The 60948-nt window shown below is 52.2% G+C and overlaps 1 protein-coding gene across 2 annotated transcripts; it reads right to left on the bottom strand.

The window, feature by feature from the left end:
* Window positions 1–27472: 27472 nt before the first annotated feature.
* Window positions 27473–53985, bottom strand: LOC119957207 (regulator of G-protein signaling 5-like). Of its 2 annotated transcripts, XM_038785024.1 has the most exons (6): window positions 53818–53985; window positions 48768–48878; window positions 47741–47802; window positions 42077–42243; window positions 34757–34878; window positions 27473–27642 (listed from the first exon to the last, which is right to left on the bottom strand). In XM_038785024.1, the coding sequence occupies exons 1-6, from the start codon at window positions 53859–53861 to the stop codon at window positions 27573–27575; spliced, it is 576 nt and encodes a 191-aa protein (XP_038640952.1). In that variant the 5' UTR covers window positions 53862–53985; the 3' UTR covers window positions 27473–27572. The 2 variants fall into 2 exon arrangements, with proteins under 2 accessions (XP_038640952.1, XP_038640953.1); XM_038785025.1 differs by lacking the exon at window positions 27473–27642 and having other exon boundaries at window positions 34375–34878.
* Window positions 53986–60948: the final 6963 nt, after the last annotated feature.

Consider the following 60948-nt stretch of genomic DNA (forward strand, 5'->3'; position numbering starts at 1 on the left):
ACAGCATGGGGTTAGATACAGAGTAAAGCTCCCTCTACATTGTCCCCATCAAACACTCCCAGGACAGGTACAGCACATGGTTAGATACAGAGTAAAGCTCCCTCTACATTGTCCCTGTCAAATACTCCCAGGACAGGCACAACACATGGTTAGATACAGAGTAAAGCTCCCTCTACAAAGTCTCTATCAAACACTCCCAGGACAGGTACAGCACGAGGATAGATACAGAGTAATGCTCCCTCTACACAGTCTCCATCAAACACTCCCAGGACAGGTACAGCACGGGGTTAGATACAGAGTAAAGCTCCCTCTACACTGTCCCCATCAAACACTCCCAGGCAGGTACAGCATGGGGTTAGATACAGAGTAAAGCTCCCACTACACTGTTCCCATCAAACACTCCCAGGACAGGTGCAGCACAGGGTTAGATACAGAGTAAAGCTCCCTCTACACTGCCCTCATCAAACACTCGCAGGACAGGTACAGCCTGGGGTTAGATACAGAGTAAAGCTCCCTTTACACTGTCCCCATCTAACACTCCCAGGACAGGTACAGCACAGGGTTAGATACAGAGTAAAGCTCCCTCTACACTGTCCCCATCAAAAACACCCAGGACAGGTACAGCACGGGGTTAGATACAGAGTAAAGCTCCCTCTACATTGTCCCCATCAAACACTCCCAGGACAGGTACAGCACATGGTTAGATACAGAGTAGAGCTCCCTCTACATTGTCCCTGTCAAATACTCCCAGGACAGGCACAACACATGGTTAGATACAGAGTAAAGCTCCCTCTACAAAGTCTCTATCAAACACTCCCAAGACAGGTACAGCACGAGGATAGATACAGAGTAATGCTCCCTCTACACAGTCTCCATAAAACACTCCCAGGACAGGTACCGCACGGGTTTAGATACAGAGTAAAGCTCCCTCTACACTGTCCCCATCAAACACTCCCAGGGCAGGTACAGCACGGGGTTAGATACAGAGTAAAGCTCCCTCTACACTGTCCCCATCAAACACTCCCAGGACAGGTACAGCACGGGGTTAGACACAGAGTAAAGCTCCCTCTACACTGCCCCCATCAAACACTCCCAGGACAGGTACAGCACGGTGTTAGATACAGAGTAAAGCTCCCTCTATACTGTCCCCATCAAACACTCCCAGGGCAGGTACAGCACGGGGTTAGATGCAGAGTAAAGCTCCCTCTACACTGTCCCCATCAAACACTCCCAGGACAGGTACAGCACGGGGTTAGATACAGAGTAAAGCTCCTTCTACACTGTCCCCATCAAACACTCCCAGGACAGGTACAGCACGGGGTTAGACACAGAGTAAAGCTCCCTCTACACAGCCTCCATCAAACACTCCCAAGGACAGGTACAGCACATGGTTAGATATAGAGTAAAGCTCCCTCTACACTGTCCCCATCAAACACTCCCAGGACAGGTACAGCACGGGGTTAGATGCAGAGTAAAGCTCCCTCTACACTGTCCCCATCAAACACTCCCAGGACAGGTACAGCACGGGGTTAGATACAGAATAAAGCTCCCTCTACACTGTCCCCATCAAACACTCCCAGGACAGATACAGCACGGGGTTAGATACAGAGTAAAGCTCCCTCTGCACTGTCCCTATCAAACACTCCCAGGACAGGTACAGCACGGGGTTAGATACAGAGTAAAGCTCCCTCTACACTGTCCCCATCAAAAACACCCAGGACAGGTGCAGCACGAGGTTAGATACAGAGTAAAGCTCCCTCTATACTGTCTCCATCAAATAATCCCAGGACAGGTACACACATGGTTAGATACAGAGTATCTACACTGTCCCTGTCAAATACTCCCAGGACAGGTACAACAAATGGTTAGATACAGAGTAAAGCTCCCTCTACACTGTCCCCATCAAACACTCCCAGGACAGGTACAGCATGGGGTTAGATACAGAGTAAAGCTCCCTCTACACAGTCTCCATCAAACACTCCCAAGGACAGGTACAGCACATGCTTAGATACAGAGTAAAGCTCCCTCTACACTGTCCCCATCAAACACTCCCAGGACCGGTACAGCACAGGGTTAGATACAGAGTAAAGCTCCCTCTACACTGCCCTCATCAAACACTCGCAGGACAGGTACAGCCTGGGGTTAGATACAGAGTAAAGCTCCCTTTACACTCTCCCCATCTAACACTCCCAGGACAGGTACAGCACAGGGTTAGATACAGAGTAAAGCTCCCTCTACAGTGTCCCTATCAAATACTCCCAGGACAGGCACAACACATGCTTAGATACAGAGTAAATCTCCCTCTACAAAGTCTCTATCAAACACTCCCAGGACAGGTACCGCACGAGGATAGATACAGAGTAATGCTCCCTCTACACAGTCTCCATCAAACACTCCCAGGACAGGTACAGCACGGGGTTAGATACAGAGTAAAGCTCCCTCTACACTGTCCCCATCAAACACTCCCAGGGCAGGTACAGCACGGGGTTAGATATAGAGTAAAGCTCCCTCTACAAAGTCTCCATCAAACACTCCCAGGACAGGTACAGCATGGGGTTAGATACAGAGTAAAGCTCCCTCTACACAGTCTCCATCAAACACTCCCAAGGACAGGTACAGCACATGGTTAGATACAGAGTAAAGCTCCCTCTACACTGCCCCCATCAAACACTTGCAGGACAGGTACAGCATGGGGTTAGATACAGAGTAAAGCTCCCTCTACACTGCCCTCATCAAACACTCCCAGGACAAGTACAGCATGGGGTTAGATACAGAGTAAAGCTCCCCCTACACTGTTCCCATCAAACACTCCCAGGATAGGTGCAGCACAGGGTTAGATACAGAATAAAGCTCCCTCTACACTGCCCTCATCAAACACTCGCAGGACAGGTACAGCCTGGGGTTAGATACAGAGTAAAGCTCCCTTTACACTGTCCCCATCTAACACTCCCAGGACAGGTACAGCACGGGGTTAGATACAGAGTAAAGCTCCCTCTACACTGTCCCCATCAAAAACACCCAGGACAGGTACAGCATGGGGTTAGATACAGAGTAAAGCTCCCTCTACATTGTCCCCATCAAACACTCCCAGGACAGGTACAGCACATGGTTAGATACAGAGTAAAGCTCCCTCTACATTGTCCCTGTCAAATACTCCCAGGACAGGCACAACACATGGTTAGATACAGAGTAAAGCTCCCTCTACAAAGTCTCTATCAAACACTCCCAGGACAGGTACAGCACGAGGATAGATACAGAGTAATGCTCCCTCTACACAGTCTCCATCAAACACTCCCAGGACAGGTACAGCACGGGGTTAGATACAGAGTAAAGCTCCCTCTACACTGTCCCCATCAAACACTCCCAGGCAGGTACAGCATGGGGTTAGATACAGAGTAAAGCTCCCACTACACTGTTCCCATCAAACACTCCCAGGACAGGTGCAGCACAGGGTTAGATACAGAGTAAAGCTCCCTCTACACTGCCCTCATCAAACACTCGCAGGACAGGTACAGCCTGGGGTTAGATACAGAGTAAAGCTCCCTTTACACTGTCCCCATCTAACACTCCCAGGACAGGTACAGCACAGGGTTAGATACAGAGTAAAGCTCCCTCTACACTGTCCCCATCAAAAACACCCAGGACAGGTACAGCACGGGGTTAGATACAGAGTAAAGCTCCCTCTACATTGTCCCCATCAAACACTCCCAGGACAGGTACAGCACATGGTTAGATACAGAGTAAAGCTCCCTCTACATTGTCCCTGTCAAATACTCCCAGGACAGGCACAACACATGGTTAGATACAGAGTAAAGCTCCCTCTACAAAGTCTCTATCAAACACTCCCAAGACAGGTACAGCACGAGGATAGATACAGAGTAATGCTCCCTCTACACAGTCTCCATAAAACACTCCCAGGACAGGTACCGCACGGGTTTAGATACAGAGTAAAGCTCCCTCTACACTGTCCCCATCAAACACTCCCAGGGCAGGTACAGCACGGGGTTAGATACAGAGTAAAGCTCCCTCTACACTGTCCCCATCAAACACTCCCAGGACAGGTACAGCACGGGGTTAGACACAGAGTAAAGCTCCCTCTACACTGCCCCCATCAAACACTCCCAGGACAGGTACAGCACGGTGTTAGATACAGAGTAAAGCTCCCTCTATACTGTCCCCATCAAACACTCCCAGGGCAGGTACAGCACGGGGTTAGATACAGAGTAAAGCTTTGGATGAGGTTCAGAACTGTCCCTGCAGATTGGAGGGTAGCTCACGTCACTCTGGTATTCAAAAAGGGGGGGTAGAGTGAAAGCAGGGAATTATAGACTGTTATGAGCCAGGATTTAGAGAACCCCAAAGTGTATCGTGGAGTTCACATGACCCACAACTTTTAATAGATTGTGGTATGGGGAGCACACAGCCCACTCTACAGGTGTGGTACAGCAGAATTGGAAAAGTATTTTTGAAAAGCAAAACAATGTTTATTCTATGAACTCAAGTTAACCTTTGTAAAACAGTGAACATCTTAGAAACCATTAATTCAAATACAACCCCCAAAGAATCCAACGCTAAGTAATCCTTTAAGCTTTCCTTTTAACATCCACAAGACTTAAAACACCTTTTAACAGAAGCACATTAGGTCTACATTCACGACTGAAAACATTTATAATTCTGAATTCACCAAATGATCAAGAGATAGTCTTTTGATGGCAGAGAGAACAGCAGTACACCTACTCTGTCTGGCTTCAGCTCCAACACTGAAAACAAAACTAAAACACACCCTGCAGCCATCAGCCTAAAACGAAAGTAAAAAGCTGACAGACAGCCCAGCTCCACCCACTGACTGACATCACTGCAGTTCGTAAACATCTATTTCTGAAAGGTACTCTTGCATGACACTTGTATAAAAAAAACACTATTCGCGAATAACACTTGGGAACGTGTAAAACGAAATAAAACTCCTTCACCTTAGGCCTCCCAAAGCGTCACGGATCTATGCCCTCCATGAGCTGCATGAATTCTCACAGCTCCCCAGCCATCGGCAACGTCCTCCCAGACCTAGGGCTTGCGTGGTCTAACTCCGGGTCCAGGACAGTATTGAAGTCCCCCCTTGGGGGAGAATCTAGGTCTGGCATCTAGGACAGAACCCAGCTCATAAAGTCCACATTGTCCCAATTTGGGGCCTATATATTGCACAGTTCCATTGGGGAGCCCTCCAACCGCCTGCTTACCAACACATATCTACCACTCGGATCCGCAATGAACATTTTCATCGGGAAAGATACCCTTCTACTTATCATTACGGTCACCCCTCTCGTCTTCATATCCAGTCCTGAGCGGTACACCTGGCCAACCCACCCCCTTCTCAGTCTTACCTGGTTTGCCACCTTCTCCTGGGGAAACATCAAGTCAGCCCCCCTGTCTGAGCAGATATGCGCGACCTTTTCACAGGGTCATTCAGTCCCCGAACATTCCAAGTTGCCAATCGAGTGAGGGGACACCTCCCCCCTCCCCCCCCCCCCGGCAATCAGCCATGTTTTTGCTGAGCCAAACCCCCCCCTCCCATCCTCCCCATCCCCCGCCCCCCCAGCTCACGAGCCCCACTCGCCTCATTCGAACAAAGATGTAAACCGGAAGGAGAGTGATGGATAGAGGAACATCGTGCGAGTGTTAGAATACACAGCAATCAAACTAATAACACAATCCCCAGCGACTCAGAACGACAACGTTTTAACAAATTAACGTATGTACAAATTCCCAATCCCCTGGTCTCGAAGTAATTTATCCGCCTCCTCCGGGCTGTCCCAGAGTTATTCCTGTTTACGGAAGGTGATACAGCATTCCAAATCTCACACCTTACATAAAACCAAAAGACCATAAGACATAGGAGCAGAATTAGGCCACTCGGCCCATCGAGTCTGCTCCGCCATTCAATCATGGCTGATATTTTCTCATCCCCATTCTCCTGCCTTCTCCCCATAACCCCTGATCCCCTTATTAATCAAGAACCTATCTATCTCTGTCTTAAAGACACTCAGCGATTTGGCCTCCACAGCCTTCTGCGGCAAAGAGTTCCACAGATTCACCAGCCTCTGGCTGAAGATATTCCTCCTCATCTGTTTTAAAGGATCGTCCCTTTAGTCTCAGATGGTGACCTCTGCTTCTAGCTTTTCCAACAAGTGGAAACATCCTCTCCACGCCCACTCTATCCAGGCCTCGCAGTATCCTGTAAGTTTCAATAAGATTCCCCCCCTCATCCTTCTAAACTCCAACGAGTACAGACCCGAAGTCCTCAACCGTTCTTCACACAACAAGCTCCTCCCTGTGTAGAACTGCTTTGACTTTATAAAAAACCGGCATGGCGTTTAGCCAGTTCCGTAACTCAATCGGGGTATATCCTGATTACGCTCCCCTCCCGTGTGCTCTTCGCCTGCCTGGGCCACCTCAGGATTTTTTCCTTGTCCAGGAATCGATGCAGACGCACCACAATCGCCCTTGGTTGCTCAGCAGCCGTCCGTTTCCATCTCAGCGCCCTGCATGCGCGGTCAACCCCTGGGCGTGATTCAAAACCTCCTCACCTACCAGCTTCCCGAGCATCTGTGCCACACACTGCGATGGCTGTGAACCTTCCAGCCCCTCCGGGAGACCCATTATCCAGACGTTCCGCCGCCGCTCTCGGTTCTCCAGCCCGTCCACTCTATCCCGTACCTTTTTGAAGCTGCCGGCAATCTGGGAAAGCTCTGCTTCCATCACGGCCAATAGGTCCTCGTGATCGTGACCATTTTTTGGAGTGAAGAGTCCTGGGACTCCAACCGCTGCTCAACCCTCTCCACTGCCGCTTTTATTGGGTCAATTGCCCTGGCCAGGCCTTCGGAGGTTTCCATCCTCTGCTTCTGAGATTGAGTGGTTAAGAGGTCCACTAATTGCGCCGTAGGCCATTGAGCCGGGAGCAACAGGCGCCGGGCCTGCCACCATTGCACCTCCGACCGTGCTCTCCAGAGCCTCGTGGTCTGTGCTGTCGCTTTACTTCCTCCTGATATTCGTCAGTCGATGATTACCGGACAGCTCACACTGTTTGCCGATTGCAGTCCAGACTTCGGGATTGCGTTCGAAAGCCCGATCAGGACTTTTGGGTAAAATAAAATTCCTCACGCGGGAGCCGGCAAGTCCACGGCCACCTACCGCATGGCCACCACCGGACATCCATCCCTATGATAACAATAGCACAAAGGCCAATGGCCTAGTATGGGGGGAAAGCCATGATCGGAGCAGGCTTGATGGGCTGAATGGCAGGCTCTGTTCTTATGTTATAAATAATTTATTGGTGGGCGATTTATTACAATTGAGCAGGAAACTATTGAGGTTAAAATAGCAAAGCCAAACCAATACCAATGCGAATAACACCAAACCACATTCATTTGGCATTTTGTGAAATGTAGGAGAGGATAATGACGCTTCATAGGGAGTCGGATCAGGTGAGTAACCTGGTTAAGGAACCAGTCAGTGGAACCAGTCAGTGGACTATCTGGTTGGCTGAAAGCACCACAGGTGTGTTAACGGTCAACTAACTTGACCAAACAGTTTTAAAAATTCATGTACAGGACGTGGGCGTCGCTGGCTTGACCAGCATTTGTTACCCATCCCTAATTGCCCTTCAGAAGGTGGCGGCGAGCTGCCTTCTTCAACCGCTGCAGTCCGTGAGGTGTAGGTACACCCACTGTGCTGTTAGGGAGGGACTTTGACCCAGCGACAGTGAAGGAACGGCCGATATATTTCCAAGTCAGGGTGGTGAGTGACTTGGAGGGGAAACTCCCGGTGGTGGTGTCCCCCATGTGTCCACCATGAGCGGTTGTGAGCAGTTTTGGGCCCCGTATCTAAGGAAGGATGTGCTGGGCCTTGGAAAGGTCCAGAGGAGGCTCGCAAGAATGATCCCTGGAATGAAGAGCCTTTCGTATGACGAGCGGTTGAGCACTCTGGGTCTGTACTCGGAGTTTAGAAGGATGAGGAGGGACATTATTGAAACTTGCTGAATACTCAGAGGCCTGGATAGAGTGGATGTGGAGATGATGTTTCCACTAGTAGGAAAAACTGGAACCTGAGGGCACATCCTTAGACTAAAGGGACAATCTTTTAAAACAGAGATGAGAAGGAATTTCTTCAGCCAGAATCTGTGGAACTCTTTGCCGCAGAAGGCTGTGGAGGTCAAATCGCTGAGTGTCTTTAAGACAGAGATAGATAGGTTTTTGATCAATAAGGGGATCAGGGGTTATGGGGAGACAGCAGGAGAATGGGGATGAGAAAATATCAGCCATGATTGAATGGCGGAGCAGACACGATGGGCCGAATAGCCTAATTCTGCTCCTATGTCTTATGGCTTTAAGGCCACCCTTGTCTTTCTATGCGGTAGAGACCATGCGTTTGGAAGGTGCTGCCTAATGAGCCTTGTTGAGTTCTTGCATCTTGTAGATGGTACACACGGCTGCTACTGTGGTGGAGGTAGTGAATGTTGAAGGCAGTGAATGGGGTACCAATCAAGTGGGGCAGCTTTGTCCTGGGTGGTACTGAGCTTCTGGAGGGTTGTGGAGCTGCACCCATCCAGGCAAGTGGGGAGGATTCCATCATACTCTTGATATGTGCCTTGTAGATTCTGGATAGGCTTTGGTGGTGGTGGGGGGGGGGGGGGGGGGGGGGGGGGGAGGGGGGGGAGGGGGGGGGGGTGGTGGTGAGGGAGGGGGAGTCAAGAGGTGAATTATTCGCCACAGAAGTTGATACGGGAAGGTGATCGACGTAATGCATGCGGATTTCCAAAAGACATCTGATGAAGTGCCACATGACAGGCTATTTACACGCTCCAGGCCCCTCATGATTTTGAACACTTCCATCGGAACACCCCTCACTTTATCAGCAAAGTTAAAACCTGTGGAATAAAAGGGAGAGGTCACAGTTCATCCTCTGATGTTAGTTTCTCTGCTGTTTGGCCTTTCACACCTTTTGTTCTCTCTGGGGACTGCCATTAGCATTCTTTCCCCTGGGTTTCTGTGGCTAAGACTCGCCTTTCATTCTCTCGTCCCACAGTATAAATATGTCCCACTTTCTCTGTCTGTTAGCTTTGACAAAGGGTCATCTGGACTCGAAACGTTAGCTCTGTTCTCGCCCTACAGATGCTGCCAGACCTGCTGAGATTTTCCACCATTTTCTCTGTGGAATAAAATGGTAGCCCGGAAAGGAGGTTGGCTGGGTGACGGGAAACTCTGGCAGCGAATGGATGTTTTTTTGGAATTGGAGGGGAGTATACAGCGGGGGTCACGAAGGATTGAAACCTGGGCCCCCCCGCTTTCCCAGAGGTAGGCGTGCACAGGTTGTTGAGGGCGCAGTTTGAGAATGGGATCCTAGGCTTTATGGGTAGAGGCCATGGGCTGGATTTTCTGCCCACCTCCCCCCCCGCCTCCCCCGCGCCTCCGCACGACATGGTCAGCGGCGCATTTTCCTGGTCTCCCGGTTTCCGATGCCGATGCCGTTTCGTGTGATTCGCCCGTCCCGCCGCCGGGGACTCCACCACGAGGGAGTTGGGAGGGTAAGCCTCGACGGGGCCGGAAAATCCCGCCGGCGAGAAGAGGCGGGGAAGTCCTACCCCACGGAGTAACCCGAGGAGGCTATGATGGACGTCCACAAAACCGTGGGTCAGGCTCAACTGGGGGATTGAAACCAACCCAGGGCACCTCATTTAGGAGGCCTCAGATAGGACGCTGAAAGGATCCACCAGGATGATCCCAAGAACGAGGGGCTTCAATCACGTGGATGGGTTGGGGGGGGGGACCCGGGAGGGTTCTCCTGAGAGCAGGGTGAGGGGTGTTTCGATGGAAGTGTTCAAAATCATGAGGGGCCTGGAGTGAGTCAATAGAAAGAACTCGCGCCGAGGGAACACCGAGGTGATCTTGGAGGAATTATTCATGCTTCTGTGAAACCTTTCATCTCCCTGCGTGTGAGGCCCTTGTCGCCTGGGCTAAGCTGGTGCTTCAGGCTATCAACACATGTTTACACAGGCTCCTGAGGTAAGGCTATATCGAGAATACTGTGCGTGTGCGATTTGCCATTCAAATTTTCAACTGGATATTTACATATGGCAAAGATTGAAAGAGTAACTTGACTGATTAAAGTCGAAATAATTAACACTTTGGGCATCAAAGAGGGCTGCCCTCACCCCGCCCCAAGATCATGAATGTAGAAGCATGGCCTTTAAGTACAAGAATGACTAGAATGGGATCTTCCTTGCCTTTTTTGGCCTCTTGAATTCAGGGGTACTGTGCCAAATCTCCGGCAGCTGCCACTCCCCGGTTCTCTAGTTACCGTCCAGTTTGCCCGATTTGCGACTCTGGCTCCTCAATCCTGCAACCCTGCAGCCTTGGACCTCTGTCCCAGCTCCTTGCCCTTGCCTCCTCTCCCTCTCTCCCTCCTCTCCTTTTTCTGCTCCGCACTCTGGGCTCAATCTGATGGCACTTTGCCTCATGTCCGCCCCCCACGCGCCCCCCCCCCCCCCCCCCCCCCCCAACCCGGCTCCGAAGGAGGACCCGTGGAGTCGACCCATTCCCCAGGCCTGGCGCCCTCCCAGGCCGCCGACCTCTGACCTGGGGCAGCACGGTAGCACCGCGGTTAGCACTGTTGCTTCACAACTCCAGGGTCCCAGGTTCGATTCCCGGCTGGGTCACTGTCTGTGCGGGGTCTGCACGTTCTCCCTGTGGGTGCGTGGGTTTCCTCCGGGTGCTCCGGTCTCCTCCCACAGTCCAAAGACGTGCAGGTTAGGTGGATTGGCCGTGATAAATTGCCCTTAGTGTCCAAAAAGGTTAAGTGGGGTTACTTGGTTACGGGGACAGGGTGGAGGTGTGGAGCTGTGGTAGGGTGCTCTTTCCAAGGGCCGGTGCAGACCCGATGGGCCGAATGGCCTCCTTCTGCACTGTAAATTCTATGATTCTATGAAATTCTTTTTTTTTAAATATAATTTTTATTGGAATTTTTTACAGAAAATATAAAACATAACGACAAACAATGAAATGCAACAAAATAACCCATAATAACTGTAACACCCCCAGACCGTATGTATCACATCCCCCCACCCCCCCAACCCCAATGAACAACAAAAGAACTTAAAAATAAATTAAAATTAAATAAACAAACATAGTCATTGTCCGCCCCCCCCCCCTTTTCCCTCCCCCTTCCCCCCCTCCCCCCGGGTTGCTGCTGCTACTGTCTCTGTACCCTATCGTTGAGCCAGAAAGTCGAGGAAAGGTTGCCACCGCCTAAAGAACCCTTGTACCGACCCTCTCAGGGCGAATTTGACCTTCTCTAGCTTAATGAAACCCGCCATGTCATTGATCCAGGTCTCCACGCTTGGGGGCCTCGCAGCCTTCCATTGTAGCAAGATCCTTCGCCGGGCTACTAGGGACGCAAAGGCCAACACACCGGCCTCTTTCGCCTCCTGCACTCTCGGCTCCACCCCAACCCCAAAAATCGCGAGTCCCCATCCTGGCTTGACCCTGGATCCCACCACCCTCGACATCGTCCTCGCCACCCCCTTCCAGAACTCCTCCAGTGCCGGGCATGCCCAGAACATATGGGCATGGTTCACTGGACTCCCCGAGCACCTGACACACCTGTCTTCACCCCCAAAGAACCTACTCAGCCTCGTCCCAGTCATGTGGGCCCGGTGCAGCACCTTGAATTGGATGAGGCTAAGCCGCGCACACGAGGAGGAAGAGTTAACCCTCTCCAGGGCATCAGCCCATGTCCCGTCTTCGATCTGTTCCCCCAGTTCCCCCTCCCACTTAGCTTTCAGCTCCTCTACTGACGCCTCCTCCGCCTCCTGCATTACCTTGTAGATATCAGATATCTTCCCCTCTCCGACCCAGACCCCCGAAAGCACCCTGTCGCACACCCCCCCTCGCGGGAAGCGAAGGGAATCCCTCCACCTGCCGCCTAGCAAAAGCCTTTACCTGCAGATACCTGAACATGTTCCCCGGGGGGAGCCCAAATTTCTCCTCCAACTGATTCTATGAAATTCTATGACCTCTGGCGGGGACCTCTGGCGGGGACCTCTCACCTCCCCCCCCCCCCCCCCCCCCCAATGGGGTATGCCCCACAGTGGGCGGGGCCTAGTTTCTGTCTCCGCTCCAAAGCCAGGATGCTGAAGTCTCCCGCTCGCCTCCGCATTCGCTCCTGAAACTCTCCCCACCACCAGTCCCCCCCCCCCCCCCCCCGAAGCCCCCTCTCATCCCTCCAAATCCAATCAGCAATCAGTCAGCTGACGGTGGAAACGCCCCCTGTGCCGGCGGCTAAACCTAAGGCCTGCCCGGGTAATGAAACCATGCGGCCTCCGCCGACCCCATTTCCCACCCTGCTCAGAGCTTCTTTCCCCCCCCCCCGCCGATAGTTTCTGGGCTGGGGACCCTGAAGAAGGGGGAGAAACCGAGCTCAAAAATGGACCCCCCCCCCCTCCCCTCCGCCACACCCTCCCCAAATCCAGCAGCTGCAGCCATTTTGTCAACACAGCAGCAAGGCATCTCCTCACATCCCTCCGTGCCGCAATTAGGGCGAAGACACAGAGCGTAAAGATGATGTGGTGGGTCGTGAAGGGCGGGGGGGGGGGGGGGGGGGGGTAGGCGAGCATTTCTAATGCCAGCAGTAACTGTGAGAAAACAAGGCGAGCTAATTGGCGGTGGATGACAGGCACATTGTGGTTCTCTGGCGGGGGGGGGGGGGGGGGGGGGGGGCGGTGGAGGAGGAGGTGAGATCACTCCTGCCTTCGGGGCAGGGAGGAGATGTGAAGCCAGTTTTGTTCGTTGGCCCGTTGGTGGAACGTGGCCCAGAGTCAGAGTCAGGAACCGGTTCCCCTTCTTCCGGACCTTTCCTTGCTATGGCAACTGTTGCCAGGGCAGAGGTAACACAGAAGTGCGGATTTGTTTAAAAAAAGACACCTAAATTGCGACGGGGAAGCCGGCAGAATCCGTCCCTCCCAGACCAGAGCTGCTGAGAACGCGCGGGGGCAGAGAGAGAGAAACGGGATCGAGCAGACTGGCGAGGGAGTGTCGAAGGCCGTCTCGTAACCCTTCACCCTCGCTTTGCCTGTGAACGGGCGTCTATCATGGCCGAACAATTGTAACTGGCTCTTGAGGCTGTGTGTGTGTGTGTGTGTGTGTGTGTGGGGGGGGGGGGGGGGGGGGGGGGGGGGGGGGGGGGGGGGGGGGGGCTCATGTCACATGACCCCCACCTCTCAATATATCTTTCTCAGAGGGTGAATATTCCTTTGGCCGGGTTCCTGAGATAGTTCATATTCCGATCACTGAGGGTTTGAAAGGAGGTGGAGGTCTGGGAGAGCCCAAGAGCTAGGCCTCTGATGCACCATCGATTGCACGCGAGGCGAGTGATTTACCAATGTCAGGCTTTAATTAACTAGAACACAGCCTGGCGATCGTCTACAGTGGAAAGGAACGATCGTCAGGCTTCTGAGCATTTATACCTCGTTGGTAGAGGCGTGGTTAACTCAGCCTCTCGGCCAATCGGTCGAGAGACACATGACCGACCAGGGCCAATGGTAAGCCGACGTTCTGGCCCAATGGCAGACGAGTATGCAGATCATATCATCACAGCCTCATTTACCAAACATAGATGGCCTTTGGATCATTCCCATTGAAGGCTGCTTCCACTGTGTTTCCCAACCCTCTCCTACAATTGAATTCCGTTTGTGGTCGGATATCTCTCCGCCCCCCCCCCCCCCCCACCCCGCGCCCACACTCCCCAAATGCCCACACTTCCCCCGAACACACTCCCCCCTTGCACCCACACTCCCCCGTGTCCATACTCCCCCCTCACCCACACCCCCCCCCCCAGCCTCCACACCTCCGCGCCGTGTCCACACGCCCCCGGAACCCACACTCCCCCCAGGTCACACTCCCCTGAACACACTCCCCCCTTGCACCCACACTCCCCCGTGTCCATACTCCCCCCTCACCCACACCCCCCCAGCCTCCACACCTCCGCGCCGTGTCCACACTCCCCCCAGGCCACACTCCCCCCAGGCCACACTCCCCCTGCCCGCACACTCCCCCCAGGCCACACTCCCCCCTGTCCATACTCCCCCCTCACCCACACCCCCCCAGCCTCCACACCTCCGCGCCGTGTCCACACTCCCCCCAGGCCACACTCCCCCCAGGCCACACTCCCCCTGCCCGCACACTCCCCCCAGGCCACACTCCCCCCTGTCCACACTCCCCCCAGGCCACACTCCCCCCTGTCCATACTCCCCCCTGTCCACACTCCCCCCTGTCCACACCCCCCTGTCCACACTCCCCCTTGTCCATACTCCCCCCTGTCCACACTCCCCCCTGTCCACACTCCCCCTGGCCACACTCCCCCTGGCCACACTCCCCCCTGTCCACGCTCCCCCCTGGCCACACTCCCCCCTGGCCACACTCCCCCTCCTCCACCCACACTACCCCCTGTCCACACTCCCCCTGTCCACACTCCCCCTCCTCCACCCACACTCCCCCCAGGCCACACTCCCCCCTGTCCACACTCCCCCTGGGCCACACTCCCCCTGTCCACGCTCCCCCCTGGCCACACTCCCCCCTGTCCACACTCCCCCCTGCACCCACACTCCCCCCTGGGCCACACTCCCCCCTGGGCCACACTCCCCCCTGGGCCACACTCCCCCTGTCCACACTCCCCCTGGCCACACTCCCCCCTGGCCACACTCCCCCCTGGGCCACACTCCCCCTCCTCCACCCACTCTCCCCCCTGTCCACGCTCCCCCCTGGCCACACTCCCCCTCCTCCACCCACACTCCCCCCAGGTCACACACCCCCCTGTCCACACTCCCCCTGTCCACACTCCCCCCTGGGCCACACGCCCCTGTCCACACTCCCCCCTGTCCACACTCCCCCCAGGCCACACTCCCCCTCCTCCACCCACACTCCCCCCAGGCCACACTCCCCCCTGTCCACACTCCCCCTGGGCCACACTCCCCCTGTCCACGCTCCCCCCTGGCCACACTCCCCCCTGTCCACACTCCCCCCTGCACCCACACTCCCCCCTGGGCCACACTCCCCCTGGCCACACTCCCCCCTGGGCCACACTCCCCCCTGGGCCACACTCCCCCCTGTCCACACTCCCCCCCAGGCCACACTCCCCCCTGGTCACACTCCCCCCTGTCCACACTCCCCCCTGTCCACACTCCCCCCTGGCCACACTCCCCCCTGTCCACACTCCCCCCTGCACCCACACTCCCCCCTGGCCACACTCCCCCTGCACCCACACTCCCCCCTGGCCACACTCCCCCTGCACCCACACTCCCCCCTGGCCACACTCCCCCTCCTCCACCCACACTCCCCCATGCACACAACCCCCCCTCATGTCCACACTGCCCCCTGTCCACACTCCCCCCAGGCCACGCTCCCCCTGTCCACGCTCCCCCCTGGGCCATACTCCCCCCCAGGCCACACTCCCCCCGGGCCATACTCCCCCCCAGGCCACACTCCCCCCGGCTACACTCCCCCTCCTCCACCCACACTCCCCCTGGGCCACACTCCCCCAGGCCACACTCCCCCCAGGCCACACTCCCCACAGGCCACACTCCCCCTCCTCCACCCACACTCCCCCATGCACACAATCCCCCTCCTCCACCCACACTACCCCCTGGCCACACTCCCCCTCCTCCACCCACACTCCCCCCTGGCCACACTCCCCCCAGGCCACACTCCCCCCAGGCCACACTCCCCCCAGGCCACACTCCCCGCAGGCCACACTCCCCGCAGGCCACACTCCCCCAGGCCACACTCTCCCCAGGCCACACTCCCCACAGGCCACACTCCCCCTCCTCCACCCACACTCCCCCCTGGCCACACTCCCCCCCCCCTCATGTCCACACTGCCCTGTGTCCACATTTCCCCCTGCGCCCCATACTCCCCCCGTGGCCACATTCCCCCCTCATGCCTCTCTCATACCCACACCCCCTTCACATGTCCACACTCCCCCCATGTCCACACTCCCCCCCCCCCCCCGCGCCCACACTTTCCCACCCCCCCCGTGCCCACACTCCCCTCTCATGCCCACACTCCCACAACACTCCCTATTCTTTCCCGCCATCGCAAACGGCCTTGACATCAGCTACAAGGTGGCGTCCCTCTGGTGGTTGCAGCTTGCCAGCACCATGTTAATGCCCGTGCCCAGATATCCCGGCCTGGAGGAGTTGGAACACCCATTGTGCCCATGCCGGTGGGAGGGGTCCCATTCCATCAGAATCAATCTTACAGCGGGGTCACAAAAACGACATAAAAAAACAAGAGGGTTATCGAGGCCTAGTTCAGTGAGGGACCTGTCCTCCCACTACCCCTCTCTGGGACTTTGCCCGTAAAAGGCTACAGGGTAAAATAACTATTATTTGACTAACTCAGGTGATGTCTCAAATGAATATACGGGGCATGATTTTCGCACCGCATTATACCCGGCGCTGATCACGTTGCACCAAAGGAATTGTGGGAGAAGCCAAAATCTAGATTGGCGGCGGGAGAGAGCCAATTTTCACTTCAGTAGGCCCGTTCCCAATGGCGAGATCCCACTCTCGCCCAGAAATGGCGGGAAGCTCGTTAAACCTAATTTGCATTCACTTCACTCTCATTAACGAGATTGAGTTAAAATGCCTTCCGGGATTAACCCGGTTCCCCGGCGGGAAGTCACGCGTTTAGTACTCCTTCGCGCAGTGGCTGCCGAGGGGACTCTAAGGAGGCGAGAAACCGTTTCTATTCACCAGCAGACAGCTCAAGGGCACCGGCGCTTCTGCCCCAGTGTTCTGTGGGGAGGGGACCCTCAGGGGTTGTTCAGTTGTGGGGGTGGGGGTGGGGGGGGCAGGTTGGAAGTCACCCCTGAGCCAGGGGGGGGGTGACCCAGCGACAGTGAAGGAACGGCCGATATATTTCCAAGTCAGGATGGTGAGTGACTTGGAGGGGAACCTCCAGGTGGTGGGGTTCCCAGGTATCTGCTGCTTTTGTCCTCCTAGATGGTAGGGGGCGTGAGTTTGGGAGGCGCTGCCAAAGGAGCCTTGGTGAGTTCCTGCAGTGCATCTTGTAGATGGTACACACGGCTGCCACTGTGTGAGGGAGCGAATGCTTGTGGATGGGGTGACAATCAATGGGGTTGCTTTGTCCTGGGTGGAGTCGAGCTCCTTAAATGTTGTTTGAGCTGCACTTATCCAGGCTAGTATTATATCACATCCTGCCTCGGGCTTTGTATATCTCCCCTTTGAAATGTAACAGCTGAAAAAACAAGTTGCTCTCTATCTCTTCTTGTAATTACTCTACTTATGTACTTACAAACCTGGCCAGAGCTTCATTACAAATACATGCTTTTAACACCTTCAGTCCTTTCATCTCTCAGTTCTCCCAGACAGGCTGTCTCTGCTAACATTTTCTCAGTTAATGACATCATTTATTTTTCGTGGGCAGTCCCTCAGGGTCGAGGATGACTTGCTTCCACCCCCGGGGGAGGTGGGTTCTGCGGAGGCGGAATGGTCCGATCCCGCATCCACTGACTCTGCCACAGGTTTGGCAGGTGGTGCTCGATGAGGTGGGTGGGTGGGACGCTCCGGAATCTACGCCCTCCTTCCGCTGTTTACGTTTGGTCCCCGCTTGCTCCACCCTCCGCTACTCGAGGTGATTGGCACCTTCTGAGGCAGGTGATTGCCACGTGTCGGAGAGGGTGTCACATTTATCTAGGAAGGCTTTCAGAGTGTCCTTGTAGCGTTTCCCCCACCCGCCTGGCAGTCGCGTGCCATTGCGGAGCTCGGAGTAGAGCACTTGTTCTGAGAATCTTGTGTCGGGCACACGGGCAATGTGGCCTGCCCATCGTAGCTGGTCGAGCGTGGGCAGTGCCTCGGTACTGGGGATATTGGCCGGGGGATATTGGGCTGGGAAAGTGGCGCCTGAAACGGAGAATACGCGGGTGTTTTACGACGCCAAGATCGGCGGCGAACCCTCACCGATTCCGGGGCGGGTGAGGGGCGAGCAGCGGCGCCAGATGAAACTCCCGGCTCCTGTGCCAAAAAGGGCCGGAGAATGGCCGGATTCGTGGCCGCACATGCGCGGACCCGGCCCTCCATCCGCAACCCCACAGACCATCCCCTGGCCAACCTCCACCAGTCCCCCCAGCCCTCGTAGAACCCCCCCCCCAATGGCCAACGGCACTGATCCCAGCCGAGTGTGGCAGCGATGGACGCAGTCCGTAACCGTTCAGACCGTACGTCAACCGCGTGGTCGGGAACTGGGCCTATTGGGGGTGCAACACCGCGCGGGCGCCGTCCGATGACGTGCGGCGCACAACGCAATTACACCATTCTGTGGGGGCGGGGCATGGCTGACCGGCCCCGATTTGGGCATCGGAATGGATTCTCCCCCTGATCGGCGATTATGATGCCAACGTCGGGCAAACGGAGAATCCTGCCCAACGTCGCCCCTCCGCCCGCCTGCCCACATGGAGACTATAATGGCGTGGGCAAGGGATGAGTGGCGGAGATTGGCTCAATAACAAGCTCAATGGACCCGTAATCATTTAGAATGGGTGGGGCCGGCTACTAATCTTGGCCAGCCGCCCCTCCCCCACACCGTGTTTCGGGGGGTAGGTTCGAGAGTGAGTGGGGTGCGGGTGGGCTGGGGACTCGCTCTATCCCTGCGCCCTTTCCAAGAACCTGAGCAGCTGGAGCAGGGGGAAATGCAACCCGAGGGTGAGATTTGAAGCCAGAACCTGATGAGGCAGCTGGAAGTGAACAACATTGGCTTTTTCGAGTTGCACAGAAGGGAATTTGAACACTGACTTCCCGATGATGTATTTTATATTTGAACTCTTGCAATCGAATCGCAGACGCCCCCCCCCCCCCCCCCGCCGACCCCCCCACCCCACCCTGCCCCACCTTCCCGGTGACGTCTCATGAATTGCAAATCCAGAGATGCAAATTTCCGCATCGGAAAGGTGATCTTTCCAGAGCTTTCCAAGGCAGATGTTTCTGTGAGCGATCTGGCTCCTTCGTGTTGTTACACGTAGAGTAAAACAGAATCACCAGAGGTGACACGTGTCCTCCAACCAAATGCGTTGGAAATAGTTCTGCTGCCGAACGCCACGGGGGCCTTAGCTGCGCTTGCCTTAGCGATTCTGGCTTTTGGCGGATTGCTCAGTACCTCACAGGATTCGCATTCCATCCGGGGTCTCTGATCCAGATTAGCATCGCTGGGATTGGGAATCTCTACAATTGAACGGAAAGCCAGTGATTGGGGATGAGATAATGAGAAGAAATCCCGCCCCCCCCCCCCCCCCCCCCCCTTCGCCAGCCCAACGGGTGCCAGGTGTGGAAAGTGGCTTGGCAGTGATGCCACTACAGTTGAATATCTTGCGAGCCGTTATGGTTGTGCACGAATAATCGGCACTTGGGCACTGCGCCCGAGGGGAAGTGGACCCACGGAATCTTGACCTGCTGCACGGTGGCACGGCGGTTAGCACTGCTGCCTCACAGCGCCAGGGCCCCGGGTTCGATTCCAGCCTCGGGTGACTGTGTGGAGTTTACACATTCTCCCCGTGTCTGCATGAGTATCCTCTGGGAACATCCCACACTGTTTCAAAGTTCACCATTTCCCTGACACACCGTTACCATTTGAACGTCTGCAATAAAAGTCCGCCCCATACCTGGCCTTATAATTACAGGTTGATAGCCATTTTATTACATACATTCCTCTTCTAGGAATGCAATTCACACAGACTGGTTATTTGCTAAGTGCTGGCTTACATGGGTGAATTGATCTTCGCTATTTTTCCCACTGCTGTAACCCTTGTGTTCCCGCAGTGATCAAGCTAGCAATTCCAATTGCGGCCAATTTAACGTCAACCCCTCATGACCTATGCGCTCCCTGTATTCAGGATGTGCAGCCAGAGATTGGTTACATTTTTTACCTGGCTTTCAAAACTAAACTCTGCTTGAAAATAGGACCACACCCTTTTTTTTTGTTGGACAATTGTTTATCTCCCAGGCAGCTTGGTCACATGATCATTGACTGGGAGCATGTCGCCTCTTGGAAGAAATCATCTTAAAGAGAAGCCTTAATGTAGACCTGGGGATTTCATTTTCCACAGAATAACAGTTAGTTCATTATATAATAATAATAATCTTTTATTGTCACAAGTATAAAGTTTCTGTGAAAAACCCCTAGTCGCCACACCTGCCCGGGTAACAGGAATTGAACCTGCCTTGTTCTGCATTACAAACCAGCTGTCTATCACACTGAGCTAAACCAGCCCATGGTCAAAACACTTCATTAGTTTGAACAACTCTCTTAAATCACGCCTTAATCTTGTCTGTTCTGAGGAGAACGATGCCAGATCCTCCAAACTGTTCACACATATGAAGACCCTCGTCCTTTTGTACCATCCTGCTGAATCTCCTCTTTTCTGAAAGTGTGGGATCCAGGGTTCCACATCGCACTTCGGCCAAGGCCTAAGCAGCGGGTCATAAAGGTTTAGCATAGCTTCCTTGCTTTTGTATTCAATGGCTGGGTTTAAAAAGCCGAGCCGCCTCCAGCAACAGCAAACCGGGAAATCCCGCCATTGGACATGTGCGCCACTAGGTGGCTCCGTTCCTGCCCATTTCCCCTCAATCCCCCTCCAGCAAAGAATCTCTTGACGCCTGGGTGTTACATTGCATCATCCTGTCCATTTTACCTGTACGTACCCCCACTGTTTGCCGCGTGTCCACGTTTCGAGGCCCCCAGCATCACGTGGTAATTTGTGCAGCCCCAGTCTGGACCATTACTATATATTAATAAAAGTCGTGGTCCTCAGCTCCCTGGGGGAATGTGTGTGTGTGTGTGTGGTGGTGGTGTGGGGGTGAGGGGTGGGGGGGTGTGGTGAATGTAATATATGAATGTATATATACTAATTAACACTGTTATTGTCAGCGCGGTAGCGCCATCCTACCACTAGGGGGAGTAGCGCTGGGAGAACTTAGGAACTTGTACTGGGCTCCACCCTTGGTTTCACCCATGACTCCTCCCCCTAGTGCAGCTGTATAAGTATCCGTGTCCAGAGTCAGCCTGGGTCACTACGAGTTCATCGACAGGTAACAGGCTGGCTCTGAAGTAAGTCGATTAAAGCCTAGATTCACATCGGAAACACGTGTCTGGTGAATTGATGATTCCATCAGGGGGCCACTGTATACCTCCAGTGTGAAAAACGGCCATTACCCAGAATCCCCCGCGTTCTGTCTCTTAGCCAATTTTGAATCCCTCTTTAATCCGATGGGCCTCAATCCTATCAGCTTGGCCCTTTCTCAAAACAAAATCCCAGCTGCGCAGCAAGTATGTGGCCGTGCGATTAATTAAATTTCTTGGCAGGATCCACCAGGCTCTGGGCAGACCGCCTCCACGTCGAGCACATGTTATGTTCCACTTTGCGGGAGTTAATTAGTCCACTTCCTGCAGTCCATAGTACAGTTAAGCAGAGTTGCTTCAGTGTTCCTAATTATTTAGTAAAATAATTGCTGTTTTATAAAAACTGGCCTCGACCTCTTCCTGAGTGGATTGTCGGGCACTCCCCTCGCTCTCCGATCTTTCGGTGGCGGCCATTTTGACCCCCTCGCCCCTCCCCCACCCGCCTGCCGCTTCCCATTTCAACCTGAGGCCTCTCATCAGTCCGAAGCTCCTCCTGTGCTTCCGCGGGACGCGGGGTGTGGCGGGCAATGCTCGGGCATCCCAAATGGGCCTCGGGAAGGTGGCGATGGGCCGCCCACTTGACCGGTGCTTGCCCACGTGATCTGCAGTGCTCACCGAATCCTCTTGACGCAAGCGCGTGGCTTTCCAGAAAGGGAGTCGGGAGATGGTGCTGTGGATCTGGAGTTGCAAGTAGGCCAGGCTGGGTAAGGATGGCAGATTTCCTTCCATGCAGGACGTCAATGACGGGTTTGTACGGCTGTCTGGTAGTTGTGCGATTGAGAATGTCTTCCCCCAAATGTACCCGTTGAACTTAAAATTCCCCAGCTGCTTTTCGAATTGATGCCTCTGGATTAATAGCCCAGTAGCAATCCCACTATAACTGAGGAGAAGCAAAGTCTATCTAAGTACCAATTGAGTAAAGGAAAAAAGATCGAGGGCGAGGGTAAATGATATCCGCGAGCGTGGGTTCGCTGCCGGCGAAGCGGAGGATCCCGCGGATGATGAGGATCCTGCCGACGGAGAATCCCGCGGATGATGAGGATCCTGCCGACGGAGAATCCCGCGGATGATGAGGATCCTGCCGACGGAGAATCCCGCGGATGATGAGGATCCTGCCGACGGAGAATCCCGCGGATGATGAGGATCCTGCCGACGGAGAATCCCGCGGATGATGCGCGGCGGGTGTGACGTGGCTTCGGAGGGAGAGCAGGAGATCTTGCGCCAATGGTTCCCAGAGGTCTCCACCACTGGAAGTCTTCCTGACTTCGAGCAGAATTTTGTTGAGACGTTGGGGGGGGGGGGGGGGGGGGGGTGTGTGTGTGCGGAGGGCCTCACCTTCAGCCGGAGAACCAGCGAGAAACCTGCGCTGCCTCCTTTCGGGAAGAGCCGCCAAATCAGGCAGTGGGGAGGCCCCCTGTCGCTCTTGCCAGGGATCAAGACCCAGGGGAACCCCCCCCCCCCCCCCTCCACCCTTCCCACACCGGAGATGATAGGCTCGCTGCGAGGTAGGCCCACCTGCCACATGGTCAATCCCAGCAGCGGTCGGATGAGGCTCTTAAGTGGTCATTAATCGGCCACTCAATAGTCTCGACCATTGGTGGGCAGGAAGATCCAATCGCTTTTCTGCCCACAACCTAATTCTGGCTGAGGCGGGAGGAGACGGGGTAACCACTATCCCCTCTGACAGATACCCTTCCAAGCTCACCACCAGGCAGAGATTCCTCCCCCTTCACTGCTCGTACTGTTCTGGACTCATTGACAGAAATTATTTTAGTCAACAGCTGCAGTCCCGTTGATACGTCTGACTGCCGGGATACTGGGATTTTACAGCCCCGCCCTCCCCCAATAGGGTCTTCCGCTCCCGCCGAAGGTGAATGATCTTCTAGCACTCTGTGGGGAAAGGACATACCCCAACCATTCCTCCCTGTGTTTTCCCTCCACACGGATAAATACCTCAATCGCATTTAGCCACCCTTTTCCCCCCACATCCCTTTATCCCATTTTCCTTCAGCTGGAACTCGCACTTTTGGGTCGCATGTTCATGGGATCAATCCCCCACTCCAGGAACAAAACCCAAACCAACGCTCCCGCTGCAGTACTGAGGGAGTGCTGCACAGCACGGACCTGTTGAGGGCACTTCCCGGCACAATTCCCGCGATGTTTCCCGTGCTCCCCGCCTAGTCCAGTTGGCTTGATCATTTTAATCTCATTAGTGAGAATGTCGGGGCTTCCCAGTATTCTCCCGCCTTCCCAGGTGCGAATCGGTATTGGATTTAAAAGCGGGGACCGGGTGGCATTGACTCCAAAGGGGAGCAAGGAGTACCCCATCCCACTTACTTCCAGGGACCACATATGCACAGCAGCCGCTGGCTAGATGCCATTGGTGGGGGGAGGAGGGGGGGGGGGGGGGGGGGGGTGTCCTTCAAGGGAGCTGGGGGTTTGAAGGCTCGGATTTGTCTAGAGGAAGCCAGGTCGGGGGGGGGGGGGGTCCTCCCCCGGGATGGGGGTCCTCCCCCGGGATGGGGGTCGCGTTGAGTCTGTGAAGCCTTGAAGCCAGCTTTCTTTCATGGTGAACACCCCATAACAGGGCAAAGCCCAGCAGCAGCCTCCCTGTCCTCTCCATTCTGCACCTCGTTTCTTGGAGAAGCATTTCACTCCCCTTGAAGTTTCGATGGGCTCTGTGGTTTCAAAGCTGCAGTATGCCTGCTTTTATCCCTTTGCACTTGGTTGTTTACACTGAATTTCACACCCCATTGACTTTTACAAGCCTCTTGATTGACAGCTGAAGGCTATCTCAAAAGAGGGTTGGGCTTTATTTGTTTCAAAAACACTTGACAGTCCATTAACTCTGAAGTGCTTCCTCTTTTGAGCAGGTGCCCTGTCTGACTGCAATCTTTCTACAATGAGTTAGTTTTCTTTTTTTTTTAAATTCAGGGTGCCCAATTTATTTTTTCCAATTAAGGGGCAATTTAGCGTGGCCAATCCACCTACCCTGCACATCTCTGGGTTGTGGGGGGCGAAACCCACGCAGACACGGGGAGAATGTGCAAACTCCACACGGACAGTGACCCAGAGCCGGGATCGAACCTGGGACCTCGGCGCCGTGAGGCAGCAGGGCTAACCCACTGCGCCACCGTGCTGCCCATGAGTTAGTTTTCTACTATGAAGTGCTTCCTAGGAAGAGCAGGTGATCTGTCTGCGAGCAATCATTTCAGTCTGGATCTTTTTTAACCTCTGACTCCTGAACAGCATCCTGCACTGGAGGAGCTTTTGCCCTGTAGAAGCAGCTGGCTGGCACCACTCAGACATTAAAGCGCAAGAGTTCATTATTGAGGAGCTTCTCTCAGCCGCTGTTAAATTCGCTGGATAGAAGTGATGACCACACTGCGGGGGGGTGGGGCACCCTTTGTGGCTCTGGGTGGTCAGGGACATGGCTGGATAGTACCATGGAACTGCCCTCTGGCCCACTGGCAGTTCTTACATGGCATTGCCAAGGGGTGGGGCCTAAAGTGGGGAGTGAGAGGGGGGGGCTGAAGGGAGGCCTAAATGGGGGGTCCACGAGGTGGGGATCTCAAGTGACCCCATAGCGAGGTGCCGTTTACTTGGTGGGGGGGATGGCTGATGACAGCAGGATTTCATTCCTAGTGGGAAGTTGGGGGCAGTCTTTGCTGGCGAAGAGAAGGGGAGGGGGCTGACAGGTCATTCTGATATCGAGGTGTCTTGTTTCTTGCTGGAGACCACACTTTGAAATTCTTTGGGCCCGCTGTCTTTCCGATAAGATGCTGAACTGAACCTCCAACTCCGATTTAAACTCCGGGCGTGAGTGGCGAAGGTCCGGAGGTTTCCCGGTCAGGGCGACCAAGCGTCTCGAGGCCCGAAGGGAACGGTCAGCCTTCCTATAAATTACCCTGACTTATAACCTGTGGAGAGGCTGGCATTTCTGTCGCGTCTTCAGCGAACCCTCCGGACACCCCAAAACGCTTTGCCACTGAGGAGGTAACCCCCCCCCTTATCCCCCCCCCCCCCACCCATCTCCCAAAGTGTAGCTGTGCGTCATTGTCATGGGAATGTCACTTTAAGAAATGTTTGTCTTCTCCAGTGGCTGCAGTGATGTCAGTGTGTGGGTGGAGCTGGGCTCGGGCTCTGCTTTTTGACTTTCGTTTTGAGCTGGAAGCTGTTTTTGACTCTGAGTTTTACTTTCGGTTTTCAGTGAGGGAGCTGCATTCAAACCAAGGTGGCGTATTGTGGTCTCTCTCTCTCTGCATGCTAAAGAATGTCTCCAGATCACTTGATAATTTCAAAGTCATACCTGTTTCTGTAAGGAATGCAAACCTACTGTTTTTGGAGGAAAAAAGGGTGTTTGGCTTATGGATGTTGTTAGGAAAGTTACTAAGGGTCACCTATAGAGTATTGTATCTTGGGGGGGTATCAGCGTTGGTAGTTGATAAGATGTTTACTGTGTGTTTATAAAATGTTAACAGGATTCATAGAATAAACATTGTTTAAAAATACTTAAGATCTCTGTTGCATAACACCTGGAAAGTGTGTTATACACCTCATAACATAGAACATACAATGCAGAAGGAGGCCATTCGGCCCATCGGACCACCACCAACACACTTTTGTTTCCATTTTTAAAAAAAATTTAGAGTACCCAATTCATTTTTTCCAATTAAGCGGCAATTTTAGCGTGTTCAATCCACCTACCCTGCACATCTTTGGGTTGTGGGGGCGAAGCCCACGCACACACTGGGAAATGTGCAAACTCCACACGGACAGTGACCCAGAGCCGGGATCGAACCTGGGACCTCAGCGCCGTGAGACTGCAGTGCTACCACTGTACTGTCCTGAACCGACCCACTTAAGCCCTCACTTCCACCCAAGCCCTCACTTCCACCCTATCCCCGTCACCCAATAACCCCTCCTAACCGTTTTGAACACTAAGGGCAATTTATCACGGCCAATCCACCTAACCTGCACATCTTTGGACTGTGGGAGGAAACTGGAGCACCCGGAGGGAACCCACGCAGACACGGGGGAGAACGCGCAGACTCCGCACAGACAGTGACCCAGCGGGGAATTGAACCCAGGACGCTGGCGCTGTGAAGCCACAGTGCTAACCAACCGTGCTAACCAAAATCTATTAAAAGTTGTGGGTCAGGTGAACTCCATGATATACTTTGGTGTTCTCTAAACCCTGGCCCATAACAGTCATAATGTAGGAAATGTGGCAGACAATTTATACACAGCAAGATCCCACAAACGGCAAGGCGGCAAAGACCGGATCGCCTGCCTTTGTGATGGAGGTTGAAGGGTTAACATCGTGGGCAGCGCGCCGGATTTGGGTGGGAAGAATTGCTTTTCCTCCAGATTGCGCCATGGGATTTTGGTTGACTCGAGGAGTCGAAGAAGGCCTCAACAATTCCTCAAACAAATGGCACCTGCTCACGGCACAAGGTCATGTGCTCATGTCTCCAGCATTTCCACCTGCCGGCTTAGCTCAGTTGGCGGTTCAGCTGGGTCATGATACAGAGCGATGCCAACAGCGCGGGTTCAATCCCCGTACCGGCTGAGCTTATTCACGAAGGCCCCGCCTTCAAACATAGAACAGTACAGCACAGAACAGGCCCTTCGGCCCTCGATGTTGTGCCGAGCAATGATCACCCTACCCAAACCCACCCTATACCCGTAACCCAACAACCCCCCCCCCCCCCCCCCTTAACCTTACTTTTAGGACACTACGGGCAATTTAGCATGGCCAATCCACCTAACCCGCACATCTTTGGACTGTGGGAGGAAACCGGAGCACCCGGAGGAAACCCACACACACACGGGGAGGACGTGCAGACTCCGCACAGACAGTGACCCAGCCGGGAATCGAACCTGGGACCCTGGAGCTGTAAAGCATTTATGCTAACCACAATGCTACCGTGCTGCCCCTCTCGACCTTGCCCCTCGCCTGAGGTGTGGTGACCCTCAGGTTAAATCACCACCAGTCAGCTCTCCTCCCTCAAAAGGGTAAAGCAGCCTATAGTCATCTGGGACTATGGCCACTCTGTGCTGAATGTAGAAATGCCAGATATATTGTATTATTGTAGGCACAGTAAGCCTGGATTAGTGCGTGACTGCTTTAGTCATGTTTTTTAAAATCCTGGTTTGAAAGACAGCTCGGCTTTTTGGAGACAGAGGTGCAATTAAAGCATCGTAAAAGTTTGGGCTAATGGACTTTTGTTTATATTCAAAGGAAGTAGATAATTAGAGACACTTTGTTCTGCTTAGTAAGATATTGTAGTTAATGGGAGGAGCCGGGGCTGAAGCAGTTTCTAGAGGTTCGGTTCAGTTTTTTTCTGTCTGTGAACAGATGACCTTCTTCTCTTCCAGCAGTTTAGTTAAAAAAGATTTTTGCCTGTGAATAGAACAGAAGTTTCTGAAAAGACTGGCAGGTTAAGCAGTAGTTTGACATAGGCAAGAATCTGCAAGCTGTTTCCTGAAGGATCTCTTTCTCAAAGTGGCTTACGCAAGTGTTCCTCAGTCTGTTGACTGCATTTAAAAGTGGATTGTGACCCGAGATTGGTTTTCCCAGAGTGGAGATTGTGGCCACCTAAAATGGTGCCCAGCAAGGGATGCTGGGAAAAGTGGACATGGGTATGGACAAGCAGGCTGCAGGGCAGATCAAATCAAGCTGCAGGAAAAGGCCTTGCAGACTTCAAACGGTTTCAGAGGTTAATGCGAATAACATGAGTAAGGGGTCATCGCCAGGATCATTAAAGCTGTCTTGTTAATCACAATTGTTTACCAGACACAGCGGCACCTAACTTCCGTATTTGGAATGCTTACATGTATTCAACACCTTCAAGCATGGCCAATAAGTGCCCACCACAAAATTATGGCAGCCTGTGATTGGACTTTATTGATCAGGCTGAACGAGCCCTGATCAATTGATTGACAAATGACCCAGAGACCGCCCAACAAAAGAGTCACGAAATTCAAACAGGGTAATTCAAATTCAAATTCAAATTCAAACGGATTCATTCTTTCTCTGGCGCAGCAGTAACTAACAACGGTGATTTGCACCGGCCAACGAAGGAGAACACCCGCACTACGAACAGGAGGACCAGAGCCAGAAGGGAACCAGATTGATAACCAACTAACAGAGGACTACAAGACCGGAACTATAGATAACAGACCTGTATCTGCCTAGCACTTGTTGGTCACTGCCAAGTTAAGTTAAGGTCTTGGAACTATTGGTGTACAGTGTAACCTATGATTGGGAGTGTGCGATTGAGTAACCATAACCATTGTGTGTGCGTGAATAAATATCGTTCAGTTTTATAAACGGAGTCTCAGAGTCATTTGTCACCGTATACGGGTTAAGACACACTGTGGTTTTGAAAGGGCAACAATATAAAAGATAGCGGTTAGAAATTAGTGTTTCATTGTCATTGTTAAGCATTTTTTTTTACTCCTTTATCAGAGTTACAGGGGCAAACCCATAATTCAGCTCCTTGCCTGCTCCATAAAAACAATTCAACTAGAATCCAATTCATGGTCCCAGAAGTGAGGCATACCAGATCCAGGCATGACGGGGGCGATTCTCCGCTCCCGGGAAAAATCGGGAGGGCCGTCGTGAACGGCCGAGTTTAACGACGGCCTCGGAGGCCGCTCCTCGCCCCCTATTCTCCCCTCCCGGCGGGGCTAGGAGCGGCGCTTCGTAACTATCGGCCGCCGGGCAGCGTGCCGAGAGTGACGCGACGGCGGCGCCTATGTGACGTCAGCCGCGCATGCGCAGGTTGGCCGGCTCCAACCCGCGCATGCGCGGCTGACGTCATGACGGCTGACAGCTCGAACCCGCGCATGCGCGGTGGCCGTCTTTCCCCTCAGCCGCCCCACAAGACGTGGCAGCTTGATCTTGCGGGGCGGCGGAGGGGAAATAGTGCGTCCGATTGAGACGCCGGCCCGACGATCGGTGGGTACCGATCGTGGGCCTGTCCCCTCCCGAGCACAGCCGTGGTGCTCATTCCCCACCAGGCCCCCTACAAGCCCCAAATGGGCACCTCACGGAGTTTTCACGACCAGGTGTGGTTGCCGCCTTCGTGAACCGGTCGCCAACGGCAGGCCGCTCGGCCCATCCGGGTCGGAGAATCGCCGGTCACCATGAAAAACGGCAAGCTGCGATTCTTCCGAGCTGGGGGGGGGGGTGTGGGAGAATCGCGGTCGTGAAATTAGTCGGGGGGGGTCCTCCCGCGATTCTCCCATGCGATGTGGGGAGCGGAGAATCGCGCCCGTCACCTGACCTCACGCTCATTTTAGCCAGAAGGCCGAGAAGGTGTTAAGCATCGTTTAACTGGGAATTGTGTTTTCTTGCGTGATGTTAAAGATATTTTAATCCTGTGTTCAAAATGAAGTTTGTTTTAATTTACCATATCCCTGTTTGTGTGTGGAATCCTTGCCTCACAGCCTTACAAAATTAAAATAAAATATTGGGGTTTCTGTCCCGTACCCTGTCAGCAGTTGGGGTCTGGTTTGGGATCAAACCCATCCAAGCACAAACTGTGACATTATCATCAATGGAAGAACGGCAAGGGTTAATGAAATGTATAACTCAACCACTAGAGGGAGCTAGATGTACAAGTATAGAAGACATTGATGCTAAGCCTTGTGGGTGAGAGGTTGAGGAGAAGGGTGGAGAACAGGCTGAAAGAAAGATAGTGTGAGTGAGAGCAGATCATAGTTAATGTTACAGTGCAGAGATTGATAGAAGATTATATGTTTATTACCAACTGTGTATTATCTAGGAGTAAGTGTCGAATCCAAATGAGTTAATAAATTTATAGCTTTGTTCGATTTAAAACTATTTTGTGGCCTTTGTGAGCACCACGCCAACCATTCTAAATTTAGCAACACAAAGTCACCACACAGGCAATGGACCCAATCTTCACTTCTATTTTGAGTTCATTCACAGTCTCCATCGATGTGCACTAATCTCCATTTTATCCATTTGGCTGGAAGACCCCAATGACCTCAGCGACTGACAATGAGAGGTGACTACGACGCAGAAATTAGCATGCATTCTTTATTTCAAAATTAATTGCAATTAACAGCTACCGAGGAACATACGCCTGGATTGCAATCTCTACAATAAAATCCTTCATACATAGATATCTTGTTGCGATAATTTATAATGTCTCTCTCAATGCTTTTTTAAAAAATTTAGAGTACCCAATTATTTTTTTCCAATTAAGGGGCAATTTAGCGTGGACAATCCACCTAACCTGCACATCTTTGGTCTGTGGGGGCGACACCCACGCAGACACAGGGAGAATGTGCAAACTCCACACGGGCAGTGACCCAGAGCCGGGATTGAACCCGGATCCTCGGCGCCTTGAGGCAGCAGTGCTAACCACTGCGCCACCGTGCCACCCGGTCTCTCTCCATTCTGATGCCAACGTCACTAACACACAGCCACACGCGTCAACATGGCCGTCTGGGGTTGCCAACCCTCCAGGGTTGGCCAGGAGTCACCAGGAATTGGAGATTAATCACTCGGACGGTGCTCGGGGCAGTATTCAAGAAAGACAAGATGGGAGCGTTAAAAATAGAAGTGTCCTCTTTTTCTGGGTTTCTTGAATCACTTGCACTCATTAGTCATGAATTTATAGGAGTTTTGGTGAGCCGAACAAGACCATTGGACAGTCAATAATCGTGAAGATTGCGTCCTCTTGGCCAAGGGAAGGCCGTGTGACGTGAGAGTGAATATGTTGGGTTGGCCAATGGCCAGGGGAGTTGGGTGGGTGGGGGGAGGGGCAGGAGGAGGCAGGGCCCCCATGTGGCAAAGCCTCCAGGGCTGCATCCAAGATAATGACCTTTGACCCTAATGACCTCTGGGCCTTTCCCCCAGAAAGATCAAACAGTGAAAACCAATCGAGCGCCAATTACCTTAGCTCTGTCAGAATTTGCTTGCAACAGAATATTAGTGTTTACGAGGGGGGGGGGGATAATTCAAACTGACCCATTCCCCCTCTCCGAGCAGGAGTGTGGCCGGATTGGTTTGGGGTGGCCATTTGTCGCTATTGGATTTCAGTAGATTGGACTCTGCTGCAGTCCCAGGTGCCCTCAGCTCAGGCATTTTGCGCTCGCTCTTATTCCCTCCTTTCACAGGCATTTGAAGATGACATTAAGTGACTGACATCAAAATCAAACAATGATTAAGGGTTGCCAACCCGCCAACGTTGGCCTGGAGTGTCCCGGAATTGAAGATCAATTTCCAAGACACTGCCGTGTGTGACGAATATAGGAATTTTAGATCTATTGTATTGTATGTATTTGGCACAGTAAGGGTTAAAAGACTGGGTTAGTGTGTGACTGCTGCGGTCATGTTTTAAAAAAAACACAGATTTGAAAGACAGCCAGGCTTTGTGGCTACAAATAGGGATAACTAAAGCATTGTAAAAGTTGGGCTAATGGAATTTTGTTTGTATAAAGAAGGTTCCCTGGGGAGGTGATCATTAGAGACATTGTGTTTAGCTTTAGTAAGATGACGTAGCTAATGGGAGGAGCCAGGGGCTGAAACAGTCGGGTGTTCAGTTTCAGTTCAGTTTAGTTTGGCGGATGCGAACAGACCAGAAGCTTTTTGCCAAATACTGGGAAGTTAAACAGTAGTTTGTCACAGGCAAGAATCTGCAAGCTGGTGCCTGAAGTATCTCTCTCAAAGCGGTTTATCAAAGTCATCTCTGTACAGCAAATTGGCTAATTGTATTTAAAAATGGATTGTGACCCAAGATGGGTTTTGCTTGAGTGGAGATAAAGGTATCAGATAAGGGTTATTTTATTGTTAATGGGTAATTGGAAGCTATTTTCTTTATGATATTAAAGTTATTAATACCGTGTTAGTAATAAAGATTGTTTTAATAAACCATATCCCTATTTGTGCCTGGGATCGCTCCAGGAGTGAAGTATCCTTTCCTCACAGACTTATAAATTAAATTAAATATTGGGAATTCTGTCCAGTATCCTAGCAACTGTTGAGTCTGGTCTAGGATCATAATGTTCGTGCAGCCCTGGAGGAAAATCATCGGACATTAAAAGAGAGAGATATTCTTTGTACATTTCTCTTAAACAGATGTAAAAATATTGAAAATGGGGGGGGGGGGGGGGGGGGGGGGTGCTGTTTGGTTAACAGCTACGTATTGTGCAATTGGGTAATGAGTCATTTTGTTCTCTAATTGGTGTAGGAAAGCCGTGGACGTATTGGTCGACTCATGGCTGGAGCGTGTGGGAACGTCATGTGACGAAACCCAGAGGAAACACATTTAATCACAGTTGGCAAACCAATTGAAGACCACAATCTGAGCGTTTTCAAATAGTCCCATTGGGTCAACGCAATGAAATCTCCAGATTGGCAAGTGGCAGCTGCAAAATGGGTCCCTCGGACCTGCCCTCTATCCTGTCTGACCCCACCCTCCACACACCCGGATGTAGACCTACTAACCTCATTGGCTAATGCCTCAGTCGTTTGGAATCATTTTCAGGTCAGCGAGTGCCCGCAATGGTGATTCCGTGCGGAAAGCGCAAGTGCGGTGCCCACTTTAATTAATTATACTGGCAGGGCTTAATCGTTTGTTGCCCGCGTTGCACAGATGGGCTGGCAAGGAGCAGGGTCCATCTCTGTCTCCAATATTCTTATCTGGCCACCCTAGATTGCATCCGTCGCACGTTGTCCGACTTTAACCTCCCCGCTCGGGGGGGAAGGGCTGAGATTGCGTTAAAATTATCCCCCCCTTCCTGCCCCCGAATAGCTTTCCCTGCAATGGAGACAGGCGTGTTCCTAAACTAGGCCAGCGTGAATCTCAAAATGGCCGCTAAAGTGACAGGGTCTGCCTAAAGGAAACGAATATGGCCTGCAGCGAGTGGCTCTGAGGGAATGCGGCCTGCAGCGAGTGGCTCTGAGGGAATGCGGCCTGCAGCGAGTGGCTCTGAGGGAATGCGGCCTGCAGCGAGTGGCTCTGAGGGAATGCGGCCTGCAGCGAGTGGCTCTGAGGGAATGCGGCCTGCAGCGAGTGGCTCTGAGGGAATGCGGCCTGCAGCGAGTGGCTCTGAGGGAATGCGGCCTGCAGCGAGTGGCTCTGAGAATATGTGGCCTGCAGCGAGTGGCTCTGAGGGAATGCGGCCTGCAGCGAGTGGGTCTGAGGGAATGCGGCCTGCAGCGAGTGGCTCTGAGGGAATTGGTCTGCAGCGAGTGGCTCTGAGGGAATTGGTCTGCAGCGAGTGGGTCTGAGGGAATGCGGCCTGCAGCGAGTGGCTCTGAGGGAATGCGGCCTGCAGCAAGTGGCTCTGAGGGAATGCGGCCTGCTGCGAGTGGCTCTGAGGGAATTGGTCTGCAGCGAGTGGGTCTGAGGGAATGCGGCCTGCAGCGAGTGGCTCTGAGGGAATTGGTCTGCAGCGAGTGGCTCTGAGGGAATGCGGCCTGCAGCGAGTGGATCTGAGGGAATTGGTCTGCAGCGAGTGGGTCTGAGGGAATGCGGCCTGCAGCGAGTGGGTCTGAGGGAATGCGGCCTGCAGCGAGTGGCTCTGAGGGAATGCGGCCTGCAGCGAGTGGGTCTGAGGGAATGCGGCCTGCAGCGAGTGGCTCTGAGGGAATGCGGCCTGCAGCGAGTGGGTCTGAGGGAATGCGGCCTGCAGCGAGTGTGTCTGAGGGAATGCGGCCTGCAGCGAGTGGCTCTGAGGGAATTGGTCTGCAGCGAGTGGGTCTGAGGGAATGCGGCCTGCAGCGAGTGGCTCTGAGGGAATGCGGCCTGCAGCGAGTGGCTCTGAGGGAATTGGTCTGCAGCGAGTGGCTCTGAGGGAATGCGGCCTGCAGCGAGTGGGTCTGAGGGAATGCGGCCTTCAGCGAGTGGGTCTGAGGGAATGCGGCCTGCAGCGAGTGGCTCTGAGGGAATGCGGCCTGCAGCCAGTGGCTCTGAGGGAATGCGGCCTGCAGCGAGTGGCTCTGAGGGAATGCGGCCTGCAGCGAGTGGCTCTGAGGGAATGCGGCCTGCAGCCAGTGGCTCTGAGGGAATGCGGCCTGCAGCGAGTGGCTCTGAGGGAATGCGGCCTGCAGCGAGTGGCTCTGAGGGTATTGGTCTGCAGTGAGTGGGTCTGAGGGAATGCGGCCTGCAGCGAGTGGCTCTGAGGGAATTGGTCTGCAGCGAGTGTGTCTGAGGGAATGCGGCCTGCAGCGAGTGGCTCTGAGGGAATGCGGCCTGCAGTGAGTGGCTCTGAGGGAATGCGGCCTGCAGCGAGTGTGTCTGAGGGAATGCGGCCTGCAGCGAGTGGCTCTGAGGGAATTGGTCTGCAGCGAGTGGGTCTGAGGGAATGCGGCCTGCAGCGAGTGGCTCTGAGGGATTGCGGCCTGCAGCGAGTGGCTCTGAGGGTTGAGTGAAAAAGGAAGGTGCGCCGAGACTCTGCGGGATGTAAGTCCCGGCAAGGACTCTCGTCTTTATAAATATTTAAGCAATTCGAAGAAAAAGTCTGACTTCAGGAACCTCGGGAAGGAGTCTTTCTCCATCAGGCAGTACGTTCTCTCCTGGGCCATCTCGAAGCAAGAACTGTTCGGCTCACTCAGGTTCCTGGTGACGATCTCCCTGGTCAGTGAGTCAAGGTTGACCTGCAAGAGAAACAAGGACAAATCTGAAGAAGGGAAGGCCGGGGGCCTCACAGGGGAACGGTTTGGCAAGAGGAACCCGAGGCTTGATTTTTAAGGCCGCACCTCGGGCGAAGGAAGTAAGTGTCACGGGAATGTCACTTTAAAAAATGTTTGTCTTCTCAAGTGGCTGCAGTGATGTCAGTGTGTGGGTGGAGCCGGGCTCGGGCTCTGCTTTTGACTTTCATTTTGAGCTGGAAGCTGTTTTGGGCTCTGATTTTTAGTTTTCGGTTGGGGAGCTGCATTCAAACCAAGGTGGTGTATTGTGGTCTCTCTCTCTGCATGCTAAAGAATGTCACCAGATCACTTGATAATTTCAAACTAATACCTGTTTCTGTAAGGAATGCAAACCATCTGTCTTTGTTAAAAGGGTCTTTGACTTATGGATGTTGTTGGGAAAGTTACTAAGGGTTACCTATCGAGTATTGTATCTTTGAAGGGGGGTTACAGTGTTGGTAGTTGATAAGATGTTTACTGTGTGTTTAAAAAATGTTAAATGGGTTCATAGAATAAACATTGTTTGTTTACAAATATGTTAGATCTCTGTTGCATCACACCTTGTGCTCCCCATAACCAAAATCTATTAAAAATTGCAGGTCAGGTGAACTCCATGATATACTTTGGTGTTCTCTAAACCCTGGCCCAGAATATAAGGAAGAGGATTTGTTAAAGGTCACCCACGGCAATGCTGGTGGATGAACGCTTAAGGGGAGGGATTCTCCGCCCCACATTTCTGCCCCGACCCGCCGGCGGGTTTCTCCGTTACGCCAGCCGGTCAATGGGGTTCCCCACGCCGTCACGAAACCATCGGGCGGCGGCGTAACGGTGAATCCGGCCGGCGGAGAATCCCGCCCAAGGTGTTTACATACCAGTGATTTGAACTTGGGCTGCAGGAAGTGATGGTGGAGGAGTGGTAATGTCACTGGGCTAGTAACCCACAGGCCCCAGGCTATTCCCTGGATGACACAGGTTTGAATCCCACAACATAGCTGGTGGATTTTAGACTCAATGAACAAAACCTGGAATTATAAATCTGGTCTCCATATTGGGGCCCATTAGAATGACCATCAATTGCCGTGAAAAGCTATCTAGTTCACAAATGTCCGAGCAGAAGAAGGCCGATCGGCCCATCGGGTCTGTTCTGCCATTCAAAGGGATGGCTCATGGGGAGGAGTTTTACCATTCTTCCTCGGTCTGGCCCACAGGTGACTCCAGGCCCCACATCAACGTGGTTGCCTCCGGGGGCGGCGCGGTGGCACAGTGGTTAGCGCTGCTGCCTCACAGCGCCAGGGGCCCAGGTTCGATTCTGACCTCAGGTGACTCTGTGAGGAGTTTGCACGTTCCTCCCCCCCCCCCCATGACTGCGTGGGCTTCCTCTGGGTGCTCCGATTGTGTGGATTGGCCATGCTAAATTGCCCCTTCGTGCCCAGGGATGTGCAGTTTTGGTTACGGGGATAGGGCAGATGGGCCTGGCTAGGGTACTCTTTCAGAAGGTCGGTGCAGACCCAATGGGCCGAATGGCCTCCTTGTGCTCTTGCAGGGATCCTATGGAGCCACTCAATTGAAGGTCACATAGGGACAGGCAAAATGATGTTGGCCCAGCCAACAAGGCCCTGGCATAACCCATAGAGGGCATAAGGAGTATCAGGTAAGAGGAGGGAGGCTTTGCTGGAACTGGACGACACATTAGTTAGGCCACAGCTGGTGGGGTTTCCCGCTGTTCTGGTGGAAATGTCACTACTGATGGTCCGGAGGAGATTTGCAAGGAAGGTTCCTCGACTGGAGAATGGGAGGTCCCAGGAATGTTTGGATAGGTTGGAGATGTTATTTGGACTGAGAGAGGCTAAAGGGAGATCTAATTGAACTGTGTAAAACAATGAGGGATGGAGATAGAGTGGAACAAACTGGAGGGCAATCGCATTGGATGGACACACTGGAGTGATCTCCCACTGGAATATGAACGCACTGGAGTGATCTCCCACTGGAATATGAACGCACTGGAATGTATGATGACACTGGAATGTATGATGACACTGGAATATGAACGCACTGGAATATGAACACACTGGAATATGAACACACTGGAATATGAACGCACTGGAATATGAACACACTGGAGTGAGCTCCCACTGGAATATGAACGCACTGGAATATGAACACACTGGAATATGAACACTCTGGAATATGAACACACTGGAATATGAACACACTGTAATATGAACACACTGGAATAAGAACACACTGGAATATGAACACACTGGAATATGAACGCACTGGAATATGAACGCACTGGAGTGAGCTCCCACTGGAATATGAACACACTGGAATATGAACACACTGGAATATGAACACACTGGAATATGAACACATTGGAATATGAACACACTGGAATATGAACACATTGGAATATGAACACATTGGAATATGAACACACTGGAATATGAACACATTGGAATATGAACACACTGGAATATGAACACACTGGAATATGAACACACTGGAATATGAACACACTGGAATATGAACACACTGGAGTGAGCTCCCACTGGAATATGAACACGCTGGAATATGAACACACTGGAATATGAACACACTGGAGTGAGCTCCCACTGGAATATGAATGCACTGGGTGTGATCGCACTGGAATATGAACACACTGGAATATGAACACACTGGAGTGAGCTCCCACTGGAATATGAACACACTGGAATATGAACACACTGGAATATGAACACACTGGAATATGAACACACTGGAGTGAGCTCCCACTGGAATATGAACGCACTGGGTGTGATCGCACTGGAATATGAACACACTGGAATATGAACACACTGGATGTTGTCGCACTGGAATATGAACACACTGGATGTTGTCGCACTGGAATATGAACACACTGGGTGTGATCTCACTGGAATATGAACACACTGGGTGTGATCTCACTGGAATATGAACACACTGGGTGTGATCACACTGGAATATGAACACACTGGGTGTGATAGCACTGGAAAGTGAACACACTGGAATATGAACACACTGGGTGTGATCACACTGGAATATGAACACACTGGGTGTGATCGCACTGGAATATGAACACACTGGGTGTGATCGCACTGGAATATGAACACACTGGGTGTGATCGCACTGGAATATGAACACACTGGGTGTGATCGCACTGGAATATGAACACACTGGGTGTGATCGCACTGGAATATGAACACACTGGGTGTGATCACACTGGAATATGAACACACTGGGTGTGATCGCACTGGAATATGAACACACTGGATGTTGTCGCACTGGAATATGAACACACTGGGTGTGATCGCACTGGAATATGAACACACTGGGTGTGATCACACTGGAATATAAACGCACTGGGTGTGATCTCACTGGAAAATGAACGCACTGGGTGGTGATCACACTGGAATATGAACGCACTGGGTGGTGATCACACTGGAATATGAACACACTGGGTGTGATCTCACTGGAATATGAACACACTGGAATATGAACACACTGGGTGTGATCACACTGGAATATGAACGCACTGGGTGGTGATCACACTGGAATATGAACACACTGGGTGTGATCTCACTGGAATATGAACACACTGGGTGTGATCACACTGGAATATGAACACACTGGGTGTGATCTCACTGGAATATGAACACACTGGGTGTGATCACACTGGAATATGAACGCACTGGGTGGTGATCACACTGGAATATGAACACACTGGGTGTGATCTCACTGGAATATGAACACACTGGGTGTGATCACACTGGAATATGAACACACTGGGTGTTATCGCTCTGGGATAGGAACACACTGGGTGTTATCGCACTGGAAAATTAACGACTGGGTGTGATCTCACTGGAATATGAACACACTGGGTGTGATCGCACTGGAATATGAACACACTGGGTGTTATCGCACTGGAATATGAACACACTGGGTGTTATCGCACTGGAAAGTGAACACACTGGGTGTTGTCGCACTGGAATATGAACACACTGGGTGTGATCTCACTGGAATATGAACACACTGGGTGTGATCGCACTGGAATATGAACACACTGGATGTTGACGCACTGGAATATGAACACACTGGGTGTGATCGCACTGGAATATGAACACACTGGGTGTGATCTCACTGGAATATGAACACACTGGAATATGAACGCACTGGGTGTGATCTCACTGGAATATGAACACACTGGAATATGAACGCACTGGGTGTGATCTCACTGGAATATGAACACACTGGAATATGAACGCACTGGGTGTGATCTCACTGGAATATGAACACACTGGGTGTGATCTCACTGGAATATGAACACACTGGAATATGAACGCACTGGGTGCGATCTCACTGGAATATGAACACACTGGGTGTGATCTCACTGGAATATGAACACACTGGAATATGAACGCACTGGGTGTGATCTCACTGGAATATGAACACACTGGGTGTGATCTCACTGGAATATGAACGCACTGGGTGTGATCTCACTGGAATATGAACACACTGGGTGTGATCTCACTGGAATATGAACACACTGGGTGTTATCGCACTGGGATAGGAACGCACTGGGTGGTGATCTCACTGGAATATGAACACACTGGAGTGAGCTCCCACTGGAATATGAACACACTGGGTGTGATCGCACTGGAATATGAACACACTGGGTGTGATCACACTGGAATATGAACACACTGGGTGTGATCGCACTGGAATATGAACACACTGGATGTTGTCGCACTGGAATATGAACACACTGGGTGTGATCGCACTGGAATATGAACACACTGGGTGTGATCACACTGGAATATAAACGCACTGGGTGTGATCTCACTGGAAAATGAACGCACTGGGTGGTGATCACACTGGAATATGAACGCACTGGGTGGTGATCACACTGGAATATGAACACACTGGGTGTGATCTCACTGGAATATGAACACACTGGAATATGAACACACTGGGTGTGATCACACTGGAATATGAACGCACTGGGTGGTGATCACACTGGAATATGAACACACTGGGTGTGATCTCACTGGAATATGAACACACTGGGTGTGATCACACTGGAATATGAACACACTGGGTGTGATCTCACTGGAATATGAACACACTGGGTGTGATCACACTGGAATATGAACGCACTGGGTGGTGATCACACTGGAATATGAACACACTGGGTGTGATCTCACTGGAATATGAACACACTGGGTGTGATCACACTGGAATATGAACACACTGGGTGTTATCGCTCTGGGATAGGAACACACTGGGTGTTATCGCACTGGAAAATTAACGACTGGGTGTGATCTCACTGGAATATGAACACACTGGGTGTGATCGCACTGGAATATGAACACACTGGGTGTTATCGCACTGGAATATGAACACACTGGGTGTTATCGCACTGGAAAGTGAACACACTGGGTGTTGTCGCACTGGAATATGAACACACTGGGTGTGATCTCACTGGAATATGAACACACTGGGTGTGATCGCACTGGAATATGAACACACTGGATGTTGACGCACTGGAATATGAACACACTGGGTGTGATCGCACTGGAATATGAACACACTGGGTGTGATCTCACTGGAATATGAACACACTGGAATATGAACGCACTGGGTGTGATCTCACTGGAATATGAACACACTGGGTGTGATCTCACTGGAATATGAACACACTGGAATATGAACGCACTGGGTGTGATCTCACTGGAATATGAACACACTGGAATATGAACGCACTGGGTGTGATCTCACTGGAATATGAACACACTGGGTGTGATCTCACTGGAATATGAACACACTGGAATATGAACGCACTGGGTGCGATCTCACTGGAATATGAACACACTGGGTGTGATCTCACTGGAATATGAACACACTGGAATATGAACGCACTGGGTGTGATCTCACTGGAATATGAACACACTGGGTGTGATCTCACTGGAATATGAACGCACTGGGTGTGATCTCACTGGAATATGAACACACTGGGTGTGATCTCACTGGAATATGAACACACTGGGTGTTATCGCACTGGGATAGGAACGCACTGGGTGGTGATCTCACTGGAATATGAACACACTGGAGTGAGCTCCCACTGGAATATGAACACACTGGGTGTGATCACACTGGAATATGAACACACTGGGTGTGATCACACTGGAATATGAACACACTGGAGTGAGCTCCCACTGGAATATGAACACACTGGGTGTGATCACACTGGAATATGAACACACTGGAGTGAGCTCCCACTGGAATATGAACACACTGGGTGTGATCACACTGGAATATGAACACACTGGGTGTGATCACACTGGAATATGAACGCACTGGATGTTGTCGCACTGGAATATGAACGCACTGGGTGGTGATCGCACTGGAATATGAACACACTGGGTGTGATCGCACTGGAATATGAACACACTGGGTGTGATCACACTGGAATATGAACACACTGGATGTTGTCGCACTGGAATATGAACACACTGGGTGTGATCGCACTGGAATATGAACACACTGGGTGTGATCACACTGGAATATGAACACACTGGATGTTGTCGCACTGGAATATGAACACACTGGGTGTGATCACACTGGAATATGAACCCACTGGGTGTGATCTCACTGGAATATGAACACACTGGGTGTTATCGCACTGGAATATGAACACACTGGATGTTGTCGCACTGGAATATGCACACACTGGGTGTGATCTCACTGGAATATGAACACACTGGGTGTGATCGCACTGGAATATGAACACACTGGGTGTGATCGCACTGGAATATGAACACACTGGGTGTGATCTCACTGGAATATGAACACACTGGGTGTGATCACACTGGAATATGAACACACTGGGTGTGATCGCACTGGAATATGAACACACTGGGTGTTATCGCACTGGAGTGTAATTGCACTGGATTATTAAAACACTGGAAATTCTGATTCAAAGGTTGAAGCGGAGGGACAGACATTTCTGAAAGTATTGGTGCGATGAGGTCAGTTCAGTGACTCGGAATGGATTGAACAGAGGACTCACACCACACAAAGATATTTAGTGGGCACAGAAACGCTCCTCCCATCCTCCCACCCCATTGGCTGGATAGTAGTTGCAATCTACCTCCTTTGGGGCCTGGACTTTGACAAACTCGTCGTAGATCTTCTGAGCCTTGAGCGGGAGCTTGGAGCCGGCCTTTGCGTTCTTGTACTCTTCACAGGCGACCCAGAAGTCGATGTTCTCCTCGCTGAACTCAGAGCGGAGGAAGGCGCGGAACGCAGCCACACCGCCTGGAAAGAACCATACCATTTCATTGCCATTGCCATTCATTTATCACTCGGTGAAAATCTCTCCTCACTCCTTAACATGCAAATTAGGAGCAGGAACAGGCGTGCGGCACAGCGGTTAGCACTGCTACCTCACAGCGCCAGAGACAGGGGTTCGATTCTGGCCTCGGGTCACTGTCTGTGCGGAGTCTGCACGTTCTCCCCGTGTCCGCGTGGGTTTCCTGCGGGTGCTCCGGTATCCTCCCACAGTCCAAAGATGTGCAGATTAGGTGGATTGGCCATGATAAATTGCCCTTAGTGTCTAGGGGTGTTATGGGTTGTGGGGATAGGGAAGGGTGAACATGGGTAGAGTGCTCGTTCGAAGAGTCGGTGCTGACTTGATGGGCCGAATGGCCACCCTTCTGCACTGTAGGGATTCTATGATTCGAGGAGGAGGCTACCTGGCCCCCTTGAGCCTGCGCTGCCATTCAATATGATCACGGATGATCTGTGGCCTCTGCCTTTAATGTCCCTGGCCCTCTTCACCCCATTGCCACCCACTGACCCACTCCTTGATTGTCACCAATCGCCCAGCCCATAATAAATTAGAAGAGTACAATTGACCTGAATAGTTCATCTCCATTTCCCAGGAAATTCTCTGCCACTTTTCTTCCTCTGACCCTCCCGCCTCACTCACACTCCTGGCGATCCACCATTGCCCCTTCAGCCAACTGGACCCCAAAACTCTGGGATTCACCTTCCAAAAATCCCTCCACCCCTCTCTCGTCAGCCTTCAGCCCCGTTTCTCTATTCATCTCAAATGTCGCCGTCACGCAGCGAGGATGAAACGATAGTGTGGGCTCTTCAGTGGAAGCTACATCTGCGATGACTGCCGGGCTGTGTGGACGCGTCCGGCCTGTAGGATTGCTGCTCGATTCTGTCTCCAGAGTCATGGGATCGTACATCCTGTCTTGTGGTGGACGGACATCGGCAGCGGTTTCTGATACGTATCCTAAAACTGTGATGAATGTTGGAATTTCAGATGTATGTATTTGGCACAGTAAGGGTTAAAAGCCTGGGCTCGTGTACGACTGCTGCAGTCACGTTTTAAAAAACCCGGGTTTATATGGCAGCCGGCTTGCAGAAGACAGAGGTGCAATTAAAGCATCGTAAAAGTTGGGCTAATGCGGATTTTTGTTGTTGTTCATATAAAGATGGGGAGTAGATAACTGGAGACATTGCGTTTAGCTTAGTCAGTTAATGGGGGGGAGCCAGGGGCCGGAGCAGTCAGGTGTTGAGTTTACAGTTTTGAAATTCAGTTTTAGATTGGGTTGCGGGGAGGCTAGCAGCTTCTCTGAAAACAGTGAGTTTTGATTTGTCTGTGAACAGGAACAGTGCCACTCAAAACAGTGAGTTAAAGATTTGCTTGTCAACAGGACAGGCGGAGTTTCTCAAAGGCTGGCAGGTGAAACAGTAGTTTGAGACAGGCAAGAATCTGCCAGCTGCTTCCTGAACAATCTCTTTCTCTGAGCAGGGTATCAAAGACATTTCTATTAGCAAGTATTCCTGAGTCTGCTAACTGTATTTAAAAGTGGACTGTGACCTGAGATGGGTGTTGCCCGAGTGGGGATAAAGATAGCAGTTCGGTGTTATTGTTTCATTATATTGTTAAGCATTGTTTCTAGGGCAATTGAAAGCTATTATATTCATGATATTAAAGTTAGTAATAAAGTTTGTTTGAGTACACCACATCCTTATTTGTGCGTGGAATCACTGCTGGGGCAAAGTATGCTTTCCTCACTGTCTTAAAACATTAAAATATCGGGGTTTTTGTCCAGTATCCTGGCAACTGTTGTGTCTGGTCAGAGATGGTAATAAAACGTACATGCACATTACATCACAGCATTACATCATTACATCCTCTGTAAGACTGCCTCTGTCATCGAGCCTTGGCTCACATATGCAAATATCTCCTGATGTGGCTCAAGTGTTTGATAATCCTCTTGACTGACTCTCTGGGCACTTTATCACATCCGGGATCATGCAAATCGTTGTCGCATTCTCAATTCTCTAGTTGACAATGGCGTCATGCAACCAAGAGCTGGGGGCAAGACTCCATTGCCCAAGCTACCCCGGGCCAGCTGGAAGTACCATCTCTCTCTTCCCCCTACAGGGACCCACGTCGCCTCGACAATGTGTCTTTGAGGCATGCATACGGAGGTGCTTCACGAACAGGCATGAACGTCGGAGGCTGGTGAGTCAACGATGGGAGTGGTTAGGAATGTTTGGGAACGGGAGCAGGCCACTCAGCCCCTCGAGTATCCTCTATCATTCAATTAGATCATGGCTGATTTGTGTCTCAACTACTTTTCCTGCATTTGCTCCCTATTCCTTGACCTCCTTACCCAATCAAACTCTATCGATCTCCGCCTTGTAAGCTCCAGGTGTCCCCCCGAACCTTTTAGGAGAGAGAATTCCAAATTTATGGAAAAAATGCATTCAGAATTCCCTCCCAATGGGCTCAAACGTTTAAGTCAGACCCCCCCCCCCCTTAATTCCCAATCTGAGATAATATTTTCTCCATGTTTACTCTATCCTTAAACACCTGAATCATATTACTCCCTCAATCATTTATAATCAAGTGAATTCAAGCCTGTGCTTGTGATTTAACCCTCTAAATCCTGGATCTAGTGAGTCTGCGGAGAACCCACTTCAAGGCCAACATGGTCTTCCTGAGCTGTTGAACTGAATGCAGTTCTCCAGAAGAGGGACCCGATCAAGGCTCTTTCCAACTCTTTCTCTTGTATTCCACCTTCCTCTTGTGAACACGTCTTAGGGTTTGACATGCAATGGTACCACATGTCCTATCTGCCCTGCCATACTCATCTGACCTCTGCCATGAGGTCACTCCCTCTGTAATGAGCCATCTCACAATGAGTTCGATAAAGAGAAGACATCGAGAAGCACTGCAGTCTTTAAACCTGAAACATGAGCCGGGATTCTCCCGTACCCGGCGGGGCGGGGGGTCCCGCGTATTGGAGTGGCGTCAACCACTCCGGCGTTGGGCTGCCCCAAAGGTGCGGAATTCTCCGCACCCTTAGGGGCTAGGCCCGCGCCGGAGTGGTTCCCGCTCCGCCGGCCGGCGCGGTCTTTGGCGCCACGCCTGCCGGGGCCGAAAGGCCTTCGCCGGCCGGCGGAGTACCGCGCATACGCCGGAGCATCAGCGGCTGCTGACGTCATATCGGCGCATGCGCAGGGGAGGGGGTCTCTTCTGCCCCCGCCATGGTGAAGGGGTGAAGGTGGAAGAAAAAGAGTGCTCCCACGGCACAGGCCCGCCCGCCGATCGGTGGGCCCCGATCGCGGGCCAGGCCACCATGGGGGCCTTCCCGGGGTCAGATTGCCCCGTTCCCCCCCCCTTCCCCCCAGGACCTCGGAGCCTGCCCGCGCCGCCTGCTCCTGCCGGTACCAGAGGTGGTTTAAACCATGCCAACGGGAAAGGCCTGTCAGCGACGGGACTTCAGCCCATCGCGGGCCGGAGAATCGCCGCGGGGGGGCCGCCGAATCTCGGGGGTGGGAGGGAGAATTCGGGTCACGGCGGGGGCGGGATGGTACCTTGGGTGGATTTGAAACAGAGTTTTTAAAACCCTGGAGCTCCTGTAAGGAAGCCCCAGCTCCGAAAGGCACCCAGAAATGTTTAAATCTGCTAAAAATAAACTGCCAGAAAAGGACAAGGAAAAGCAGATATACAAACTAAAGGTTGCAAATGAAATACTGGGTGAGTGAACATGGCTGTAAACCTTCCTCTCCCTTCTCCAGCAGAAATGAAAGGCGATATGTGGCAGAACTGTCATTTTTTCCACTTGCAATGGCAAAACTATGAGCTGGCAACAGATCTGATTGACAAGGTGGAATGGAAATGAATAGCCACATTTATAACACCTCTGGGAAGGGTCGGCTACAAATTGTGTATTCCACCCTATATCTATTTGACGAACAGAAGGAAACAGGTGGCAGAGGTTCTGAACAGCTGGAATGCACACTTTTGAAATGAAATGAAATGAAAATCGCTTATTGTCACGAGTAGGCTTCAATGAAGTTACTGTGAAAAGCCCCTAGTCGCCACATTCCGGCGCCTGTCCGGGGAGGCTGGTACGGGAATCGAACCGTGCTGCTGGCCTGCTTGGTCTGCTTTAAAAGCCAGCGATTTAGCCTGGTGAGCTAAACCGCTTTTGAACCCTGAGTGAGCGTCTCTTATGAACGCTATGTATTCAACACTAGAGCTCAAGATGCAAACGGGCCCATTGCACAGTATGTGACTGCAATAGCACAGCTTGCAGAATCATGTCAATTCAGGTAGCTCAAAGATGATTGGAATAAAGATCAAATAGTCTTAGGGCTTCAAAGCTATTTAGTGAGCGAATGTCTACTGAAAGAGATTAAATTTGATGCTCAGGAAGGTGACAGACATGTGCAGAAACACAGAGCTTGTCAAACGTATGCTCAAGCACATGTCTGGCAGAACACATCAGGAGATAGATTGTGACGACTGGAAGCCTTTAGGAATATTGAATTTTAAGTATTGGGCAATTTAAGGGTTAAAAGCCTAGGGTTGGGGCGTCCGGTGACGGGGATGTGCTGGGCGGACGCACCAAAGGTGGTTCTATTCCTGAAAACTTGGAACTATGAATTCTCAACCCAAAATAGCCCTTTTAAACCCCGAGAAAACACTCCTCGCCTCCCTCCAACAGCATCAGGACAAGACATGCCAGGCAGCAGCAATCCCAGGGACCGAAAAGGGGGCGTTTGGAACATGGGCAGCACAGTAACGCAGTGGTTAGCACTGTTGCTTCACAGCGCCAAGGTCCCAGGTTCGATTCCCGGCTTGGGTCACTGTCTGTGCGGAGTCTGCACGTTCTCCCCGTGTCTGAGTGGGTTTCCTCCGGATGCTCCGGTTTCCTCGGAAAATGGGCTTGTCAGGTGAATTGGACATCCTGAATTCGCCCTCCGTGTACCCGAACAGGCGCCTGAATGTGGCGACGAGGGGCTTTTCGCAGTAACTTCATTGCAGGGTTAATGTTAGCCTACTTGCGACAATAAAGATCATTATTATTACATTCGTTCATTGTGAAAAAGGGGATATTTGGGTTTTGAAATGCGACAGTACTATTTGTCCTGTCTGACTTGCCATAGTTATATGACCTTTGCATTGAGGCATTCGCCCTGGAAGGATCCAGTTTACCGTAAGTTCAGTAAAGAACTTGCATTGAGTTTAAACATGAAAGATAGTTCTCATCCATTTCGATAAATACATAACATGGGTCACTGTGTCAACCAGAGGAAGGAGCATCTTGCCCTAGGGGAGTCTTCCTGTTCGGGAGAGGACACGTATCTTAGGCCCCCTGGAGAGAAAGGGTCTTGTGTTTAGACTAAAAGAAAATTCACCGAGGTAGGAACTGAGTCAGTGGGCAGAGTTTGGGAGAAGCACATAAACAGTTGAGAAATGGCTCGAGTTAATGCTCACGTTTGTTTGTCAGGAGCTTCTCGAAGAGCTGACCTCCTTTCAGTGCATCCTCAGTACTGGGCCTGGGGGGGGAAATGAAGACAAGTGACTAAGAAGACATTAATATTAATCCCTTGTGTGCAGCCTCCAAGTGAGTGTTCCTACTAGGGTTGTGGTGATTGTTGGGGGGGGGGGGGGGGGGGGTCAGTCAGTCAGGTGCCTGCCAAGGAACAATCCAACATGATGCAGTGGGAGATGCTCCACTCTAACATGGCCTGAGCCATGGGCAGACTGTCTTCTGTTCACCCAGTGTGTGACTGAATCACACCCAGAGGAACTGATTCCAGGTGCACCAACACTTCTGGCCTCACAGTCCCTGGTGCGTGTGTGTTTTTACGCATATTTGTGTTTGTGAACACACCTGTGTATGTGCATGTGTGCGTGCCTGTATGTTTCTGTGTGTGTGTCTGTGATTATGTGTCTGTGTATCTGCGTGTGTGTATGTATTCATCTGTGTGGCTGTGTGTGTGTATGTGTCTGTATGTGCGTACATGTCTGTGTGTGTATGTCTGTGTATGTATGCATGCATCTATTGTTTTATGTGACTATGTTTCAGTGTTTTGTGTGTATGCGTATATGCGTGTGTATGCATCTGTGTGTGTGCATGTGTCTGTGTGTGTACTTCTGTCTGTGTATGTATGTGTCTGTGTGTATGCATCTGTGTGTGTGCATGTGTCTGTGTGTACATGTGTGTCTGTGTGTATGCATCTGTGTGTGTGCATACGTCTGTGTGTGTGCATGTGTACGTCTGTCTGTGTATGCGTGTGTGTGCATCTGCGTGTGTGCATGTGTACATCTGTCTGTGTATGTGTCTGTATGCATCAGTGTGTGTGCACGTCTATGCACCTGTGCGTGTGTGTTTCTGTCTGTGTATGTATGTGTGTGTGTGCATCAGTGCATATATATGCATGTGTGTATGCCTGTCTGTGTGTGTGTTTACATTTTGGTCTGTGTTTATGCGAGCCATTTATACGGTTTTCCCACTCACTTGGTTATTTTTGGAAGCTTTTCTTGTTTGGCAGGAGAAACGCTGTCACATTCACCGATCACTTTTGATTTGTGCAGGAAATGTCCCAGGTGAACCTTCATCTCTTTGGCCCTGTGACAGGAGGTAAATAAAGACACGGGCGGACATTAGCCACACAGCTTCGAGGAGCATAGGGAAACTGAGCTGGCGCTCGGTGACTGCCCACATACTCCACTGGGCATGGTGCCAGGTGGAGTGCCATCCCAGGTTGGTCATGATTCAGGGGAGGAGAGATAGCTCGACCAACCCCCCCCCCCCCCAACCACCCCCCCCAACCACCAACCCCCCCCCCCACCACCCCCCCCCCCCCCAACCACCCCCCCCCCACAACCACCCCCCCCCCCAACCCCCACCCCCCCCCCCCCCTCCCCCACGCCAACCCCCAGGTGCCTGGGGCAGAAAGCACCTTGAGGGGTTGAGAGAAGGTGGGGAACGGTACGCAGGGGAAACATTGTTCGGAATGTAGACTAATTGCAGTGGTGGACAGGATAGTCGGCGTGATTCCCGCCATGCCACAGGTCAGGCGAACACGCGTGTTCTTCTGCTGTCACAGCCCGAACTGCAGAAGCCGGCAAATGTGAACAGCCCCATCCTGGGGCACTCGAGGGCCTCTCCATTACTGCCTCTCATTCCTCTCTAGATACGTACACTGCCTGCGACATACCCAGGGTCAGGCAGACGCTCGCCATTGCAGTGGTCCATGTTGGCCAGCCTCTTGACCTCGCCCCCCCCCCCCCCCCCCCCCCCCCCCCCCCCACCTCCGCCCTGCCCCCCACCCCGTGGCCTCGTGCTGCTCAGGCCCTTGAACCTCCTGACTCTGTGCCAATCTGCGATGGACTCTCCATCTCCTCATCTGGATGGGAGCCATTACCGAGGCAGAGTCTGCATCATCGACATCTCGATGGATATATTGACGAATTGAAGTGATACATTTAGTGAGCATTTCCAGCTTTCCCTTCACCTCAGGCCAGTGGCAAGTCCTTCGCCTGACCTCTGCCCCTCGACATGACACCTCCACCCCACTCCGTCCAGGTAAAGGACATCTTGAAGCATCAGAGCTGGCTGTTCTTCCCATTCTTACGTGAATGTGTATGGAGCAGGGTGATGAGAGCCATGTGCACGAACCCTTACACAGACACTTCTCCACTTGTCTCCACTACCCTCGAGACTCTATAGACCATTGGCTGTGGCAACATAGAGAGACTGGGAGGATGGAGGTTTGAAGTCACGGGTTGTCTGCCGTTCACCAGCCACACCCTTCCCTACCTCCATCCCTCTGTCCATCCCTCCCTCCATCAGTCCCTCCCTCCATCTGTCCCTCCCTCCATCAGTCCCTCCCTCCCTCCATCTGTCCTTCCCTCCGTCTGTCCCTCCCGTCCATCCCTCCGTCCATCCCTCCGTCCATCCCTGCCTCCCTACGTCCATCCCTCTGTCCATCCCTCCCTCCATCAGTCCCTCCCTCCCGTCCCTCCCGTCCCTCTGTCCCTCCCGTCCATCCCTCCGTCCATCCCTCCGTCCATCCCTGCCTCCCTATGTCCATCCCTCAATCCCTCCCTCAGTCCCTGCCTACCTCCATCCCTCTGTCCATCCCTCAGTCCCTCCTGTGGTGTTCTTTGTGTTGTTAAATCCAGGATGGTTGGGGCAGTGTTCACCAAGACGACAAAATAGCTTTTAAATTGGGCAAAGCTATAAATTTATTAACACAACTTAATTGGATTTGACACTTACTCCTATATAATACACAGTTGATAACAAACATATAATCTACACATCCACTACTAATCTCTACATTGAACGTCCTGACTTTGTGATCTGCTCTCACTCACACTATCTTTCCTTCAGTCTGTCCTCTAGCTTTATCCTCAACCTCTCACCCACAGATCATAGCATCAATGCCTTATATAGTTGTACATCTAGCTCCCTCTAATGGTTAGTTTGGACATAACATTAACCCTTACAGTTCTTTACATTTATGATAATGTCACACCACCATTTGTCACTGCCTCCCTCCCTCCTGCCATTCATCCCTCCCTCTATCTCTCTCACCCTCCCTCTCTCCCCATCCGTTCTTCCTTCACCTCTGCCTCATCGACAGCAGCCAATGATGAATGGCACAGAACAAACAGCAGCTCCGCACCTTGCCGGGATCTCGATGTTCTGAGATCCATGAGTCAGGAACAAAGCTGCTGTAATGAAGCTTCCTGTTCTCCGAGCAACCTGACTTGTCCCCCCCTCTGGTGACCCTTCAACTGCCAGACTCCCCAGACCCCCACCCTCAATCTGCCACTCGGGAGAACAAAATTCCAAACCAATTTCCCCGCTGGCAGAAAACTGGGCGGGAGGGGAATATTCCGCCCATAGCCATCAGGGAAACCCGGAGATCCAGCAATAACCACACTTTGGCACGCATTAACCATTACAGCTGCCTCGCTCCATGAGAACAGTGCCGTAGGATCTTTGACTTTCTCCTGAGAGGTCAGAGAGGATCTCATCTGAAAAATGGTGCATCTGGCAGTGCCACACTCCCTCCGTACTGCACCAGAGGGTCTTTATATTGAAGTAGGAGCGGAACCCACCCACAAAGTTCAGTATTCTACCACTGAACTAAACTAATACCGCCTGGACCAATGGTCAACTGTGCCAACGTCCAGACCAACTGGTCAACTTTACCAATATCCAGGCCAACTGGTCAACTGTGCCAATGTCCAGGCCAACTGGTCAACTGTGCCAACGTCCAGACCAACTGGTCAACTTTACCAATGTCCAGACCAACTGGTCAACTGTGCCAATGTCCAGGCCAACTGGTCAACTGTGCCAATGTCTAGGCCAACTGGTCAACTGTGCCAACGTCCAGACCAACTGGTCAACTTTACCAATGTCCAGGCCAACTGGTTAACTATGCCAATGTCCAGGCCAACTGGTCAACTCTGCCAACATCCACACCAAATGGTCAACTGTGCCAACATCCAGACCAACTGGTCAACTTTACCAATGTCCAGGCCAACTGGGCACTGTGCCAATGTCCAGGCCAACTGGACAACTTTACCAATGTCCAGACCGACTGGTCAACTTTACCAATGTCCAGACCAACTGGTCAACTTTACCAATGTCCAGGCCAACTGGTTAACTTTACCAATGTCCAGGCCAACTGGTTAACTGTACCAACTATGGTCAACTGTGACAACGCCCAAACCAACTGGTCAACTGACCCAACATTCAGGCCAACTGGTCAACTTTACCAATGTCCAGGCCAACTGGTTAACTATGTCAATGTCCAGGCCAACTGGTCAACTCTGCCAACATCCACACCAAATGGTCAACTGTGCCAACATCCAGACCAACTGGTCAACTTTACCAATGTCCAGGCCAACTGGGCACTGTGCCAATGTCCAGGCCAACTGGACAACTTTACCAATGTCCAGACCAACTGGTCAACTTTACCAATGTCCAGACCAACTGGTCAACTTTACCAATGTCCAGGCCAACTGGTTAACTTTACCAATGTCCAGGCCAACTTGCTAACTGTGCCAACTATGGTCAACTGTGACAACGCCCAAACCAACTGGTCAACTGACCCAAAATTCAGGCCAACTGGTTAACTGTACCAATGTCCAGGCCAACTGGACAACATTACCAATGTCCAGGCCAACTGGACAACATTACCAATGTCCAGGCCAACTGGTTAACTTTACCAATGTCCAGGCCAACTGGTCAACTTTACCAATGTCCAGGCCAACTGGTTAACTTTACCAATGTCCAGGCCAACTGGTCAACTGTACCAATGTCCAGGCCAACTGGTTAACTTTACCAATGTCCAGGCCAACTTGCTAACTGTACCAATGTCCAGACCAACTGGTCAACTGTGACAACGCCCAAACCAACTGGTCAACTGACCCAACATTCAGACCAACTGATCAACTGTACCAATGTCCAGAACAGATGGTCAACTGTGCCAATGCCAGGGGCAGCACGGTGGCGCAGTGGTTAGCATTGCTGCCTACGGCGCTGAGGACCCGGGATCGAATCCCGGCCCTGGGTCATTGTTCGTGTGGAGTTTGCACATTCTCCCCGTGTTTGCGTGGGTTTCGCCCCCACAACCCAAAGATGTGCAGGATATGTAGATTGGCCATGCTAAATTGCTCCTTAATTGGAAAAAATAATGGGCACTCTAAATTTATGAAAAAATTTAAAAATTTAAAAAAATAAAAACTGTGCCAATCCCCAAACCAACTGGTCAACTGTGCCATTGTCCAGAACAGATGGTCAACTATGCCAACATCCACACCAACTAGCCAACTGTGCCAACATCCAGGCAGCACAGTGGCACAATGGTTAGTACTGGGACCACGGCGCCCATGACCCGGGTTCGATCCCGGCCCCGGGTCACCATCCGTGTGGAGTTTGCACATTCGCCCTGTGTCTGTGTGGCTCTCACCCCCACAACCCAAAGATGTGCAGTCTAGGTGGATTGGCCACGCTACATTGCCCCTTAATTGGAAAAGATTTCTTGGAAAAAAGCTTACACAATCCTGAGTGGACCCCAGTTACTCCTGCCTGAAAGGTCTAACTCTGCTATTCTACCTGTTGTCAAATGGAATTCCAGTATAAAGAGCAGACTGGGGTTTTAAACAGGCAAGGGTGGAGGCCATTCGGCCCCTCGAGCCAACTCCGCCACTCATGGCTGTTCATCTACCGCAACATCATTTACCCGTCCTATCCCCCATACCCCTCGATGTCGTGGGTCACCAGAAATCCATCGGTACTCTCAAAATTAATAAAAGTCTGCCAACATCCATACTGGTTGGTCAGCTGTACCACTGTCCAGACTAACTGGTCGTCCCAACGAACCGACCAATGTGCCTACCATCCATACCAACTGAGCAAGTATACCAATTATTCCTGCCTCCTGGCCAATCCCGCCAGCCATTCCACCAATTGACCGATGCCCAAACTCTCCACGCCGTCTACTGACCAACTGGAGCTGAAGAGGTAAAAGGAAAAGGCACGATACCTCTCGATACAAGTACTGGGCAACGCAGCCAATCCCCTGCACATCCTGACTGAATGGTCTTTGAGCTTCGGAGCGTGGAGACAATCGTTGGGGCGGGATTCCTTTCCAAGGGACTCGTGTTTTCCCACTCCGGGTGTCTGCTGCTCTGACTGAACCGGGCAGAGGGGACGGAGGATATATATATATATCTATCCCCACGCTCAAACTCAGATAGCAGGGAGGAGTTCTAACCCCATGTCAATCAGCAGCTGAACCCTCACAAAGAGCCATCTGACATTTAGCAGGAACAATGAGAGGACGGGAACATTCCGAGCCCGTGGCTGAGAACGATCGAGGCGATGAATTGCAGCCCTTTCTCTGCTATTGAGCCAGCTGTTATCAACCTATTGACTAGTTTCAATCTTTAATTAGCAGCATCTGCTCCGTTTGTCACAGTTTATCCCGCACAGCTTCTATTTGCAGATTGGATTGTGGATAAACATTTGGAACATTGACTCCCGAGTTAACCCTCGAGGGACGGCTGGTGTGTGATGGTTTAGCCTCCACAGACTTGCATTCTCCCGTGGGCCTCCTGACCCTGACACTGCAACCCCCCCTTCCCCCCTTCCCCCCCCCCCCCTCCCCCGGCACCCCCCAAGCCCACACTTTCCCAGAGCCAGGCCCCAGAGCTCTTTCCCTTCAAGATGGCCGCCTCCACGGTCGCCTGGGAGAGCTCCCTGTGCTGCCGGCCCGACCAGCAGGTGGCAGCACCGGAGACCTGGCAGCCCCAGGTGAGGTAGGTGCTGCCAAGGCAGGTCAGCGCTCCTTGGGGAGGGGGGGGGGGGGGGGGCGGCACCCCGAAATGGCCGCAGCCCAAAGATGTGCAGGCTAGGTGGATTGGACGTGCTCAAGTTGACCTTTAGCGTCCAAAGGTTCGGTGGGGTTGTGGCGCACGACGTGTGGCGCAGTGGTTTGCACTGGGACTGCGGCGCTGAGGACCCGGGTTCGAATCCCGGCTCTGGGTCACTGTCCGTGTGGAGTTTGCACGTTCTCCCCGTGTCTGCGTAGGTTTCACCCCCACAACCCAAAGATGTGCAGGTTAGGTGGATCGGCCATGATAAATTGCCCCTTAATTGGGGGGGGGGGGGGAAATTGGGTACTCTAAATTTCTATAAAAGAAAAAAAAAAATTGGGGTTTTGGGAATGGCCAAGGGAGTGGGCCTAGGTAGGGGGTTCTCTCAGAGGGTCGGTGTTGACCCGATGGGCTGAGTGGCCTTCTGTACTGTAGGGATTTGAACCCCAAGTTGCTGGTCCAGTGACAGGGATGCTAACCCAAGGTTCCACTTCCTGCATTTGTGTAGCACCTTTTGAAATGGGCCAAGGCGCTTCACAGACACGGGGGGAGTGGGGGGGGTCAAAGTCCAATAAGGTTAGACTGGCGGCAAACTGGAATAAATGTTACTACGAGGCTGGCACAATGAGGTGAGAGACTGCCCTCTGGTGCAATGGAGTGGGTAAGTAGGGGGGAGTGCTGCGCCGACTGAGGTACCATCTTTCAGTTGAGGCACGAAACCAAGGCCCTGGCTGCCCTCTCAACCATATGTAAATTATCCTGTGGCACTGCCCTCCAGGGTCCCTGGCAAATGTTTACCCCCTCAGCCAACATGACCCTAGCCACAGATGATCTGGCCATGGCCCCGTGTGAGATCCTGCTGTGCTGTAGCCACCTGGGGTGGCCACGTCCCGATTCCAAAATGGACACTCGCAAAGAATGCAGGGAAAAACGGACAGCACTAGAGAAAACAAGCAGGTGCAAGGTTTCCTGTGCATTAGGACCTGCAGAACCCAGACAGAACTGAAACCAATAGCCATTAGCATAGTAATGAGCTATCTCCGGGGACAAAAAGAAACATTGAAACAATCGAGACCAGGACAGACTCCCCGGCGCCAGTGGGAGCTAAAACAAAGGCAGGCCAATGGTTACCTAGGGCCCGCCCAACGATCAGGGAACAACCCCGTTATTGGAGAAAATCAATACGAACGATTGGGACATGGTCCAATTAATTGGGACCAAGTTCGGGGTCCGCACAGAAGGGCGTGAAACCCCTGGGGGCCTATAAAGCAGAGTCCCCAAGGTCAGTTCGCTCTCTTGGAAGAACTCTAACCTTGGCCTTTGGCTCTCAGCGACGAGAGGCCCGCCAAGCACCAGCCAAGTAAGCCTAAGATCAACGCACGCTACAAGATAGACGCTCCTAGCTACTATTCCGTACCAGTTCGAAGCCAGCAGTATCAGAACCGGACAACGGCCATTGTTCCTCTGACTGAGTGGGCCACTCGAAGCTAAGTATAGGCTTTAGTAGTAGTTGTAGTTTAGCGAGTAGAGTTTATGCATGAATAATAATTATCTGCGTGTGTAAATAAATGTGCATTGATTTCAAACTCACTAACTGGTGTATCGAGTCATTGATCAGTATTCGGCTTTGAACCTTGTGGTGGTATCAGAAAGATACCTGGCAACTCTTGAGCAAAGGTCATTGAAACAGAGCAAATTAAGGGACAGCATAACGAGCAACAGTCCGCCAATGGATTGCCTACTTGACAACGCCCTCAAAGGGAGGCACTTGGTGGGAAGACGCTTTGGGACACCCCGGGGGTTGAGTACGGGTTGCCACGGAAAAGCAGGGCCCTCTTTTGTGCACCCCCCGAGGGAGTGCCAACGCCCTTCCCCTGCAGAGCGGAGTCCTCCCTCCACCCTGAGCGTCAGCCACACAGGTGTTTCCACTGAGAAAAGATTGGTTAGAGACGTGAGCAACTGCTAAACAGCTCGCTGCTTTCCATAGTGCACACAGAAAGGGGCCCTGACAAGTCAGACACAAAGCATGTCGACCTCGAACGCGGAAACGCTGAGAGATTCTGTCATCTCCGGGCAGCAGGTGCTGCCGATCGGAACCTTACTATTCATCAATTTCCACCCATATATAATCTCCACTCATAAAGAAGTTCCCTTCCCGTCTCTGCAAGCTCTTAAGGTCACGCATACCAGCTGTGCGGGCTTGGGTACGTGCACAGTGATCACGTCCAATCCCTCACTCGTTCCACCTATAGCCTCCATCAGTTCTATAACCCACCCTACCTGTGCTGGGGGGCGCGGTGTCCGTTCACGCAGGGAGTCTGAGTTGCCGTGGCAACGTGTGCTTTCTACATGTTATGTTGTAGCCTGTGGAGTCACAAAACTGACCATGTTTGGAAGGATTTTCCAGGTTGACCCAATCAACCTGTTTGGCTGTGTTACGAACGCACCTTCCTCGGCCGTCACGTACTGGGGTGGGACTTGAAGTCAGAACTTCTCGCTCACTGGCGGAGGGCACTAACATACTGCCCCACAATACCCCCCCCCCCCCCCCCCCCCCCCCCTTTGTACCACCGCCATCTGAAATCTCCTCTGGTTCTAAAGCCTCCTCCAGCTCTTGCCTCTACCTCTGTCACCTTTCCTGGTTCTGCAAGTCCGTCTCTCCGTGAAACTTCCTCCAACCCTCTTCATCTTTGAGTCCCGCCTTGCAAACATCCTTTAGAGGCTATCTATAGGTCTGGGTAAGGAGTTGGAGACAAAATCAAGGTATATAATGGACAAGAATATGTCTACATCCTCAAATTGGGAAGCTGTGACAAGTGGCGATCCCGAGGGATCCATACTCGGATTCTCAACCTTTCACTAAATTTGTAAATGACTCGTGTGACACTATATTAATGTACAGCAAGTGAAGAGTTAATGTTACGTTACACCTAGCCACTAGAGGAAGCTGAGGAGCAGTAGAACAAAGAACAATACAGCACAAGAACAGGCCCTTCGGCCCTCCAGGCCTGTACCGGTCATGATACCAACCTTTGCCAAAACCCTCAGCACTTCCTTGTGCCGTATCCCTCTCTACCCATCCTATCCGTGATGTGGAGATGCCGGCGTTGGACTGGGGTGAGCACAGTAAGAAGTCTTACAACACCAGGATAAAGTCCAACAGGTTTGTTTCAAACACGAGCTTTCGGATCGCAGCCTGAGGAAGGAGCAGCGCTCCGAAAGCTCGTGTTTGAAACAAACCTGTTGGACTTTAACCTGGTGTTGTAAGACTTCTTACCATCCTATCCATGTGTTTCTCAAGATGCCTTTTGAACGCCATTAATGTATCTGTTTCCACAACCTCCCGTGGCAACGCGTTCCAGACACCTACCACCCTCTGTGTAAAAAACCTGCCTCGCACATCTCCTCTAAACATTGCCCCAAGGACCTTAAACCTATGCCCCCTGGTGACTGACCCCTCCACCCTGGGAAAGAGCACCTGCCCATCCACTCTATCCATACCCCTCATAATCCTGTAGACCTCTATCAGGTCACCTCTCAACCTCCGTCATTCTAATGAAAACAGTCCGAGTCTATTCTGCTGTAATATAAATTGCACCGGATCTTAAACTAAGGGAAGGAGGTTAGACTGGATCTGTCGAAGATAAGACTCATAGTGTACTGCAGAGTTAGTTAAGATATTATATAGTTAGTTATAATTAGTAGATAGAGGCAGTGGGCTGGATTCTCCGCAGCACGACGCTGAAATCGCGTCCAGCGCCGGGGCGGAGAATCCATTTCCGCGCACGGAATTGGGACCGGCGCTGGTCCCCCCATTCTCCGGGCCTCGAAAAGTGGTGTACTCGCCCGCACCGCGTATCTCCTACCTGCGGCAGAGATCCGCCCCACTATTCTCCGCCCCCGACCGGCCGAAATCCCCACGGCGTGGACCACTCATGGTCCTGCTGTTCGGGATACACGCGCGGCAGCTGCAGACCGTGTTCGCAGCGACCATGGTCGGGGGCGGGCCGATCGGAGGGCGTGGGGGGGGGGGGGCCTCATACGGGATCGGGCAGGCCGGGTCGGGCGCACAGCCGATCGGGGGGGGCACTACTTGTGAGGGACAGCTCCACGCGGTCTGAGTCCGCCATGGCGAGCGGACGCTAAAGGCAGCCGCCGTCCGCATGCGCAGCCTCTGACCCGGAAGTGTGGGGGGGGGGCCGCATCAGCAGCTAAAGCTGCTAGCTTCCCGACGGGTCCCTGTCAGCCCCCTACAGGGCTATGAATATGTGCCCCTTTCCACTCCAGTTTTCCTGGCGTGAAAGGCCACGGTTTTTACAACGGCGTGGGGACATAATCCCTGGAACGGAGAATCGAGCCCAGTGTTAGTGAGTGTAGTTTAATCCTTACATGTATGTTTGCTGTTCAAAATAAGTGTCGAACTCAAATTTAGTGTTGTTAATAAAATTAGCTTAGTTCTTCAAAAGAGCTTGGTGTATCATTGTGATCACTCCGCCTTCCATCCTGGAACCCCCTCACAAAGATCACCACAACTCGGATGGAGGAGTGGGCAGGCGTATATGCAAGTTCGCTGACGGCACTAAGTTCGTTGGCACCGTGAATCATGTGGACGGGAGCAGATGGTTACAAACGGATAGCGAAAGCTGAAGTGAAGGTGAAACAGTGGCAGATCGAGTCCAGCGTAGGGAAAGTGGGTGCTCATCCACACTGAATAATGGAATCCCTGGAGTGCAGAAGGAGGCCATTCGGCCCAGCGAGTCTGCACCGATCCTCGGAAAGAGCCTTCTACCTCGGCCCAATCCCCGGCCACATCCCCTTAACCCCATCTAACCGTTGGACACTGAGGGGCAATTTAGCACGGCCAATCCACCTAACCTGCACATCTTTGGACCGTGGGAGGAAACCGGAGCACCCGGAGGAAACCCACGCAGACACGGGGAGAACGCGTGTGGTGATATGCATCACTGTAAATACACAAGTGGTTAATGTAAATACACCACCACTAAGTAAACACTAGAGGGAGCACCGGAGATGTCACGATATGCAAACATTCAGCTAATGAACACTTAGAATAGGACACAACCAATGAGCAGTCAAGACACCCAGAGGTGGCATTACCACAAGGGGGCATTACACAACCCATATAAAAGGACAGGACACACATGCTCTGCCTCTTTCCACAGACAGACATCTAGAGAGTAGGACAGGGTTGATCAACAGCATCACACCCAGCACGTGGCTTAGAGCAAGCTGGTAAAGATAGACTGAGTTACTGCAGTTAGATTAGCAGAGAGTCAAACTCATTTAAGAATTGTGTTAATAGTTCGTTAAACACGTTGAACTCATTTCATAGTCTGGAGCTTCCTTTGTCAAAGCATACATCAAGGAAGCAGCTTATGCTACACGAAGCAGCGTAACACAACAACGTGCAGACTCCACGCAGTCACCCGAGGCTGGAATCGAACCAGGGTCACTGGTGGCAGCAGTGCTAACCACTGTGCCACCGTGCCAACACATTGGACACAAGAAAGATATTTCAGAGTATTTTTTAAACGACAAGAAGCTAGGTATTGCCACCAACAGAGATTTAGGGATCCAGGTCACTAAAAATGCATGAACAGCTAGAAACAGAAATTCCCCTCCCTCCGAGTTCCCCATTCCATTGTGCTGGTCAAAAATCTCAAGAATGGGGGTGGGGCTATGTTAAGGCTGCTCTGGTTAGTGTCTAACTGGGTTATTCTGTGCAGTGCATTCTTGGTAAACAAAGGGGTGATCAGTTATCGGGGCGGGGGGATCGGGGGGGGCGAGAAGGCAGGATGCCAATTTGAGATTACCATCGAATCAGCCATGATCTTATTGAAAGGCGGGGGCGGGCTTGATGGGCCGAATGGCCTACTCCTTCTGATGGGCCGCACACTCGCATGTTTACCTCAGAGGGAGCCTTTTGGTCTTGGAGGTGAGGTGATGGGTGGGGGATGGGGTGGTGGGGAAAGGGGGGGCTGTGGAGGTGAGGTGATGGGTGGGGGAGGGGTGGTGGAGAAAGGGGGGGCTGTGGCGGTGAGGTGATGGGTGGGGGAAGGGTGGCGGGGAAAGGGGGGGCTGTGGAGGTGAGGTGATGGGTGGGGAGGGGTGGTGGGGAAAGGGGGGGCTGTGAGGTGATGGGTGGGAGAGGGGTGGTGGGGAAAGGGGGGCTGTGGAGGTGAGGTGATGGTGGGGGAGGGGTGGTGGGGAAAGGGGGGGCTGTGGAGGTGAGGTGATGGTGGGGGAGGGGTGGTGGGGAAAGGGGGGGCTGTGGAGGT

The sequence above is a fragment of the Scyliorhinus canicula genome, chromosome 25 (assembly GCF_902713615.1).
Source record: "Scyliorhinus canicula chromosome 25, sScyCan1.1, whole genome shotgun sequence".
NCBI lineage: Eukaryota > Metazoa > Chordata > Chondrichthyes > Carcharhiniformes > Scyliorhinidae > Scyliorhinus > Scyliorhinus canicula.

Coding starts and splice junctions, on each gene's coding strand:
- LOC119957207 (XM_038785024.1), bottom strand. CDS start 53,861: ATGTGCAGGGGATTGGCTGCGTTGCCCAGTACTTGTATCGAGAG. Junction 48,879..53,817: donor CCCAGTACTTGTATCGAGAG/GTATCGTGCCTT, acceptor CTCCTGTCACAG/GGCCAAAGAGATGAAGGTTC. Junction 34,879..42,076: donor AAGTCCAGGCCCCAAAGGAG/GTAGATTGCAAC, acceptor TTTCTCTTGCAG/GTCAACCTTGACTCACTGAC.